Source organism: Cupressus sempervirens, chromosome 10 (genome assembly GCF_028749045.1).
Source record: "Cupressus sempervirens isolate cs-2001-9-10 chromosome 10, ASM2874904v1, whole genome shotgun sequence".
Classification (NCBI taxonomy): domain Eukaryota; kingdom Viridiplantae; phylum Streptophyta; class Pinopsida; order Cupressales; family Cupressaceae; genus Cupressus; species Cupressus sempervirens.
The window spans coordinates 707,913,920-707,986,008 of NC_143127.1; the positions used below are offsets into that span (position 1 = coordinate 707,913,920).

General features: G+C 36.6%; 1 long non-coding RNA gene and 1 pseudogene across 2 annotated transcripts; both read left to right on the forward strand.

The window, feature by feature from the left end:
* The first annotated feature begins 12,139 nt into the window (after window positions 1-12,139).
* On the forward strand, window positions 12,140-56,811 carry LOC149535782 (uncharacterized; annotated as a pseudogene). The gene is made up of 18 exons (XR_016357621.1): window positions 12,140-12,838; window positions 12,941-13,097; window positions 18,865-18,933; window positions 19,049-19,279; window positions 19,384-19,441; window positions 19,616-19,735; window positions 22,624-22,740; window positions 22,835-23,327; window positions 23,411-23,507; window positions 23,991-24,125; window positions 24,262-24,328; window positions 24,404-24,478; window positions 26,079-26,170; window positions 27,122-27,336; window positions 27,735-28,160; window positions 28,257-28,394; window positions 56,496-56,546; window positions 56,637-56,811. The product of XR_016357621.1 is annotated as an uncharacterized LOC149535782 (transcript).
* On the forward strand, window positions 14,947-15,778 carry LOC149535783 (uncharacterized). The gene is made up of 3 exons (XR_016356693.1): window positions 14,947-15,084; window positions 15,189-15,268; window positions 15,409-15,778. It is a non-coding gene; the product is annotated as an uncharacterized LOC149535783 (long non-coding RNA).
* Window positions 56,812-72,089: the final 15,278 nt, after the last annotated feature.

Here is a 72,089-nt window from a genome sequence, read left to right on the forward strand (position 1 = left end):
TCACTGCATCAGGACAACCTCATAGCTTGGGACTTGGATTCAAACCATTTGTTTTGGGTCTTCCTAATATTGAGTCATCCTTGTCTAAGGATGTGAATACTTCTAATGATAACAAGGCATCTAAGAATGCCCAACCTGAACCCAACTAATCTGTATCCAACATTGATGATCCTAATGCCTCCCCTAGTCTTGATCACATATTTGATGACCCTAATAGCCCACCTATGGAAGATAAATATATAACTCCACCTATCGCCCAAACCAATTCTTCACCTTGGATCGAAACATTCTAGGAACCAAGCCGTCCAACTTTTGAACATGATCCTTATGATACCACTGAATCCGATATCCATATATATGCCTTTGACCAAAGCTTATTTAATACTGATGATGGTATTTCCCTAGTTTTCCCTAAACTTATTGATTGGGACCAACAATGACAACAAACATTTGACCAGTTTGAAAATTATGATGCCATCACAAAATTCTTTGAGCTCTGTGAAGATTTACCACAAGGTGATCACAAGTTTGGATTCTCCATTGATCTAAAAATCACGACATATTTTGGGGAGTCAACTCCATCTTCCAGTCACAAAATTGAGAAAATAACAAAAAATGACAAAAGTAGGTCTCTTGGTGAAAACTGAAAGGCACCATTAAACCATGAAAAAGTAAAAATAAAGGATGTATCTGAGGGTGAAAACCTCTCTAAAGCACCCAAGGATGGAAGATTGGACATACCCCCATTGAAGGAAAGATCAAGATTACTTGTGGAAATGATAGAAAAGATTAATCTAGGAACTCCTAACAACCCCAAGATCATACATTTTGTAGCCTCATTATCACTAGAGGAAAAAGATAAATTTGTCAGAATGTTAGATTCTTTCTAGAGAGGTAGATCAACTTCACCTATTCTTATCGAGATATGTTGAGATTAAATCTTGAACTAGTCCTTCATCACTTAACACTAAAACCAGGAGTGAAACCAATAAAGAAAAAGTTGAGAAGGATGTATCCTCAAGTTGCCCTTCTTGTCAAAGCTGAATTGAAGATATTATTGAATGTCAGCTTCATAAGACCCATTGATTATGTAGAGCGGATATCCAATCTAGTACTAGTAAGAAAACACTTTGGGGGCATCCAGAGATGCACTGACTTCCATGATCTTAACAAGGCATGTCCCAAGAGTGATTTTCCTTTACCAAATATAGATATCATTGTAGAAATGACAGCTGGCTATGAGATGTTATAACTAATGGATGGCTTTTATAGCTACAATTAGATAAGAATAGCTCCTAAAGATCAACAGAAAATAGCTTTTATATGTCCTTGGGGAATATACTACTAGAATGTTATGCCATTTGGTCTTAAAAATGCCGGGGCAACATATCAAAGAGCAATGACTACCATCTTCCATAATTTCATGCACATCCTAATGGAAGACTATGTCAATGACTTACTTTGCAAATCCTATAAAAGAAAGGATCATTTGGGCATCCTAGATTAGATATTCAATAGAATGGAAAGCTATAAGCTCCATCTAAATCCAAAAAAGTGTGTATTCGAGGTTGTTTCTAGAAAGTTCCTAAGATACATTGTTTCTCAACGAGGCATTGAAGTGGATCTCGAGAAAGTAAAAGCAATACTTGACATGCCTCCTCCAACAAATCTAAAAACATTAAGAGGTCTACAAGGAAGATTACAGTCTATTCACAGATTCATTGCACAACTAGCAGACAAGTGCCACTCCTTCCAACATCTATTACATAAGGGAGTATCCTTTCAATGGAATAACTAGTGTGAAGAATCTTTCCAACAACTCAAAGATTATCTTCTACATCCACCAGTTTTAATGGCTCTTATTCTAGGAAAACCATTCATTCTATAAATATCTGCTAAAGATATAACACTAGGAGCTCTCTTAACACAAAATGATAAACAAGGAAGAGAGCAATCCATATGCTACATTAGTAGAACACTTGTCAGGTATGAACTAAATTATTCACTCATTGAATGAACTTGTCTTGCTATTGTCTTTGTAGCCTAAAAGCTAAGACATTACATGCTCCATGAGAAAACAATGCTTGTCTCTAAGATTGACCCACTAAAGTATCTCCTAAGTAGGACTACTCTCATAGGATGCTTAGCCAAATGGGTCACGATCCTTAGTGAATTTGACATAGAATATGTAGAAAAAAAGGCAATCAAAGGGCAAATGATAGCTGATCAATTAGTAAAAGCACCTATGATAGATGATCATCCCATGTTGATAGACTTTCTGGATCAAGCCATATTTAACATGGATATAGCTAATAAATGGAAACTTTACTTTGATGAATCACATACAAGAAATGGTTCAAGAGCTGGCATTATGTTTATCACTCCCCAAGGAGACATAATCCCCAAGTCATATAGGATAGCATTCCATTGTACAAACAACATAGCAGAGTATGAGGCAATGATCATAGGACTCAAGATAGCTATCTAATGGAACATTCAACATTTACAAGTTTTTGGTGATTCCCAATTGGTCGTCCACCAAGTCAATGATGACTATGAAATCAAAGGTGATAAGTTAATGCCTTACAAGTATATGGTAGACTTCCTTAAATATAAATTTGTCACTATCTCTTTTCATCAACTACCAAGAATACACAATAAAAAAGCAAATACTATGGCTACCATCACTTCTATGATTGATATGCCTGAAAATGTGGAATGTTGTGAGTTCCTTTTTGAGAAACTTTTGATTCCAGCATTTGGACTCCCTCAATCTGATTTTGTGTGAAAAATTATTGGTCCTAATTCTCCTTGGTATCAAGACATTTATGATTACCTACATGCCCAAATCCTACCACTCGATTTATCCAAAAATGAATGCCGAGCCTTTATCCACCAAGCTGCTAGATACATCATCATAGGTGTCACCCTTTATAAGAGATCCTTTGACCAAATCCTTCTTAGATGCCTTGACTCGCAAGAAGCTGAAACTACCTTACACAAGGTTCACAAAGGTATATGTGGAGGTCATTTCAATGGTCTAAGTGTAGCCAAGAAACTTATCAGAGCTGGATACTATTGTCCAACCATGGAACAAAATGCCCATGATTTTGCCAAAACATGTCATAAGTGCTAGATACATAGCAATTTGATCCATGTACTAGCACAAGAATTACAATCAGTCATATCTCCATGGCCCTTTTCACAATGGACATTTGATCTTATTGGAGCTATTTCTCCTCCTTTCTCTAATAGTCATAAGTTCATTATCACATCAATAGAATATTTTACGAAGTGGGTTGAAGCTATCCCTCTGACTTTTACCACTGGAAAATAGATTTCAAGGTTTATTTTAAACTACATCATATGTTGGTATGGAGTACCCTTGGTTATTATTACTGAACATGGTAGTTCCTTTCAAAACAAAAATGTGGACAAGATTTCTGAGAAGTACAACATATACCATGGATATTCTAGTATTTACCATCCACATGGAAATGGCTAAGCAGAAGCATCTAATAAGACTATTGTTAAGATTCTCCAAAAGACTGTCAATGATCCTGGTTGAGACTGGCACCTACAACTAAATCTAGTTCTTTGGGCCTACCAAACAAGTGGGCATGCTCCAACTGGTGCAACACCATACTCTCTTGTCTATGGCACTAAGGCCAGACTTCCTATTGAAGTTAAAATTCCATTATAGAGAGTATCTCTACAAGATGTCGTTGATGATGAAAACTACAAAATATATAGAATCCATGAATTGGAAATGCTTGATGAATGAAGACAAGCTGCCTTGACACATCTGCAAGCTTACCAAAATTGACTCAAACAGAGCTATAACAAGAAAGTTTGAGGTTGTCAATTTGAGATCGATGATCTAGTCCTGAAGATGAACTACAAGACTCAATAACATAGAGAAAAACAAGGCAAATTTGAACCAAATTGGGAAGGACCTTATGTAGTTACAACATCATTTGGGTCTAGAGTATATTAGCTTGCAACTCCAGAGGGTGAACCACTACCCATGCCCATCAATAGAATGCATCTTCACAAGTACTACACTTGATTCTATCTAAAAGTCCTGAAAAAAAATCAAAAAACTTGAAAAAAGTCTTAAAAAATATCAAAAAAATAGCAAAAAGTCATGAAAAAATAAAAGAAAAAAGTGAAAAAGTTCATGAAAATTTGGATGCCTTGATGAAAACTTGGCAAATAGGCATCTTGGCATGAAAATGTGAGTCAAGAGAAATTTTTGTCCAAAAGAGAAAACCTGGCAAACAGGTGCTTTGGGCAAGTACCATGGTGAAAACATGGCAAACAGGGACCATGTGTAATTAGTTGTTGCTCCTCCATCTATCAAGATTCCATCTGTTTTTTTCCCCTTTTGTCATTTTGGGATCATATCCTTCATATTGCAAGACATCCCTAGTCCTTGATCATGGCCCATGAACTAGTTAATGTCCATTGTTATTTTACTTAAAGCATCACTAGTCTGTACATACTTTGTCATTGGCCTTTGTACATAGTCTGCGTCTTGTCTGGGGGCATATTACCTACATGGTGCATGAGTTTGAACTTGAATTGGGGGCATGCCTCTAAGCACATCTTGTCCATTGGAATTATTACATATCAGATTAGAGCTAACCGTTAAAGTCCTTTATGATCCTTAAAAATCCTAAAAATTCAAAAGTGATCCTTAAAAAAAAATCCTAAAAAATTGAATATGATCCTAAAATATTTTGGAAATTCTCAAGACTATGCTAGGTTATTAAGAGGGGAGGGGTGAATCAGTAACCTCAAAAACTTTACCAAATTTAGATCTTAATTGCAATAATCCAATAACTATTTAATTCATTAAATCAGATCTAATTACATGTATAGGAAACTAAAAACATAAAAAATTCATGGCACTTGAACATAATAATTTGGTGACCCAAAAACCTTCCAAATAGAAAGTAAAATTGGGGTGGGGATGATACGTACAAAAATTCAATACTGCAACATAAAGTTGGCCTGTTAAGGCTTAGAATGATCACTTCTAATGATCTTCCCTATTAGGAGCAATTAGGACTGCTAGGTCCACCTTGTTAGAGGATTTACAAACATACAATGAAGTATGCACTTAGTAAATGGATTTTACAAAAGATTGTTAATTCTACCTTGTTAGAGGATTTGGACTGGTTCACCTGTTAGAATGAAATAGTAGATATTTGACTTACAACTTGATTTTTTGAGAGAGATTCTTTGAAGTACTAATCACCTTTATGTGATGGATATGACTCTATCGCTCCTTTGCTAATATGGCCTTACAATATACTTTGCTACTAATTCACATTCGCATGCCTTCTTCCTTTTTCTCATGCACACTTTCATATATTCATGCATATACATCTTGGATATGATACAATACATCACATATATATCAATCCAATTTACAAAATTACAAAGTCAGCCAATGTACAAGTTAACACCAATATTACAAAGTTGGCTCAAATGGAGACACTCGAGTTCTAAAGACTAACTTGGTGAAGTTTTGATACACAACATCCACTGTCATTACTCGGCATCGTCATGCATTCGGTAGAAGTAGAAGCTCGATCCATACTAATCATCTCAGAGTAGTCTTGAACTCAGTCTGCACTGGTGACTTAGTTGATATTGTGTAACTTGGTAGAAATTGAATTATTCATTTACCATGACTTCACTCAGTAAACACTAATCATCACATAGCTTGGTTAACACTAACTTCACTTCACATGAACTTTTAGCTCGGTTTGAATTGTGAAGCTTGGTAACCACTGAACTACTTAGGTTGAACTGCTAGACTTCACACCACCTAATTCTACTTGGTTTGAACTATTGCACTTCTCACTAACTGAATTCACTTGGTAACCACTGGAATGCTCAATAGGAATTGTAAAGCTCGATGGCTACTGCATTACATGGAAAAAATTGTAGACTGTTCAATGAGCTCGATAACCATACAAAATCTGAATAAGTGTTGTCACTAATAACAAACTTGACTTAATGTCAACAATCTCCCCCTTTGGCATTAGTGACAAAAACGCTTATCATCCAAAACTTATATACATCATAGTGTGATACTGGCTCGGTGTGGTATACTATTTTTAAGATTTTTCAAAATTTGTCTTTGTAAGTATATACAATATACTATATTTGCAAATTCTATACTTTCCTTTCCTTTGCATTATTCTCCCCCATACAATATACATACTAGTATCTTTCCCCATATATACATATAGTCTGTCATATATATACATATTGTTTCTCCCCCCTTTTTGACAATAATGCCAAAGATTTATTCAAAACTTATTTATACAGAGACACCAATGTAAGAAAGAAAATCAAATTATACCTTAAGTATGAGTGCTAAAGTCTTATCCCAATTTTCTTGCAAAACTTTGCACGTATGTAGATAAATTTGCACTTTTGTAGAGAGTTCTATCATGTGATCTACAATGGAGAAGTTATTGTCATGCATCAATGTTTTTGAGTAAACAATGTGCTTCTACATTGTATCCATGATGGGAAAGAATATGATTTTCATGTGATGTGTAGAGCTTGAACTAGGGTCAAGTTGCAACTGCTATGTACTAGCCTTCAGATCTCCATCAATCTTTGTCATTTTTATCTTTATTTCTTTTGTGAACTTGGTAACATTACATAATTTTCCAAAAAGTGATGTTATATTTTTGCAAGAGTTTTCAAGATTGGTCAAAATTGAGGAAAGCCCTACTTGCTGGATGGCAATTTGTTGAGCAATGTGCTCAAGCACTTTGTTATCAAATTTCTTCTCTACTTTCTCAATCAATTTGTCTTGACCACTTGAGTCCTGATTAAATTTCTAGACTACCTCTTCCAATTGAAAACAAATGTGTTGAGAAGTATCAACTTCAATACCTATCACCTCTATCAAAATATTCTTAGCATCTTCTATGATTTTATATTCTATGTCTCTTTCCTCTCTCAATTTCTTCTATTTTGCTTTCTTTTGGAGGAGTTGACTAGCTATTTGCATTTGATCTATAGTGGACTTATCAAAATCCCACTTTGGAATCTCAATCTCTTCATCTAGGTCAATGTCCTCTTTCTCCTTTCTACTCAAAAATCTTGTACTTGGTTGAGCCTTAGGTTTAACTGCCTTTGTACTTATTGCCTTAGAATCTGGAATGGAAACAATAGTAGAGATAGTAGGACTAGTTGTGAAAACTGAGTACCAACAGAAGGAATACTGACTGGTATGCTTACTGAATCCAAAACTGAAGTACTTATAGAAGTATCCAAAGCTATAGAAAACAAAACTGTAGAATCCAAAATTGTAGAACTTGAAACTGTACTTATAGCTGAAGAACACAAAATTGTAGAACATGTTATACTTATTGCTGATGATGTTGACTCAAGAGCTAAAGAAAAGGGAGGCTACAATTCGATAGATGAAGTGGTAGACACTTGTACTAGTGATGTGTTGAGCTATGAGGGAGCAAAGAGTGATTGGACATTTGATGTATCTGCTGTGGTCACAATCAAACTTGTTGAAGCTATCTCCATAAATGATGTAGCTGCTGATTTTCTTGGAAAGTGAGGAAGTGAGGCAATGAATGTGGCTACTATCTTTATAGGATTAGTCTACTCATCATCTCCTTTGTCTTTCTTAGTAGCTTCTTCCTCTTTATCTTCTTCAACTTCTTCATTGTCAAACTGTATTGGCTCAGAGTATGTTTCTTCTTCCTCATCATCACTGTCATCATCCTTGACTTCTATTGGGAAGTCACTTTGTTTATGCAAATGATAAACATTCTTCCACATACCTGTGGCATTCCTAACTACATGCTCTATATCCTTTAACAAAATTAAACAAGTATTAAATCTAAGAGTCATCTTGTCTTCATTTTTCTTCATAGACTCTTTTACCTCAGCATTTGTGATGCTTAGTAACAACTGCCTCAGGGTTTGTTCATAGATATCTCTTGCTATCTACGTAGGTAAGTCCCATCTTGGCTTTAACTTCTCTAGTAGTTCATTAGAGATCTGAGAGGCTATCTGATCAGGGGAATACTTCCATTTGCCCATCTTGGTTAGCACCAATTCTTCAACCTATTTCTTCTCAGCCTTTGTCCTGGTCTCATACTTTAATGATTTGAAATTGGTTATTCCTACACCTTCTTCCAATTGTTTTAGTTTTTCTTGGAAGGTGGGAGGAGGCTTACTAAACACAACTTTATTGCCTTTCTTCCTAGATCTCTTGGTAAACACTACAGTGGATGGCTTGGGTGGCTTGGTGATGATCACCTTGCCTTTCTTCTTCACTAGCTCTTCTTCCTTTTTTGACTCTTCTTCATCCTCTACTTCATCATCATCTTCTCCCTTACCCTCAGTCAACATAAGAGGTGTGCTAGTTTTGAGTTTTTCCATTCTCTTCTTGCCTTTGTTAACTGCTTGATTTCAAGATTTATTCTTTCCTTGGCCTCATCATATATTCCAAAGTGTGGTACCTTTGGATCAACATGTTCGTTTATCAAGGCTTCAATTATGTCATTTGCTTTATCAATGTTCACCTCATCGGGAAGAAATTTTACCCATACAACTCTGGATTTCACTGCCTGAATGTAGACTTTGTCACTGTCTACCATGAAACAAACATCGTCTTTGTAATCTTCAACCAATTTCCTAGGAATCTGGAATCTATTATTCATCTTCTCCTTGAAGACATCAAAGTAGTTATCCATTATGCTAACAAAATTCTCACCCATTTTTGCAATATACTCATTAATTTGATACAAAATTGACACATCCTTTCTCCATACAACTGTACCTTTAGAAGGGAAAAACTTTGAATGACTTTACTACAAATTCCACTCAAAATCACTTGATCACTCTACAATTTGCTCAATTGTAATACACTTAAATTTTTTGATGAAAAATGAATTTGATTTCCTGCCTTTTGATAATACTTTTCCATTAATGCTTGGTATGAAGGTAGCTGAAATGACATCATTATGTGTGATAGGCTATCATCCACACTAATACATTTGGAGTGAAATTGCGACGACGAGCAAATGTTATGTGTTTTTGGCTTTTTTTTCTTCAATTATAACCTGACAACGTCACAATTGTGACGCTAACAGGATATAAGAAAAAAAAAAAAAAAAAAATGTTGCTCATTTGGGATCAGATTTGCCCGAATCGTCGATTGAGACTGGACTAAAATATAGATCAGTTTTCCTGTTGAGTTTCTGTTCCTCCTCTCTTGTGTAAAATGATCTGAGATTTTCTAACTTAAGCAGTCGAATGATGGAAAAATCTACAATATCCAGTTTCGGCTATCTAATATTGCTCCATGCCTTCGCTAAATATTATTTTCTTTTGCTTCCTACAGCAACTAGGTCTACGGTATAAGAGGCAGATGACAATGGGATTTTGGTAAAGGTGAACGGGATTGCCCAATTTGGTGTTCAAATTCGAAGTATACCTAGGTATGAATTTTAGATCTATGTTGTAAGGATGGACTCCGCATTTATAATTAATCGCCGTGACTACTTGTTCAGGGTGTTATTAGAGTGCTTACATTTAAAAGTCCAGGTTTTAGGGTTTATCTCTGTTTGAAAGTTCTCAATTTGTGAATGGTTGAATTGAAATATTCCCCCGTCATCACCTGCATCAATGTATCATCAGACCAGGCTTCTATCTCAGAATATTGTCATGGGCTGTGTACTCATCTAGAGATGCATATCGTTAAATTTATAAAGTATTATGTTTGTAGTTTATAATGATAGCTTCATCTGCTTCTGCACTAGGATTTAAGTTAAGATTAACTTGCCAATTCCTTTTTGTTTTGTTAGTTCAATTTTCAATAATCTATGGGTGGATGAGCCTTTACATGCGGTTGAGTCCAATTGAGTTTTTATCAGCAATCTAGGAAGATTATCCAAATTCTACTTTTTTAATCTGTGAAATGAGGGTTAAAAGGGTCCCTAGCCTGTCGAAAAGGACCATAATCTTTCACAAAGATAAAAAGGCATCCATTTATACTTTTCTTTTCATTTTTTTATAATAGAGATTCTTCGACCCACTTTCCTGTTCAAGAAAGGGACAAAAAGAACTTTTGTTGTGAGGGGCAAACCCCATTATATCTGGCCTATAGATTTTCCTTGCTGCTTGAATAAGCTTCCACATACAGTTCTTTATTTATTTATTTCATTTTAATAAATTATGCATTTTTGAGTGCTCGATTTGACTACTCAATCACTTTCCAAAACTATAAGCAAAGATATTATGCATTACCTATCGTTGGTCTAGCTTATCGGCATAGATCACAAATTAAAATAAATGCTACGACTCACAATTCATAATAATTTCATTAAGAATGTTAAATTAAAATATTAAACTATTTTTTTTGCATATAAACAAATATCTATCATTTCATTCAAGAATGACAAATTGACATTGAAGGAGTATTTATGGTAGTTTTGGTGTGCTGTATGGTAAATCTCAACTTCATGTTTGATATAACCTATAAATTTCTATATATTTATGATTTTGTATAGATGAACCCAAGGCATAGCCAATTGCTCCTCAATTTTTTCCTTTTGCCTTATTGTTGTACTGTACACATGATCCAAAATCCGCTTCTTATTTGCATTTTAGGTTTCGGCCATATGATCTATCCAAAGTTTTCTTTCTGATGAGAACTTTGTTAAAGTAACAATCTCCTCATCAGGTTTTCTGACATGGTGTAGATGGAGAATGGGCTAGATTTTGCAAGTTTGGGTTAGGGGATGGGGAGGAGATTTAGCATGAAGCCTGGACATAGATGTTAGAATATAAGAAACATAAGAAAGAACCTTATTTGATACCAAACTGAATCTTAAAAACCTAGGAAAACTGTCACTGTGATAGTGAATAGCAGAATTCCTTTATTTATTTCTTTTCTTGATACATTCGCTACTCCCTTGACTACTACTCTTGTGTCTTATAAAGACCTTACTTTTCTAGACTTTTCCCCATCTAATTGACTCATAAAACTAAACCAAAGACCCCTTGGTCGCCAACTGTCCCTCATAACTATCACATGACAGTAACAAACACTTTTTTAACAACACTCATGATTTGTTTTGTTATCCTTCGTGACAAGGACTTATAAAACCTTGTTTTTAATTCCTAGGGACTTCTAAAAGACTTTTAAAACAACCTTCACACCCCTATAATCTCAACTAACCCATTCAAGCCTTATTTGGCTTATGTTGCCAACATTGGCAATTTACAAGATCTTGCACTTTTAGTGCATTTTACACCAATTAGAGGCTTATTACATTATGTAAACAATATTATTCATTTCCATCAACCTATAACTCTTCCTAGGACACTCTAGGACTTCAAATTACTTCACAATGACCCCTTACATCACATTGCCTATTCTTGGCAATACATTACAATTTGACAACTTTATGAAATTCCTTACATTTTAATGGCTTCAATAGCCATAAACCATCATCAAATGACTTGACATGTCTTCATTAGGCATTGATTTCCCTTGGTACCTTCATGGTTTCCTTCATGACTCCTGGTGTACCCTGTAGGTTCATGTGTCCTTTGGGTGCGCCTGCACCATTGTACCACTCCACTAGATATGCTTCCTACATCAGCCTTGTTTTTATCTTCAACAATTACATCTCAAGCAATAGTTGTTAATGTTTGCTGTGAATCATTATCCAGTTGAGCATCAGTGATGCTAACTCCCCAAGCCTGTTGAGAACTTTGTTCTGGCATTGGTGCATCATAAATATTAACTACAGATGGCTGTTGAGAATTTTGATCCAAGTTTGTGGACGTTTGATTTAAATTTTCTATCATTTCTTTAGAGGGCAAGACAAATTCTAGCTGTCCCTATCTAACTATTTCATTTCTTCAATATGCCCTATGGATGACCATTTCATTTATTCAATATGCTTATGGATGTCCCTATCTAACTATATATCTTTTAATTGCATATAATAACTAATTTATGTGTTTTTTCATGACTATGTTTGACTCATATAATTGTGATCTCTCTAGCACTATGATGTCGTTTAATAAGTCTTGCTAAAGCTTGTAAATTTTGTTCCTTTTACCATGTCATGCAATATGTCTTTCCTTGTAGCTTATATGTTTTGAAATTGCTGTTAGGCCTTGTAGCTTGTATAATTTGATTGCTAGAGAGCTTCTACAGCTAAGAAAGAAGGCCGTTGCACGAGTTATAACAACGCTCTCGGGTATGAAAATTGTATATTTTTTAATCTAATGTATATTTTAACTAGAATTTTAGCTTATATGTTTTGAAATTGCTTTTAGTGGCTTAATGTTGTAAGGTCTCTTGAAATAAGACCTTTACGCAGTTGGTCAAAGTTTTACAAATAATCTTATCCACAAATTTGCCTAGAGTAATTGACTGAATGTTATAAAAGGTAGTTGGGTTAAATGTCTCAGGAATAAACTCAAAGAAAGTATTTTTAAAGTATTAAAGTATTTAGGTAGGTCTAAGAAGATTTGTGTACTTTCGACAATTTTTCTTAGTTTGTGAAAGTTGTAGACCAAAGTTTTCATAGCCCAATTTTTGCTTCCTGCGAAGAATGATCATGTCAGATAATATAAGTGAAGAACAAAATAGGGAGACAATCGATAGATTGTGGTCCAACTTGAAAAGAAAAGGTGATGGAAAATGTTATTGTCCTTGCAAAATTTGTAAGGGCTTAAACTGTAGAAAATTGCTAATCAAAATAGTTAAGAGACATTGTAGGGAGAATGGTCACATTGAAGGGGGCATGACTATCATCCACTGGTAAGTTGTTCATTATATCATTTTAAAAATTTATATACATATGAAATCACTTGATGATTAGTTGATGATCATGGTTTATTTATGTTAATCAATTTTATATAGGTTGATCTCCCCAGGGAAGTACATGATATGAACCACAACAATCCAAAGAATATGGTTTTCGAAGTGGAGGAACATGGAGGTGCGAATATCCAAGGTGACGATAATGATCCCATGGAAGATGACAATCACGCGCTAGAAAACACAAGTGAAGATGAAGGTATAAATACATTGATCCATGACACATTTAGTCCAAGTGTATCTGATCATGATGATGATGATAGCCTCGATGTATCTATACTTGAGAAGGCATACAAGCCCCTATACAAAGACTCCCAAACAACTCTTCTCTCTGCTGTATTGTTGTTGTTGAACTTGAAGGTTATGAATGGTTTATCCAACATAACAATGTCACGCATGTTAAGGTATGTCATATATGTCTTTATAGTTAACAAAGGGTGAACAATGTACCACTAATATTGTTTATATTAACAACTTATATTTTTTGCTGTAGATTGATAGGCATGTTTCTGTTACCACCATCAAATATTCTACCTCGCTCATATCGAGAATTATCTACTATTATGAAAGATATTGGAATGGAGTATGAAGCAATACATGCTTGTCCCAATGATCATATTATATATTATAAAGAACATGAATTTGCAACACAATGCCTTGTATGTCATACAAGTAGATATTGAATAGATCGACTAACAAAAAAAGTGCCTCAAAAGGTTCTTCGTTACATCCCCATTATGCCATAGATGCGACAATTATTCAGGTGTAGTAGCTTGGCTCAATTTATGGATTATCATGCACGCAATAGAAGTCGAGATGACATTATTCGAATCCCTATGGATGGTTCGACATTTATGCACATAGAGGAAAAGTGGCAACACTTCAAAGAAGAACCTCATAATCTTAGGCTTTCATTGGTAGCAGACAGTGTCAATCCATTTGGAGAGATGAGATTTGTTTACTTGGTGTGGCCTATTTTTGTTATCAACAATAACATTCCTCCATGGATGTCAATAAAGAGGGAGCACATTATGTTGGCAATGATTGTTCCAGGTATCTTATCATTTGATAGTTATTAATTTACATGTACTTACAAATCTTGCAGTAAAATGGTCACAATAATTAAGTAATGTTACTGTTCATTCAAGTATTTAAATATCAAGTAAAAGATATGAATGTATATATTGAGCCTCTTATCGACGAGTTGGTAGAGTTATGGAATGGTGTCACTATGTATGACGTGTCTAGACCAATAGGACAAAGACAATTTCAATTCCATGCAATACTTGCATGGACAATACATGATGCCCCAGGGCTAACACATTTTTGTGGTATGTTATAGTGAATTCAAGTTGCGCACAATAATTCTAATTATAAAAATCAACATATTTAATAATCCAATTATATCATTATCTTGTAAGTCTTCAAACAAAGGGAAAATTTGCATGTCCAGTTTGTGGTCCAAAGATGAAATCTCATCATTCAAAAAGTTTAGGAAAGTAGGTGTTTGATGAGTGTAGACACTTCCTCCATAGGAATCATAAGTATCGAAGTACGAAAAAACATCTTTTCAATGGGAAAGAAGAGACTACATCAAAGCCACGAAGAATGACACCTCGCCTATGGAAGTTGGAATATAATAGAGTTAATCGTCGAGGTAATGTCATTCCACCTAATGGTTTATGTTTGTAATTTATATATTTCTATTATGATTTTTGTTTACTAATTGTGTAATTGATGATTGTGAAGGTCCTCAAGGCAGTACTGACAACCTTCCAAAGGGACTAAAAAGGTATCCTAGACAATTTAGTAGGTTGCCCTACTACGAGCACTTACAAATTGTGCATTTGTTTGATACTATGCATATTGGAAAGAATATAACAGAGACATTGTGGAAAATATTGGATGGAAGGCATGACAAAGAAAAAATTGTCAAAATTTGTAATGACATTCATGAATCCAATCATGCATTGAAGAATTTCATTCACTCAAATAGCAACAGAGATCAGATTAATATAAGTGCCCTTCTTTGGTTATTAACAGAGCAGCAAAGTGATGCCATAAAAGAAGTCATACGAAAAATTTGATTTCCCATAGGATTTGTTGCGAACATAAACAATCTCATATAAAAAAAAAGTGAATTTGGGCCGGGGCTCAAAACGCATGATTGGCATACTTTCATCAAGGTAAGTTTTGTTCTTCTGTATTTACAATATATTCATAAACTACGTGTACTGTTCGTTATGTTATGTTAGAAAATAATGAAATGATTGGTTTATAATTACTGCAGTACATGCTTCCTCTATCTCTCCTAGAGCATTTCAATAATAACATCAAACAAGTGATATATGATCTTGGAAAATACATGAGGTAAGCTGTAATATATTTTCAATTTGTTGTATATATTTATTATATTAATGATTTTTTTTTCTTGCTATGTAATCTATTGTATATTATTTTATAAAGTCTCGTATCTATATATTTTTTGTGACTTGAATCTCTTAATGTAGGTGGTTGTCATCTAAAAAAATCCATAAAGAAGATATAAACTATTGGAAGAGAAGAATTCCTCATTTATTGTGTGAAATGAAAAAGTGTCTACCTCCAACTTTTTTCAATGCACAGGAACACTACCTCATACACCTAGTTGAGGAGATTGAATTGTGTGGACCTGTACACACTAGGTCAATGTGGATGGTTGAGAGGCACTTGAAATCTTTGAAGGCTTTGGTTCGACAAAGAGCACAACCTGAGGGTTCTATGGTAGAGGGATATATGGTATACCAGACTATGGTGTACATTACTGAATATCTTCTTAAGTTTGCATCAAATATCCATGTAGATCACATTTGGGATCTCGAGCCTTTTAAAAAATTAGAAGGGGAGTACTTGATGGGGAAAGGTACATTGAGGAAAGTGAGAGGTAATAAATTATAAGATGTTATTGTAATAAATTATTTCTTAATATTCAAAATAAATCGGTTGTAAGTTGTCTTTTTTTTTTGTACAAGTGCTTGAGAGTGGGATGCACTACATTTTTATATTGCAAACAATCTTGATTGGATGACGGTATGGATTGAATGATGTCAACATTCTAGTTGCACATTAACATGGGAAGGTGTATCTTCATTGGTTAAAGAAGCTCATCGTAATGGAGATTCCAATGTTATGCAAAGGGAAATAGATTTAGCATGTGGTTCAAGAGATTTCCAAGTACCTAAAAATTTATTAATCACCCGTATGTTTATCAACTCATGATACAATAATTTTGACATGTTTCACATATTATTGTAGGTTAAACACCACAAGGCTATGTTCTGTAATGGTCAAAATTTTTGCATCAAAGTGTTGGATGACACAAAGAAAACTTGTGATTCAAGAATAACTGTAATATTTCAAGTGATTAATATTTCTTCTAGAAACGACTTACATCCTCGAGAGTCTAAAAATTGATACTATGGCATTTTGGATGATATACTTGATTGTGACTTTAGTTTCTTCAAATTAGTACTCTTCGTTGTCAAATGGTACAAGCTACGACTTAATCCAAATGATCATGATAGAACTGTTATTGAACATGATAATGGATTTACAATGGTTGATACAAGGTCGTTTGAGCCAATTGGTGATGAGCCCTATGTTCTTCCAAGCCAATGTGAGTAGGTATTTTACTTAGAGGTTCCACATAAACCGGGTTGGTCATTTGTTGTTAGACATGAACCGAGAGGAAGGCCAATAAAGTATAATGCGATGGAAGAAGAAGATACCAAAGAAGTAGAAGATGATGTAGATGGTGATCACGATTGACAGTTATTGGATGATGTTCTTCACACAAATTTTCATGAAGAAGAAGAAGAAGATGATGATGATGATGTTGCTACTGATGATGATGATGAAGATGATGTTGATGTTGACGATGACGATGTTGATGATGATGATGACGATGACAACGATGATGTCGATGATGGCGAGGATGATGATGATGATGATGACGATGACGATGATGACGAGGATGATGATGATGATGATGATGACAACGAGGATGATGATGATGAAATTTAGAGGTATGCCATCAATCCTTAATCTATTTAATATTCATTTCTTGATAGAGATATATTTGTCTTATATGGTTACATAGTTTATTCATTATCTATTTAAAAGCTACAAGTTTCAACTACAAATAGAATACTGCTAATTTAAATTAACTATTAATCTAAATTAATTAAATAAAACTATTTAAAACACATATTGATGCGTGAATGTATTGAGCCTTATTTTCTTTCAGGTCAAAAGCATTTGCAAGTGTTTAGTTTAGAAAAGGGAATTCATTAATATCTATAAAAGGGAGTTGTAGCTAGAATAAAATTCATAGGGAAAACATAATATAAGTGCTTACCCAATTTGTTGGTTAATAATTCTGCCTCTATAGGTGACGCAGTCACCCTAGGTGGACTTGCAATCATTCATAACAAGAGGGACTTCTATAGTGTTCTCACAACATGAACCAAGCATCTGCATAAGATCCCTCTCCTTGATCCAAGCCAACCCCATAACCTATCAGAGTGCACACCAAATCCTTATGCCACCTTAGGTTCTACATCTTTGGAATAATCCCATGAATGTCCCTCAATCCATCCAATGGATTCATCCAAGCAATCTAATCAACAAACTATCAAATGCTCACAATGCCTTAATAGGTGCCAAACTTGATTTCACTTTAACTAGGTGTTTCCTCCACCTCCACACACATCAAACAACTTCAAATAGCATGTCCCCAAGGTGACTAAGCCCTCAACTCATCAACTGATACAAAAACCCAATTTTAGCCCTTCACTAGGCCTACTTCCCTAGTAGGCTTATAATGTGAGCCTGATTTAAGTGTTATATTGTGTACCTTTTAATGTTTTTAATTTTTATGTGATGCTTATGATGGATGTGATTATGATTATGATGTGATTATGCTCACGATAATTGAATTACATTTGCAAGAAATTGAACCCCTTTCAGGAGTATCTCGCACAGTCTCATGGATTGACAAGTATAAGTCAATACTCCTTATAGATATTCTATTTAATACACTTATCAATAGTAAGATTGATGTCTTCTAAGATCTCTCCCATTTGCAGGTACCAGCGAATAGGTATTTTTCATAAGTGTCTTCCTCGCGTGAGGAAAATATAGGAATAGAAGAGGAAAGTGAGACATGCAGTTTATCTAGAATAGGGAGATTAACTAGAGGTCAAAGGACTCGAAGGAAATTCAATAAAAGCATGAAATATTTCCTTGCTCAAGGGGGGTCATGTTCTTATGATGATGAGACGAAAGGCGACATCGAGGTGCCTTTGAGGTACCAACATCTATAGAAACATTGGGTACCCAAGGAACTTCCTCCAATAAACACTGATTTTTGTGTTAACGAGAGGATATATCACATAGCACCATCATCATTACATGGTTTGGGCCTATTTTCTATGGATGACATAAAGGTGTCTTACAACAAAGTTTTTGAATTGATGGAGTATGTTGGACCATGTTACGATTACAAAAGTTGGATGCATATTGTTCAATATAAAAAAAGTATGCGTAGGTATGCCCTCTTGGCAAATTATATACAATAGCAAGACAATAATCAAAGTAAAAGTGTGGCTATATACATTGATGGAAGGCCAAAAGCAACAGGGAATATTGCGGGTTTTATAAATAGTACACGACCTGGGTCAACTATAAAGCAACCCAATTGCATATTTGAGGCTCGCAAGGGAAATCGTGTATTCAGTTGTGTGATAAAATCAATACATGCAGGGGGAAGAGCTTCTTATTGATTACAATTTGAACCACAGATAAAAATGAGGCTACTATCATGGGGGTGGTACATACTATTAAACCAACTTCTAATCAATGACTCCAACATACCATTTAGTCAATAAATTTTTGGCTAACATTTTTATACTTGATCTTTGACACAGGGGCACAATATGGAGCAACCACCCAGAGGGGATGCTAGTGATGTTCCCAGCTCATCTACACATTAGCAGGTAAAACTCATTGTAATTGTGCAAACTAGATAGAAGCAAAATGTTATTTTTTTAATATTATTTTCGTCATTGTTTTGGAGTAATTTTGATAATACTAATACTATTGTTGTCATAGAGGGCTAGTGGTCGGAGGGAGGGAAAGGAACCTACAGTCCCTCAGCAGCCCCCCCCTGAGGAGGACCCTTTCTATATTGATTTAGCAGAGACCGATGACCCGATCGGTTCGATTAAAAATGTGCTAAAGAAAATTGGCAGAGAAATTATACATTTGGCAACCATAAAGCCTACTACTTAGGAAGTAAAAGATAGGGGATCTGAATTGTTGCACACCTCTGAAACCTTAAAAGTAAGTATTAATGAAATTTTTAATTATAACAAGAGTTCAATAATGGTTTTTATGTTATGCTCTTTTATGGCATTAATTAAAATATGGATGCATTGTCTTTACAGAGTTTTTTGTGTGATTTTGAGCCCCATTCCCATGATGAGGGTGCTGCAGGTGGTTCAGGTAGATCACATGTTCCATTCCCCACTTGTGTTTTCCACTGAATATATATAGGAATGATCATAATCACTGACAATACATGCTCAAACAATCCTTTTTTTTAATGCTCTAACAATCTTTTCCATGCTAGTCGACGCGTTCTATATTTATGCATGCTCTAACAATTTTATTCTTCAGCTTCAAATCAATTGTATCCTATGACGACGCCACCTCCATCTAGGACAACCACAGATCTCTTCCCGATTGCTGAGTCGACAACATGCAGCTTACAAGCATCTACTATTGCACCATCTACTGGTACACAAATCCCTCTTTTTCTCTCTTTTGTTATGTGTTTAAGTGTTATGTGTTTATGATGTAGATTTTAATGACTCCCCTTTGTTAGTCACTCAAAGTTTAAACTTTTTCACAATTTTATGATTCCAAACCATAAGAACTCGACTCCATTCATAGCTTAGATATACAAGGTTATGTTATAGGTCAAACTTCAATTAGTTGTCTTTAGTTATGAAAGATTGTAATATTGAAGATCATCTTCTCTTGTAGTATGTTATTGCAATTATATTCTGATGCAGAGTCTAGCAGCCACTTCTTCTACTAGCCTTCAGAAGGCTTTCACAATCCAAATTTTGGATCTAGGACTTGGTATAAGTCCCCTTACCCACACTGGGTATACACAACTGCTGAGCCCAAATGGGGCAATCCACTTCAAAAACTTCACTCACTGACACAAGCAATCGTGACAACAACCAGGACCTTCAGTCCAATCACAATCCTCAGTTTGTTTGGAATCTACCAAATCCACAACAATCCTTTGCACTTCTAGGCCTACAATCCTTGTAGCCTTTCCAATCCGTTTTCTTGTATTTTCACTAACTATCCCTCTATGGCATAGAGACTTCTCCACTATTTTAGGCACCTCTTAAGACACTTGCTAGAATCCCAAAAGTTTCTAGGATGATCTTGCTCCAGCACCCTCCACACTGTTTCTTGGTACCTAGGCCTAGTTGATCAAGTTAGGCTAGGGCTTCAAGGAAGGATGGACTAGGTGGGTTCCCAAGACCCCAATCACTTATGGAAATCCTAAACACATTCAATGCATCTAACTTCAACACTCACACAGATCAAAAGTGCCTCCAAACATGACTGTCACCACAATAACAACAAAAACCAGTCAAGCACATGGTCTTGCTTGACCTAGGGCCGGCTTGGAAAAATAATTGCCCTACTCACCATGCTTCCAAATCTTGGAATCATGTAGATAGGTACCTTAACTTGCATATCCCTCAGTTTTAGAGATTGCCACCAGTGGATTTGCAAGTTAGGGCTGCATTTGTACAAGGCCCTAGAAAATAGGGCTATTTAGACCTCTCAAGACAAAAATGCTAATAACTCACAAACCACAATTGAAAATTGAATCAAATAAAGGCCAAAACCTTGTGAACACACATCCACCACTAATCTACTTGTAGAGTAATCATGAAACACTTGTACGAAATTGTACAACCCACTATAACAACAATTTTACTAGTAAATTAGAGGTTTTTATTCATTTTCTCCAAGCATCTGCTACAACTTGATCTCTCCCTCCAACTGAGACCTCAAATGACATATTTGTAGGCCTATATGACCATTAGAACAACCAAATAGCCATTTCCAACCATGAAACAAACAAAGAACAAATTTTTGTAATTACTGATTAGCATTTAAAAAGTTGTCAGCAACTTTTAGGCAATTTTTGCATGTTTTGCAAATCGGTAATTCGAATGAACTTAACAAGTGCATGGTCATTTCTCTAGGCCTATATTGACTCAAACACCCTATTGTAAGGCCTTTTGGTCCCATTTGAGTCACTCAGTTTATTACCACACCAAAGTGCTAATGGTCCTTACATGTGCCTTTATTAGACAATATTACCAAACATGGGCCAACTTACTAAAGTATGGACCAAACCTTGTTAAAACTTCCTAAATTGCTTGAATCCACCCTTCCATGGAGTGGGTAGGTGTTCTGCCTCCTAGGTACTTGTTCCCCTGCCTCCTAGGTTAGTTGCCCTGCACCATATTCATGTGCTTGATCATGCAATGAGATGTGAATAAATATTTCTTTTATTGATTAAATATTTGTCTAATATAATGTCCTTTATTTCATAGAATGGTTAATGGGATAATAAATCTACAGTGATGTAGTTGATATTTCAGATGAGCCTTATAAACTTACATAAAGTATGATTATGTTTATAATGTGTATGAGTTACTTCATTATAAATGGAGTTGTCTTGCTTTGATCTTCCTTAGTAGTAATCAATGCTTTCATTATCTTCAATATATATATATATATATATATATATATATATATCCATTACCAAAACTATGTTTTAATTATTGGCTCCGATCTATATCTGATTTGCCGTCTTCCCAATAGTCACCCTTCATAAGTTACTCAAGGATTCAACAATGTCTTGGAATCCACTCAAGGAAGTAGAGTTCAACTCAAGGATCAATAAGAAGTCCCTAAATTTAGGATATCAACCAAACACTCCTTTCTAATAGGTTCATTGCCTTGATTCATTTTGAACAACTTTCAATTCACTTTGTCCATGTTTCAACTTCTTTTTCATTAAGAACACTCCTAATTCACCCTTCATGCAATCAACACTTAATCTCTGTCTTCAAGGATTCTCCTGATCCTTCCAATGCCTCAATAACCTTCAAACAACATAACTAAGGAGTTCCAACCCCTACCAAGCATAAACTCTATACCAATCTTAAAAACTGCCTTTTGTAGGACTGTCCTATTAGCCCTGTCTTGCAAGCAAATTGCATTTTTCTTCCAAATTTCTCAAACACCATGGTAACTTCTCCACCTCTTCAAATACCTTTTAATGAGTTCTTAAACCCCTATAAATATCAACCTTTCAACCTGTGACTGATGAACCCTTCTATGGCCGTCTCTACAATCAATTAGGCCTAATTAGCCCTTGCCTAACAAAGCAACTACCTTTTGTGCTTATTATCAACCTCCCAAACTAAACAAAGACTCCTTGGATGCCAACTGCCCTTCATAACTGTCTTATGACAGCAACAAACAGTTTATATTTTTAAAACTTTTTAACATGAATTATTGTTTGTTCTTTTATACTTCGTGACAAAAACTTATGAAACTTATGGAACTTTTTGCAATAGGAGCTGCAACATCATTTCTTGGATGTTCCTATGTTCCTAGTACGAGAACAGTGAAGGATGTCATATTGATCGTCAGCGACGATGAAGACATTCCATTAAAAGTAGCCAAAGTTCTAGGTACTTTAAAGTTATTATTATTCTATAGTGATATAATAGTAATTTAGTTTTTGATCACTCTTCAGCGACTAATGATCCCATGATTGTTTTGTAGGGAATGATGTTTTTTGAGTAAAACTTGGTGATGAGTGTTTGCGAATATTCGTGCCCACCCTGCGTACCTGGTGGAACATCATATCCTAACTAAAACCCCAAACCACTATTTTGATTTCATATCATTGCTAGAATAGTTTTCCTTTTCATCCATTTCTTGAACTATATTAAAGGTAGCTTCACTTCATTTATGAGTCTAACATGTTTTTTTAACTTAAAAGTTGTAATAACCAAGACAAACCATTGAAGGATGATCTTATAGAGAGCATGACCCAACTCTTTGGACCTCGTGCATTTGAGAGAAACAAGCTCCTTGAAAAAGCTGGTTCATGTTTGAAGTATATTACGGACCAGTACAAAAAAAGTTTACAGGATAACCCCAGGTATGAGTGTCTGCCCTATGTTCCTAAGGCTGAGTGGCAGGCTCTGATTTTGGATGGAAAGTATAAAGCTGACAAGAAAAATAATATTACACCAGTAGAGAGTACAACAAGGTATGTGTTACTGTTGAGAATGTAATTATGTACTAATTAACCTCTATATTTATACTATCTAACATATTTCAAACTTTTCATAGATTGCCTGACACATCAAAGGAAACAAAGGCAAGACTAGAAAAGCACGGGACACACAAGCTCGGCTCTGGTGGTTTTTCGAAACTTCAAGCATGAGTTGTGAGCATTAGTAAATGAAAAATTGTATCAAATTTATTATATATTGTGATGAGAAATGCTAGGATAGACTAGCTTGTCTATGCTGCTGATCTTCAACTTGGATCTTAGTGTTCCTCCAAACCAATATATGATGCAGAGTAACACGCTTTGGAAGCACCAAAAAACTCCTAGCACCTTGGAACAACTAAGCAATTCAAGTTATCACCCCAATCCTCTGTTCTCCACAAGAACATTCAAGGCTTGATTCACCTTCAAACAAGGAACTAATCTGCTGTTACAACTACTCCTTTAATTCATGGACCCAACTCATCACATAAGGCTGCATACTAGTTACTTCTCCCTTGTACCATTCAAGGCCTCATACACCGAACCTTGACACCAAGTGTTTTGGAAACTTTTGTATTTCCTTTTGATATTTTAACTACCCTCCATTGGTTGATGAAACAATGCAAGTAAAATTCACCATACCACGCAAAAATGTAGGGCTCAGAGTTCAAGAGATGCCTCACAGAAGAGGATTAGAGAATTGGCTTCCAACAAGGCTATAGAGCCGTGGCTGAATGGCTACGAGCTGAAATCAGTGTGGAAGGTTCTAATAATGATGCATCTGAGTCATAGGTAAATAAGCTAAATGAAATTTATTTCAAATTGAATACTTTACCAATTGGTCTATTTGATGTTAAGTTCCAATATAAAGTGAGTATATCTGTTTTAAGCAAGCAATGATAACAATGCGTAGGATGTTGGAATGCAGCCTGACAATCCTTCTACATAATCTGTGGATGCTAAAGGTTCGCATGATGTGCATCCCAGTGGTGGAGGTATACATTTGCTATTAAATTTTTTATATGTAATTGCAATTGGTGTTTGGATTAACGTAACATTTTGTATAGCAGCTATAGAAGATCGAGGGGTCAATGTTCGTGAGCGTGTTGACGTTGAGTCTAGACAAAATGATGTGGTCAGATCAGGTAAAGAGCGCCATAGTTATGTTATTTAAAATAATTAAATACTTGTAACAATTATAATAAATTATTTTTAATTTCACTTTTTTATTTGTTATTGCAAAGGATCCCCCTTTGCAACAACATATGAATTTGAGATCATCAAGAACAAAGAACAAAACAACTGATAGGGGGGAACTGATGATGACACTGATGCTCCTCTTAGAGCTTACATAGAAAAAAGAAATAGAAAGAAAAAAAAGAAATGATTGTTATCTACATACCTTAATTGATAAAGACTGAATTTTATGTCTCAATAAATTTAATTATGTGCTAATGAATGTTCATGAATTATGTGTTAATGCAGAATATTGATGAATGTTGCATGTTAATGAATCTAATGTGTTAATGAATGTTATCATGTGATATTGATTGAATGCTACATTTTATTAATGGTTGAAAGAATGAATGAATGTTAGATGTTAACGGGGAATGTAGAGTGATGTTAGGGGGAGGGGGGTGAGGCCAAATGAGCTTCCACCTTCACGTGGTTGGCCCTGTTTAGTAGAGAATATTAAACTATTCTCAAAACAAAGTGAAGCTCAATAATATACTAAATATTTCTCTATTTTGTCCTATGTTTAGACTATTGTCCTATGCATCTAAGGCTTCATGCTTTGAACTGTCATGAAGTTCTAAACTTGTAGCTTTTTCATTGCATCCTTGGATCTCAGCACTGTCTTGGGACTATGTTATCACCAATGGTATGATTATCATAATTAACTAGGGAAACAATGAGTCCCTATGTTTCATTGGATCTCATGCAATGATAGAAAGGCAATGAGAGTATAGATACTTGTGATGACACTTGAGAAAACCTTTGCATGTCTACCCTGCATTATCATACAATCAACTTATGATTGATGCATGTGTACAAGTTCTTAAAATTTATAGTACAATTTCCTCACTATCATGATAAGCCTCCCTTTTCCAGATGATGCCTAACTCAACAAGAGAGAGGGGAAAAAGACTGACCAACATCCACCTCATGCCAATAGATTGTAGTTAGACAATGTCAGAATCAAAAGATCATAATTCAAATCAATAGAAATAATTAAAATATTGCCTGTATATGATTTGCAAAACACAATCAATTTTACCAATCTTATTTATAAATTATTCGAATAGGAGGACCTATGGAAAAGATTTAGACTAAAAAGATATCAAGTCATGGATATTCGTAAAATAATAAAATACTAATTGACATAAATTTGTATTTAGTGTCATCACATTTAGTTCATTGTATCGAAACATCAAATGCACACAGATAAATAGTTAGTTAATAATCAATTTTTTTATTCACATAATGAGTTAATAAAATGGGTTGTGACAAATAATATAGAATGCTCATGGAATGTGGAAAAGACAAGAAAGCTTATGAATAATATAATCAGGGCCACAAATGTTATACTCAGCATCTCACCTCATTGTAATTGAGCCTAAATTGGAGAGTTCAATCTTCAGAAAAAATCACAAACCTTACTTTGATTTCCAATTTTTTTATCATGGATTGTTTAAGCAGTATACGAATCTAGTCCTAATGTCATTATTGTTTTTTCTTGTGAAGGCATATGGGCAGGTATGAAAACTGTGCACTATTTTGATGGGAAAACTTATGAATGGGTGCGAATAAGTCGACAACGCATTATTATGGGTAAGGTAAGTATTATCTTCATGCTCAATTTTCCTTATCCAAGTAGAAAAGTATACTGTTTTTTAAAATTTCCAATCTAATTATATAGCTTTGGAAATAATGTATTCATAAGGCAGAATGTTTACCTATCTCATCTTTTAGAATTGTTGATTGTATCTGTTTGATTATTTACAACACAGACTTTATCAAGTATTAATCATTTTTTCCTTCTCTAATTGAAATTCTGAAGTATGGAATGCTTTGAATGACTCTCAAATGCTTAGCAAATCTTTAGCTATTCTTATTCGTACATAAGGATTTTTTGACTCTACTCAAGAAGTCATGAATTTTTTACATAATGCACATTCCCTAAACTTTGGTGTAAATGTACTGACATTAATAGTTGTCTCTTGCAAAATCTTCCTCATACAATCTATATTTGAATTTACCAGGGTGTGAGAAACTTTTATCTTGTTTATAATACTTAAGTATATATTTCCGTTTTTCCCTATTTAGAAGACTTCCAATTGAAGCAGTATGTCTCAAATATCTGGTTTCCATATTTAGGGACCTTGCCTTGGGTGTAGTATATATTTGTCAGGGGTCATTTCTCTCTGTAAGTTTGACTCCCCATTTTAGTGAACTCTTCTCATCATTACATTGCCAAGAGACGCAACATATGGGTAGCACACTTGCACATGATACAAAATAACTGAAGTATGTCTATAAACTAACAATTAGTTTCATGCGATTCCCATGCTTGATAGTACTTCATCTTTGATTTGGTTTGACGTAGCTGGAATTTTTTTAGGGACCACATTGCATTTTACCAATCTGCTTTAGTATTCAAAATAAATTGATTATTCGATTATGTATGCAGAACAATTTAAATTTAACTTTTTCCTTTGCATTTGAAAACACTGACTTAGTTTTACAAAGCTACAGTTAATATTTTACTTCCTTTATGTGTTTTGCAGCCTGCTTCGGGAATCACTATTATAGGGAAGGGCATTGTCATCTGCAAATACCCTTCTGATCCAACTATTGCATTGGGCAGCTTCTCAATCATATTGTCATTCTTATCAATTGTGTTTGGGGTTGTAGTTGTATTTTATCCCTACAAAGGGAAAGCTATTCCTGTGTACGCTCTCCAGAGGACCACTTCCCTGGTGGTGTTTTTCACTATTGATGTGTAAGTAATCGCAAACATATGTCTTGATAGCTTTTGAATTTAACCATGTTAGCATTTTTTATCATCAATGTTCAGAATCTTAAAAAGAAAATAGAAAAAATGATAGGTGGATTTTCAATATACTAGTCAGCACATTTTTAATATTCTCTGTCTACATTGTACAATCAGTTTCTTTTCCCTGTTTAGGTGTTTGAGGACGTAAATGTTGAATGGAAGAGAAAATTCAAGGATTGGATAACATTGTTATAATTTAATGTGAGATGAGCCAGTGGAGTTTAATCAACTAGCTATTTGAAAAAACTTACTACTTTAACCTTTTCAATTTTGGATATAAATAAAAGGGTGTCTGGATAGCTAAATGTGTTTGCTCGTGCTAATATTATGTATCTTTATACCAGGGCCATCTCTTTTCTCGCAGAAACCTTGATGATGTGGGCTACAATCACAGAGAGTCTGCATAGAACATGAAATGTACATCATGATCTCACGACAAAATGCCCAACTGCAAAGATTGGCTTATATGGTGGAGCTGCCTTCCTAGCTTTAGATGCTTCTTTGTTTTGTCTTATTTGCCAAATGCTTGCCCTTAATGCAAGGGAAAATTATGAAGAAGATGAGGAGGACATCAAAGGTCAGTATGGGCAGGTATTGACAATTGAATATAACAGAGGAATTTTTGTTTTTGTTTTACTTTGTATCTATTGTAATTGCGACGTCAACCATAGGCATTGCGACGGGGTTGCTATAGCAGTGACGCCAACTGCCATTGCAATTGCTAGGGTGTTCATCACAATTGCGACGTCAGCCATAAGCATTGCGACAGGGTTGCTATAGTTGCGATGCCAACTATCGTTGCAATTTCCAAGGTGTTCGTCGCAATTGTGATGTCAACCACAAGAATTGCGATGGGGTTGTTGTAGCTGCGATGCCAACTACTATCGCAATTGCCAGGGTATCTGTCGCAATTACGACATTAGCCACAAGCAATGTGACGGGGTTGCTGTAGCTGCAATGCTAGCCGCCGTCGCAATTTCTTGGGTGTTCATCGCAATTGCGATGTCAGCCACAAGAATTGTGACGGGGTTGATGTCACAATAAAGTGGTTGCATAGCGATGAATAGGTGTTGTAATTGTGACGGTATAGGATAGACATCGTAATTTGTGACTAAAAACAATGATGTCTATTACTGTCGTAGTGGTGATACATTGTTGTCATAATTGCGACACATAGCCATCGCGAATCGATGCCAAATGTATTAGTTCCAGTATTTGTTCACATTTCATGATGAAAGCTTCATAACTCGGTAACCAAACATGTGAGACTAGTTACTCCCAACCTTGCTCGACAGAGTCCATGACCCAACCTTACTCGGTAGATAAAGTAACTTGGTGATAATTGATACTGATCTTATGTGATCCTTTTGTATCTTGAATACCAATTTGGATCTTTGCGTCCTTTCAATTTTGGAACTGTTTGGATGTGATCATGACAACGCAGTTCTAGTTCTTATTTAAGAACTTAGTTGGAAATGGTGGAGTCACCCACTTCTTGAGTGACATGACCATCATTTCTTGGACTAGCTTCCTCACTAGATTTAGGAATCTATTACTGACTCATTTGCTTTTTGATGTTGTCTTCCTTTGCTTTCTTTTCATCTTCAATTCTTCTTGTACTCATGCAATTCTTGGCTAGATGGCCAAGTTCTGTACAAGTGAAACATCTTATGGTAGTAGCTCTCTTCCTTGTGTGATGTTTAACATAGTTCATACCAATGTGTCCATACTCTCCATAGTAATGATATCTACACCGAGTGTTATAGTCCCAACCAAATATTGCTTTCACAATTTGCTTTTCTAGATTGAATGACTTGGTTCTATAGTCTGATGCCTTGTGACCTTGTTCTTTGCATTTGTGACACTTGCCTTCAAATTTTGATTTCTCTTTACATTCATTAGCCTTGTGACCATGCTGATTGCAATTGTTACATTTACCATTGAATTTTTCTTTACCATTACTCCAACATTTATTTGATGTATGACCAATCTTACCATAGTGATTGCAAGTAGGTCTTTGATTCTTTTGAGCACCTTGTTTGGAGGATTCACCTTCTTCTTTGTATCCAATTCTTGCTTTACCTTTTTTCCCTATAAAGATTTTTCTCATTCAGTTAATTCAATTGATTCATATCTACTTGGGATTTTATCATTCTCCAATTGATTTTCTTTTTAGTGTTTAGGTCATTTTTTAATCTTTCATTGATTTTCTTTTTAGATCTCAACTCCTTATTCTTTCATTGATTTGTCTTTTTGAATTTAGATCATTTCTTAATCTTTCATTGATCTATCTTTGGCTCATGATTTCTTCACTTGCATCGAAGATTTGATCTATAAGATCTGCATGCTGAAGGGATTGGCTCTAGATCTTAATGTTTCTTCCATCCATTTCTTCTTTCATCTTGTTCCTTTCTTCCAATATTTCACATAGCTTTATTGACTGCATTTCTTGTTCTCTTTTGAGTTTTCTTATTTCTTCTTTTAGGGAACCATTCTTCTCTAAGAATTCTTTTCTTACATCATTTTCTTCATCTGAACTGCTTGAAGGGAAAAGGTCTTCAATTTTTTCTTCAATGTACTGATGATCATTCATTTGATTTGCAAGTTCCTTCCTTCTTTTTAGGGATTAGGAAAGTTTCTCCTTAGCTTTCTTGAGTTGTGTAATGGTCATTTCTAGATCTAACATTTCATTGTCAATTGCCTTATCAAGTCTGAATATCTCCATTTTCCTTGATCTTTGCTCAAGCTGTCAAGCTTTATCTTGATAACCACAAAGCTCTGATACCAATTGTTGAAAATATTCAAGACTATGCTATGTTATTTAAAGGGGACGGGTGAATTAGTAACCTCAAAAAATTTACCAAATTCAAATCTTAATTGCAATAATCCAATAACCATTTAATTCATTAAATTAGATCTAACTACATGCATAGGAAATTGAAAACATAAAACATTCATGGTACTTGAACACAATAATTTGGTGACCCATAAATCTTCCAAATAGAAAGTAAAATTGGGGTGGGGATGATACCCACAAAACTTCAATACTGCAACTTAAAGTTGGCCTATTAAGGCTTACAATGATCACTTTTGATGATCTACCCTATTAGGAGTAATTAGGACTACTAGGTCCACCTTGTTAGAGGATTTACAAACTTACAATAAAGTATGCACTCGGTAAAGAGATTTTACAAAAGACTATTAAGTCTACCTTGTTAGAGGATTTGGACTAGTTCACCTATTAGAATGAAATAGTGGATCTCTGACTTACAATTTGATTTTATTATAGAGATTCTTTGAAGTACGGATGACCTTTATGTGATGGATATGACTCTACTGCTCCTTTGTTGATATGGCCTTACAATATACTTTGCTGCTGATTCACATTCGCATGCCTTCTTCCTTTTTCTCATGCACACTTTCATATATTCATGCATATAAATCTTGGATATGACACACACACACACACACACACACACACACACACACACACACACACACACACACACACACCAATCCAATTAAAAAAATTACAAAGTCAGCCAATATACAAGTTAACACCGATATTACAAAGTCGGCTCAAATGAAGACACTTGGGTTCTAAAGATTTACTTGGTGAATTTTTGATACATGACATCCACTGTCACTACTCAACATCATCATGTATTTGGTAGAAGTTAAAGCTCAGTCCATACTAATCATCTCAGAGTAGTCTCAAACTTGGTCTGCATTGGTGACTCAGTAGATATTGTGTAACTTGTTAGAAATTGAATTATTCATTTACCATGAATTCACTCGATAAACACTAATCATCACATAGCTTGATTAACACTAACTTCACTTCACATGAACTACTAGCTTAGTTTGAACTATGAAGCTTGGCAAATTGCTCGGGTTGAATTGCTGGACTTCACACTGCCTAATTCTGCTCGGTTTGAACTGTTGCACTTCTCACCAACTGAATTCACTTAGTAACCATTGGGATGCTCAATAGGAACTGTAAAGCTTGGTGGCTATTGAATTAAATGGAAATCATTGTAGACTATTCAATGAGCTCGGTAACCATACAGAATATGAATAAGTGTTCTCACTAATAACAAACTTGATTTAATGTTAACAGAAATAATCACTAAAAAACATAAAATGTCCTGAAATAATCATTAAAAATTATATAATGTCTTGAAAAAATTACTAAAAATTATAAAATGTCTTGAAATAATCATTAAAAATCATAAAATATTCTAAAAAAATCCATAAAAATCATAAAATATCTTGAACAAATCACTAAAAATCATAAAATGTCCTGAATTGAACACTAAAAATTATAAAAGGTCCTAAAGAAACCAGTCACATTAAAACATTAAATATCCTCAAAAACCCTAAAAATCACAAAACCGATCAAAAATTTGTAATAAACCTTGTACATCACCATCTATTTTGCATAAACACTTGCACTTTCGTAGATTGAAACTCAAAGCACCACACTTCCATGATAATCACACCTATCTGAGCAATGTGCACGAACAATTAATCCAATATCTCACTATTAACCTATCAACTAAATCAACAATCAAACCTATCACATGATCAACCTGTCAAACACTATCTAAAGACTTAAAACACTAAAAATCAATCAATAATGGACAATAGTAATTGTTGGCTCACATTGTTTAGTGAGTGATTTATTTTTTCTTTGTTCTTTCTTCAATCATGTTCCTATGCTACTCAATGATATAAATTGATCTATGAGAGCAGTTGGGATGGTTCATGTTCATTTTTTATTTTCTATCTGTTACAATGTATCTTTGAGAGTCTGGGGCATGTATATATGCCTTAGGAAGGACAAGGTTTTTTTTGTCTGCATTATGCTTGTTTATGCTAAAGGTTTGCATTTTGCGCTCTAACCCTTCATGCCATGATGCGTTGGATTCCATTTGCCATATCAAAATAAGGCTCCATTTGACATATAGTGCACTTTACAAAAGCAAAATTCATCCCATCATATAAACCATTCCTCATCTCATCTCCTCTATCTTATGTGTCTTCTTCATCTACCGCCTTGGTCTCGTACTCTAATACATCAAAAGCATTACTGTCCTACATTCTTGCATATGTCAAAAGTCTAAAACAATCCAAAGCAATACATCTTTGCATAAACATGGCATTTGTATTATTTTCACATTTCATTTGGATTCATTCCATATCATTTTACATTTCATTTGCATTCATTTCATATCATTTTACATTTCATATCATTTACATTTCATTAGGCATTCAATCATGAAAAAAACATGTGGCAAACATAATGATGTCATTTTCTAAGCATAACACGTGATAAACCAACACATGATGTCATCATATAAAAGCCCACATAAAAAAGCATAAATGCATCCATATAAAACATATGTTTATATGCATAAACCATCTTATATAGTCATCATAACATAGTTGCATCTCATAAGTGTCTCAAAAAGTATTAGAGTATGTGATCATGTTTTACATGAATACTAATTACTCGTAGGCATGAACCATGAAAGAACATAATAGAAAACCAAAAAGAAAAATAGAGAATCCCCTCCGTATATGAGCATTTTAGTGTCACCCTATGTTGTCCCTAGCCTTACAACCTCTATCTAGACTCGAGGATGATCCCTCTGCTATTTGTGGTGGTATCATCAGTCCCATCACCCTTGCATTGCTTTGTGTCCTCTATGTTTGATGTGAGTGAGATCTTGATGCATGGAAGCTCTCTACTCTTTTCCCTAGTGGCACTACCCTCTCATACTAATCCCTCCAGTACTGTGTCTCCATGTGTGCCCTGGTCATCATCATAGCCATCTCTCAGAAGTTGGCATCTCTGATGTTGCTAATGAACTCATAGGACTCCTTAACTGCGCTCTCTACCCTACACATTGTGACATCTCTCTCTACCATAGTTTGATCTCTCTCTGTTGTCACTGCATCCCTCTCTCCTATCACTACATCCCTTTTTGCTACAACCTAGTCTAACTGACTCTACAGACCTCTGATCACCTCCATCAGCTTTAACTGGCTAGGCCCAGCTTGTGCTGGGACTAATGTCCTCCTCGTGTAATCCATTGGATCCCCCTCCACATCCATCATAGCTACATTGACACCTATTTCATCCTCATCATCTTCCTCACCACCATCATCCCCAGCCTCCCAATAGTTATCCCCATCCTGTCCCCTGTCACCATCTCCAACACCATCCCCACCCCCATTGTCTCCACCCACCTAATCATCATCTCCCTCATCCTCTCCCTCAACATCCTCATCATCATCCCCTGCATCATCCATAGCATCCTCTCCATCCCCATCTCGCTCCTCCTAATCATCGTCCTCATCTCCCCCCTCCTTATCATCACCATCATCTCCTCCCTCCTCATCCTCTCCCCCATCCTCCTCCTCCTCCTCCTCATCCTTCTTTGCCTGAGACCTCGCTCATGGTACTAGTACTATCAAATCTATTAATGGCCTTAAACGATGTTGTGCAAACCATCTATCATATGTTGTTGTTGTGCTTGCATCCATTACATCTGCTAGTACTCCCCATATCCTTAGCTATAACTCGTCTTGTTGTGCATAAGCCACCTGGGTCCTGATAAGTGCTCCCCACTCTCAAACCTCTACTCTGGACCATTAAAATAATGCTAGACTAGTTGGTACATCCTATATCTCACCATACTATTTGCGTACTGACTCTGGCAGGTAGTGTAATACCCTAAAATTGGCTCATTTCCATGTTAACCAATTTTGGTCTATTTGATTAACCCTAATGTCCTAGTCACTAGGAAATTCTGATTCTGATAATCTCTAGTTGACCTAAGTGTCAAATGCAGAAGATCATTAATATGTATTAATCATTTACTTTAACTAATTCCTGAATATTCATTAAATTGGCTAAATTAACCTTTTAAATGAATTAATTTAATTATAAGTCCTAGTAATTTAATTAAATTAAATTCAACCCCTTTTGGCTAATATACATGAGGAATTAAGCGTATTTGATTTAATTAAATATTCTTATTCTAATTGTTGAATTTGATTATTCAATTTAGAATACTCAATTATGAGGTCATATTTAATTTCATTAAATCAAATATCTTCTTCAATATTCTCTCTTCAGTTCATAAATGGAAACTCCTAGTTGATTGAAATCAGGAAAGAAAACTAATTAGTTAATTCCTTATTCTACTCAAAAAGAAATCAGTTAAATTCCTTTTCATAAGGAAACTTTCCATTCTAACTGAATATCATTTCTAATCTTGACTGTCCATCCAAATTGATCTTGACCATTGATCAATTCTTGGATTCTATTTAAGGGACTCCTAATCCCTCATTACAGGGGTTGGAATTTGAATTGTATTGAATTGTTGTCAAAGTGATTACTCATTTATGTTTTAGCTTTGGCTTAGCATTTGATATCATTTTAGATTAAATATGTATCCATTTAGTTTAACTTCCTTTACTTCTTATTAAAGTAAACTATATATCACCTAGATTAATTGCATAAGTATATACTTGCATAAAAATCCTTCATTCTAGAAAGGTTTGGTTGCCTGCTTCTTGGTCTGAGAGCATATAGGCATAATCCTTCTAGTTAAAAGGCAATAGGTCACATTGTTGGGCCTCATGGACAAATCAATCCATGTTTATTCTAGTATGACTCCACATATAATGACCATGTTGAAGTGTGTGTGAGAATCAAAGGTCACATTTTGCATATACATTTCTAGTGCCCATCGCGGGGCTAACAAAAACAAGTTTTTTGGCCTCATTTATCATATTTTCTGTTATTTTTGTCATACTGTTGTAGCTATATGTATAGACTTCTAGATTTTCGCACAGAAAATCTCATTTTCACACAAGGATTTGAGAATTTTTCTTGCTTCTCTACACTTTCTCCTATGAAAAAGTGACCCATTGCATGATTTCTCGTGCGACACCTCATTTTATCACACGAGTCTGTGTAAGAGTTTGTGCAGATCTGCGTAATAGTTTGCGCAAGATCTTGCAACAACATATTTAAAATGAAAAATTTCAATGCTATTTATCATGTCATTTCATTAATGCATGGTCTGTGAAGCATCTTTATTTTAGTTTTCTAATTTTTTGCAGCATAATAATTATCTACGAGACATTTTGACGAAGATTCCTTTTACACAAACTTTCCAAACATGAATTGACTATGTTTTTGTAGGACATTGTCAAAGATACAATTGTCGAAGACCAATTTAAAACCTACACAAAACATTGTGTCTTTTTCTTTCTTTTCAAACATAGTCTAATTAGGGCTTGTGAACTTTGTAGAATGCAAGACAGGGGAATAGGGGAGTATACTCTTCACCACTTGGAGGTCATGACCAAGGGTGAATCAAAAATCGAGAAGCCTCTGAAAGATGGCATCTAAGGGAGGCAAGCAAGTTAGTGGTTCTCCTAACAAAGCCTTTAATGAAGAGATGTTGATTTCCTTTTAGGGGATCAAAGTCTTGGAATAGGCCAAGGTGGGATCGATTAAGCTAACTTGGTGATTGACATGTCTTGCATGTTTGGGTGAGGAAATGAGGTACATGAGTATGCTCTTTCCCCTTGAGGGAAATTAGAAACTTTGACCCTTAGATCCAAACCACTAGTCTGAGTCAATCCTTTAGAGGGCTTGCCAGAGTGTTCCAACCTTTGAGAATGACCCAAGTGAGCACACTCCTTTTTCCGGAGATTCTAACTCACTATAAAAAATAATCTTTGTAGAGAGAAAGACTCGAAAGCCATATTTATTTCCTCTCCTTCATTCTTGATATTGCATATCAAGGGGAGGCTCTATCTATTGCACTGTCCGGTGCTAGCCCTAGTCTTGCTAAGCAAGTGTATGTACTTTTAGATGCTGGTGTGGGCTGTTGGTTTCAACTCCACTTTTAGAGCCATTGGGAATTAATTTGAATGAAATCCAAGTAAAAAATTTTAGTTAGAGGCTACCTAGTTCACCTTCGTAAGGGGGCATAATCTTTGTGCAAGGAGGGGGAAGAATCTCTCCTATAGAACTCACCATAGGCATGCTACTGGGCATTGGAAGGTGGTATACATGCTTGACCCATGCCAAAAGGGTGTTCATTCTATGTATATGTTATTTAGCCCTTTGAATACACCAAAAACATGGGTGCCCTCTAGGGGGTGACACGACTGTGTGAGGTGCATGCATGTGCATAAGTTGTGGGACAAAGAATTTTCCTTCTCTACCATTTTTTGGTTTATAAGGATAAAGCATGTTTTTTATTGAGTCTTAAACATGTCCAAACCTATCTAAAAAAATTAAAAGTCAAGACTTCCTTGTCCCTCTGAGTTGCTTTGTCTTTAGTTGGATTGTATTCAACTACTACTTGCTTCCCGTGTCTTGTTGAAAACACTCTATCTTGTTTCAAACCAAATACTATTTAAACAATTTGAAAGTAAACCTTGCAATCTATCTAAAATCTGTCAAACAAACCAACAATCTATCTAGAATAGTCTAAAATTTTCAAAGTCTATTCAAAATCCAAGTTTTCAGTTGTCAGTCTGGTCTCCATTTTCATGCACAGTCTTCAAAATTTTGTGTGAGTACCTTTTGGATTGTCATTTCTTTGCACGATCTTGTCTAGATTTTTGCACAAGCTTATGCAAATCTTTGCATGAGATCTTGCAGTCTTGTCCTACTGTCTAGATTCTATTTTGCTTGCAAATCCTAGCATGTATTTGCATGGTTTTGTGCAACTCCTAATGTGAGTTTGAGTTGTTGTTTTGAATCTTTTCTTGGTCCTGTGTTCTCTCTTGTACAAATACTTGGGAATCTTCGTGTGGGATCTTGAGTCAAAACTATCAAGTTAGTCTATTGGAGCTATCTATGCTCTATGTCTAGTTTGTCTCATGCATTAGTTTACCTCTTCTCTGTTTGTAAATAGTCCTAAACAGTGGCATCTTGCTTAGCTGATGACTCGTGATCTATACTTTAACTAGTCTTGTCTCTCAATTGTCTTGCTCTTGTCCTCTAGTGTTTGTTATACTATGTGTCATGATAGTCATAATCTTTGATTGTTCTAGGCTTCACATAGACTACTTGTACCTTAGTATACAACACTCTTCTCTTGCTTTTTGATACTACATTTTAGTGTGATCCTTGTCTTGGTCTTTGCTTCTTGTCCTTGTCTATGAATATCACAACAAGAAGTGGAAAACTATTAGAAATATTCAAGATATGATAGGTTACTGAGAGGGGAGGGGTGAATCAGTAACTTCAAAACTTTAAACAATTCAACACTTTAACCATATATACTATTCACCATTCATTCATCTAATCTACTGCATATATGAGAGATCAAGCATTCATAAGACATGTACACAATGATTTGGTAACCCAGAAACCTTCCAAATAGAAAGTAAAACTAGGGTGGGGATGATACCCACAAAACTTCATTACTGCAGTATGAAGTTGGCCTGTTAAGGCTTACATTGACCACTTTTTGTGATCTGCCCTATTAGGAGCACAAAGGATTGCTAGGTCCACCTTGTTAGAGGATTTACAAACATACACTGAAGTATGCACTTTGTTAGGAGATTTATACAAAGACTATTAAGTCTACCCTATTAAAGGATTTACAAAATTGATTCACCTGTTAGGATGAAACAATGGATCTACTTACAACTTGATTTCTAATTAGATCCTTGAAGTACAGATCACCTCTTATGACTGATGAATCTTTACTGCTCCTTCTAGACCTTGCTAAATACTCTGCTCTTCTGCTGATTCGCTTTCCTTTTTCTCAAAGCATTACATGTCTATCATGATACATCATACATACATTTTAAATGATATAATATATTACATATATACCATTCCAATAATTACAATTGCAAGGTCGGCCAAAACACAAGTGAACAAAATATTACTGAGTCAGCCAAATAGTAGAAAAATCGGGTTCTTTAAGCTGACTTGGTAACCTTTTGATACTCAGCATCCATTGCATTACTCGGCATCATCATGCATTTGGTAGAAGTGAAGGCCTGGTCCATACTAATCACACAATGTAGCTTGGAACTCGGGAACCATTGGAGACTCGGTAGATATAGTATCACTCGGTAAAAATTGAATCTTTCGTTTACCTTGCTTTCACTCGGTAAACACTACAATTTCATGACTCGGTAAACATTGGACTTCCATCACTTGGTAAACACTATGAAGCTCAGTGAACACTATATGCTTGGTAGATACTGCTGGGTTGCACACCCACTCGGTAGCTTCATGAATGCTCGGTATGAACTGCTTGACTGCACACTCACTTGGTAGCTTCAGAAATGCTCGGTATGAACTACATAAGTGATCAACCTACAAGGTAACCACTGAATGCTCGGTATACACTGTAGACTGAGTGATGAACTTGGTAATCATTCAAAATTGAGTAAGTGATGTCACTAATGACAAATACAATATAATGCCAACAATCTCCCCCTTTGGTATTAGTGACAAAACACTTATAAGCCAAAACATATGTACATAACCTGACTCAATGAATTTTGGTTTTTAAAAATTGATCTTTGTAGAACTATTGCATATACATTTATTTTTACCTTCTTGATGACTTATAATGTATATACAAAGATACTTATGTACACATGCTAACTCTAATGAGTGCTAACTCCTTTCACTTATAGTGATAACTCTCCTCATTTATTATTTTGAATCTCTCCCCCTTTTTGACAATAATGCCAAAGGACTACATATATACAATTTATATGACTACACCAAAGTGAGATAGAAATTCTTGATGTACCTTAAGGATGGTGACAAAAATATTATCCCAATTCTGCTACAAAATTTGACAGTTGGAGAGAGCAATTTGAACTTCTACTGATAATTGGATCATGTGATCAGCCACTGAGAAGTTTTCATCTTGGACCAATGTTTTGCAATGAGAAATATGTTTCTACATTGTGTCCATGATAGGAAGGATCATGTTCTGGATGTCTATGAGTGTAGACTGGATCCTTGCTTCCTCTCTCAATTGGTTTGCCTGTTCATCTGCCAAATATTTGATTTTGGTGTGATGGGAGGTTGTGGAGGAGTCAACCTTTAACTTGGATGCGCTTGATTGCATATCAATGTCAATCTTATTTATCTTATCCTTTATTTCTTTAGTAAAACTAGAAACATCATAACGTTTGGCAAAAAGTGATGCTGCATTATTAAAAGAATTTTCAAAATTACCCAAAAATGTTGACAATTCAACTTGCTTGATTGCTATCTTTTGAGCAATATGCTCTAGCATCTTATTATCAAATTTTCTTTTAGCTTTTTCAATTAGTTTCTCTTGTCTGGAAGAATCTTCATTAAATTTCTGTACTGCCTCTTCTAACTGAATCAAAATGTGATGAGTAAAATCTACTTCAACACCTATAGCATCTGTAATTATATCCTTGGAATTCTCAATTATTTTGTATTCCTTATCCCTTTATGATCTTAACTGTTTCTGCGTAGCTTTCATCTCTATGAGTTGACTGGCTAACCTCATCTCTTCAATGGTAGCATTGTCATAGTCAATCTTTGAATCACTATTTCTATGTCTAAGTTAATGTCTTTTCCAATTTCCTTTCCAGTGATCAAAAGTTTTAATGGATGCTTTTTTTTGACTTTTGTGATTACTGGTTTGACCTTAGGAATAGACACAATAGTGGAGATAGAAGGGCTAGCAGTGAAAACTGGGATATGACTCAAGGATTGAATGCCAATAGAAGTGCTAACCGGATACAAAATTGAAACACTTCCCAAAAATGGTATCACACTTGGTAGAGTATCCATAGAAATATCTAAACTGATTGGAGTTGTTGAGGATATAGATATTGCTGGTGAAAACAAAACTATAGAACTTAGTGGAAATGATGAAAAAAAAATTGTAGAACTTACTGGTACACTCATTATTGATGAAGGAGCTAAGGAGACTAACTTGATGGCTAAAGAGGTGACAGACAACTCGATAGATGAAGTGCTTGGCACATCTATTTTAGATAATTGGAGCTGAGAGGTGGCTAGTGAGAATTGAGCAATTGATGTGACTATTGTGCTCACAATCTCACTTGCAGAATCTATCTCCAAAGTAGATGTAACAATCTTTGGTGGAGAGTGAGGAAGGGATGCAATAACTTCTGATGCAATTTTTACTAGATCTTCTTCATCTTTTTCTTCCTCAAGTGCTTTTTCCTCGTCTTCTTCCTCTTTTTCTTCCATTAGTGCATGCATCTCTCCTAGAGTAACTATGATGGATGGAGTGCTATCAAAATCATCATTGTCATTGCTACCATCATCCTTGATTTCAATAGGATCATCACTGGGCTTTTGCAGATGATAGATGTTCTTCCACATATTTGTTGCATCTCTTACAACATGTTCAATGTCCTTGATTAAAATCAAACATGTGTGAAATCGAATCATCATTTTTCCTTCATTGTTCTTCATTGCTGCCTTTATTTCTACTTCAGTAAGACTTGGTAGAATATTCTTCAGGGATTGCTCATATATGTCCTTGACTGTTTGAGTGGCCGACTCCCATCTTGGTTGCAATCTCTCCAACAGCTCTTTGGAGATTTGAGAGGCAAGTTGGTCTGGGGAGTATTTCCATTTTCCCATCTTATTGAGTACCAATTCCTCAATCTGCGTTTTCTCTGCATCAATCCTTGTTTCAAATTTCAATGCTTTGAAATTTGTGGTGCCAGCTCCCTCTTCCAATTGTTTTAACCTTTCCTCAAATGTGAGTGGAGGCCTGACAAGTACAGTTTCTTGCTTGCCTTGTCTGGTTCTTCTAGAGAATACTGCAGTAGGCTTCTTCTTAGGTTTGGTGATAATCACCTTCCCTTTCTTCTTTGGCGGTTTCTCTTCTTTTTCAAATTCAAGTTCTTCACTTGCTCAGTAGAAGCTTACAACTCGGTGATCGAATAAAACTTTTATTGCTCCCGACCTAGCTTAGTTGAGTCTGTGACTAACCTTGCTCGGTATGACCTAATTTCTTGTGACCCTTTGTATCTAAAATACTAATTGGATCTTTTGCTTTCTTTCATTTTGGAACTACTTGAGATATCACTTGAAGATGCAGTTCCATATCCTCCTTTATGAATCTAATTGGAAATGGTGGAGTCACCCACTTCTTGAGTGATATTGCCATCATTTGAACTATTTTTCTTGGTAGATTTAAGAATCCATTGTTGCCTCATCTACTTTCGAATGTTTTCAGCTTTAGCTTTCTTTTCATCTTCAGCTCTTCCTATGTTCATGTAGTTTTTAGCTATATGACCAAGTTTTGTACATGTAAAGCACCTTACAGTAGTGTCCTTCCTTAGGCAATGTCTTGCATGATTTATACCAATATGTCCATGTTCTCCACAATAATGACATCTTCACCAAGTATTGTAGTCCCATCCAAATATTACTTTAACAAGTTGTTCAGTTGGATTGAATGATTTGGATTTGCATTGGAGTGCCTTGTGACCATGGTTCTTGCATTTGTGACAATTTCCTTCAAATTTTGGTTTCTCCTTACACTCATTAGCTTTATGACCATTCTGACTACAATTGTAGCATTTTCCATTGAATTTACCTTTTCCATTGCTCCAACACTTGTTTGATATGTGACCTAACTTACCATAGTGATTGCAAGTAGGTATTTGATTCCTTTGGGCACCTTGTTTGGAGGTTTCACCTTCTTCCTTATAACCAAGTCCAACTTTACCTTTTTGTCTATGAAGATTTTGCTCACTTTGTTGATTTAATTGAGTCATATCTACTTGAGATTTCATCATTCTCTCATTGATTTGTTTTTCAGATCTTAAGTCACTTGGTAAGCGTTCATTGATTTGTCTTTCAATGATTAAATCATTCCTCAGGCTTCCATTTTTAGATCTCAGATTCATAATTTCTTCATTTGCATTAGATAGTTGATCCACAAGATCTTCATGCTGATTGGATTGATTATTTATTGTCTCTAAGTCTTCTGTTGCCTTGTTTCTCTGTTCCAAAACTTAACATAGCCTGATTGATTGGATTTCTTGTTCTCTTTTAAGCTTTCTTACTTCTTCCTACAGAGAGCCATTTTTTGCTAGGAGTTCCTTGATTGCCTCATTAGCTTCATCTGAACTGCTTGATGGTAAAAGGTCTTCAATCTTTTCTTCAACATACTGATGGTCATTCATTTGTCTTGCAAGTTCCTTCTTTCTCTTCAGGGATTGAGAAAGATGCTCCTTTGCTTCTTTGAGTTGAGCCATGGCCATTTCCAGATCTAGCTTTTCATTTTCAATAGATTTATCAAGTCTGAATATCTCCATTGTCCTTGATCTTTGCTCAAGCTGTCAAACTTTATTCTGAGAACCACAAAAGCTCTGATACCAATTGTTGATATTTAAGATATGATAGGTTATTGAGAGGGGAGGAGTGAATTAGTAACTTCAAAATTTTAAACAATTCAACACTTTAACCATATATACTATTCACCATTCATTCATCTAATCTACTGCATATATGAGAGATCAATCATTCATAGCACATGTACATAGTGATTTGGTAACCCAGAAACCTTCCAAATAGAAAGTAAAACTGGGGTGGGGATGATACCCACAAAAATTTATTACTGTAGTATGAAGTTGGCCTATTAAGGCTTACATTGACCACTTCTAGTGATCTACTCTGTTAGGAGCACAAAGGACTGCTAGGTCCACCTTGTTAAAGGATTTACAAACATACACTGAAGTATGCACTCTATTAGGGAATTTATAAAAAGACTGTTAAGTCTACCCTATTAAAAGATTTACAAAATTTATTCACTTATTAGGATGAAACAATGGATCTACTTACAACTTGATTGCTAATTAGATCCTTGAAGTACAAATTACCTCTTGTGATTGATGAATCTTTACTGCTCCTTGTAGACCTTGCTGAATACTCTGCTCTTCTGCTGATTCACTTTCCTTCTTCTCAAAGAATTAAATGTCTATCTTGATACATCATACATAAATTGTAAATGATATAATATATTACATATATACCATTCCAATAATTACAATTGCAAGGTCAACCAAAACAGAAGTGAACAAAATATTACTGAGTCGGCCAAACAGTATAAAACTCAGGTTCTTCAAGCTAACTTGGTAACCTTCTGATACTCGACATCCACTACATTACTCAGCATCGTCATGCACTCAGTAGAAGTGAAAGCTCAATCCATACTAATCACACAACATAGCTTGGAACTCGGTAACCATTGGAGACTTGGTAGATATAGTATCACTCGGTAAAAATTGAATCCTTCGTTTACCTTGCTTTCACTCGATAAACACTACAATTTCATTACTTGGTAAACATTAAACTTCCATCACTCAGTAAACACTATGAAGGTCGGTGAACACTGTATGCTCAGAAGATATTGCTGGGCTTCACACCCACTCGATAGCTTCATGAATGCTCAGTATGAACTGCTTGACTGCACACTTGGTAGCTTCAAGAATGCTTGGTATGAACTACTTAAGTGATCAACCTACAAGGTAACCACTGAATGCTCGATATACACTGTAGACTGAGTGATGAACTTGGTAATCATTCAAAATTGAGTAAGTGTTGTCACTACTGACAAATACAATATAATGCCAACAAAAACATGTTTTATCCCCTTAGACTTAGGCAAGGTCGAGCTAGGGGTCATAATCATGACAAAGGCCATCTTCCATTTATACACGGTCTATGTCTAGTTCATCCAATGAAGAATCTTCATGATTTCCTTCACCTGTTAGATCATCTCAAGTCTAGAGAGAATTCTCCATAAACTTACAACAAACCAAGAACCCCTTGTATCAAGAGGATCCTAAAACTAGCAAGGTCCTACATCTCCAAACAACACATCTAAATTCTTTTTCAAAGAACCTTTCCAATCACAACATACTAAAATTGAACACATTCCTACAATGGTTGATTATGCATCTAAACACAGTAACCACAGTAGAAACCAAGACCAATCTAGGAATGACAAAGAAAAATACCATTACACTGATGATGAGCAGGAAGAGGTGGAAATACTTCCTAAACACTTAGCAAAGTGTTGTAAAGACAAAAAATTTCAAAAGGTCATGGAAATCATACTCAACGAAGAGAAAGAAAAATATTTTCTCAAACTTTCCCAAGAGGGTGCTAAGCTACCCCATCATTTCAATGTGGAAACTATCATCATGCCTAAAGAGGAAACTAAGACTTCCAAACTCCAAAAATAACTAAAAATCATGCAAGACCAACTAGCTAAGATGATGCATGATAAAGATAAACCCACGAAAACATACACCTTAGACGCTTTTTGTCTATTTCCATTTGACAAGAGCATAGACATGCTTCCTTTTCCAAGAGAAGTAGAGTCACCTAAGTATGATAAATAATTTGGAACTACTAATCCCCAAGATCATTTGCGAGAATTCGGTGCCTTCTCTACGGAATTTATTCACAATCAGACATATCCCATGCATTTATTCCTAAGAAGTCTACGTGGCTAGGCTATGGAGTGGTTTTCACACTTGCCTCTTGGTATCAAAACCTTTGATGAAATTGCCAACTTGTTTGTCCAGCAGTATTCTCATAACATTCAACACCCTGTTAACATTTAAGATTTCTGTAATCTTAAGCAGAAGGTTGGGGAACATTTCCTCACATTTCTTCAAAGGTGGAGACAACTTTACACTAAATATTCACACAAGATTCCTAAAATGGAAAAGCTTGACATCTTTACTGATAGTCTCCTCCCCAATTTTGGGTATAGAGTCCAACTTCAAGGTCCACGCACCTTCGAGGACATGGTCACATAAGCTATTTGCATAGAGAAATTCATAGTCAAGAAGGGTGAACTTACCCTTCAGAAGGACACAAAACAAGGATCCATCTCTAACAAGCACAAACCCAAGTACATCAATAAGAATTGAGAAATTGTACATGATGGGGTTGTTGACAAGGTCACTCCTAAGCATACTAAGGAAACATTTAATCTCATGAAAAGTCTCAACGCAACCAAGAATGTTGAGAAACCTCCTCTTGACAACAAGACATCTGGAAATAGACTGAGAAACTCATGGGCTACACACCCTAAGTGAGAACATACACCTCTAGGTGAACCTTTGGATTTGGTTTACAAGACCTTTCTACAAAACAAGCTCATTTCACCATTAGACAACTCTCACCCTTATGATTTGCAACCATGCCCACCATGGTGGAACAAAATTGTATTCTACGAGTACCACCAAAATAAGGGGCACAAAACTAGCAACTGCATAAACCTGCATCACAAAGTCCAAGACATGATCAATGATGGTGACATTGTGGTAGACGAACATAACAAGAAATTGAATTAAAAGGCTTTCAAGGAGTCCTTCCTATCTTAGGAAAAATGAGAGAGCTCAAAACCAAAACCTAACAACAAGGTCAACTATACATACTCTAACGACAACAATGTGATTAACATGGTTAAACCTGTGGATTTTGAGTACTATGACATTATTACCATCCAGGGCAAGCAAGATAACAATAAACCCAAGACACCATTTGTCTTGAGGGGCTCTACTTCCCATGTAACTAACAACAAATCTTCGCAATACTATGCCAACACTGTTAAACCTTCTTGTACCAAGTTGGTACTCAAAGGCCCTGCGCCTTGTACTTCTGATCTTGAATAACATAAAGATAGAACCCTTGCTGGTCCATCTGGTAGAGATGCAAAACTCATACCAAATTCAACAGCCACTAGCTACAGTGTTCTTGATCAATTAAAAAAAACTAATGCTCAAATCACAATCTTTAAGGTGCTTAAAATCTTGCTTGCCCATAGGTAGATTCTTGAAAAAGCCCTCACCGAGGCAAATGTTCCTCAAGATCTTGATCTTAAAAAATTTCAATCTATGGTAGGTCATCTGACCTCACCTTACTTTATGTCCTTCTCTAAGGAGGATGATAATACATTGAGTCACCCACACAATCAACCTCTAGACATTGAGGTCATGATACATCAGACACATATCCATTGGGTACTCATTGATAATGGAGCTGGGCTGAACATTGTCTCCACTACTCTGCTTAGATAATTAGATTATTTTGAGGACTCTATTGATCCTTGTCGCAAGATCACTATCAAAGCATATGACAAAGTCAAGAAAAAGTCTCTAGGTCTTGTGGTGTTGCCCCTTTATGTCAGTCCTATAGAAATAGATGTCACTTGTTAGGTCCTCGACATTCACTTGGCTTACAATATTCTGCTAGGAAGGCCATAGATACATGAGATGTGCATTGTGCCATCCACATACCATCAATGCATAAAATTCACATTTCATGGCTTTGAAGTCACTATTCTTGCAAGTACTAGCTATACTTACAATATGCTGAAAGCTGCTAAGAATTTTGTAACCGCTAATAGGGAATCTACTTATTATCATGATAACAAGCTAAAATAGATTGAGCAGTCATTCAAGCTGAAAGAAACTAGCATGGGTGAATACCAAATCGAACCAATGCTATCATTAACACCTCTTCCTGAGTCTCCCCATGATTATGGGAGACCATTTAAGGAAAAGAAGCCATTTGTGTTGACACCTCAAAGCAAGTATAATGGTACTTTTGTCAAGGCTATAGCACCCTTAGAGGATGAAAGTGAAAATAGAGCCATTGCTATGTGGCTTTACAAAGAGGAGACTCCAGTTGACCTTGCAGAACAAGCTCGTGAGATCACTCCTAAGAAGTACGGCCCTGGTCTTAGACTCATGAAGCACTTTGGCTATAAGCGAACTAGTCCTATTGGATGTAATAACAATGGTCTAGTTGATCCTATCAAAGCAATAGCTTGAAGAAACAAAGATACATCTAGTCTAGGCTTTAAGAAGGTTCCCTTCCATTTAGGGATTAACAATTTCATACCAGAGCCTGAGGGTTCATCTAAAAATGAGTCACAAGCTGAGTTTGATACTCAAGAAGATAATACTGACAATTAGTATCCTTATCGTTATCCTATTCCTCACAATGTTTCTAAATTCTTTGCTGATCTATATGACTTTGTGCCACATGTCAACACTATAGATGGTACTAGTGATTCTTTTGAGGACAATACTGATTCACACTGTGCCTATTCAGAACAGGGAGTGTCTAGTCAGGCATTACATTTTCAGTACCTATGTAAAAATCTAGATGATGAAGGAGAGTATGTCCCTATCATTGTTGGGAAATTCTACTGCCTTTCACCATGTAGCACTGACTCTAAGGAATATGAATTTGACTCCCTTTTAGAAGCAACTATAGATAAAGACATTGACCAAGTTTATGTCTATGAAAACTAGCTCAAAGTAGGTGAAGCATCTAGGGTTAGGTCAGATGGGCTCGATCCAACTAGTGTCCTCAAGTCTTTGATCGATGACGTTAGTGCTTAAGGGCATTCAAACACACCTATGGATGAAGCTTCTCTAGGTCTCAAATTGCTGGTCCAAGCATTTAATAATTATACTATGAACACAATCAAACACACCACTATTCTTTCACTCACATATCCTGAGCTTAGAGACTGGAATTCTAATACATCTAGTGAAGTCCTCACATTCTAGAATGACTATGCTCTTGCCTGCTACTTGAACGTTGTTGAACCAGTAACATCTTCCACCAGCAAAGAAAGCATGAACATGACTGAAGTTGACGTCAAATATCTCAATCATACAACCAAAAAGAAAAAAATAGAAGGTCTGATGGTGAAAACCACATTATGGTAGTTTCGTAACCTAAAAAAGTAAAAATAAAAGATGTATCCAAGGGTGAAAACCTCTCTGAGGTGCCTATAGATGAGATATTTGATGCACTTCCTAGTCATTTTTAGGAGAAATCATTAGTGTTGATAGAGCTAACACAACTGATCAACTTGGGCATAGAAGAGCATCCTCACATGATACATTTGGCATAGTCAATATCTCCAGAAGAAAATAAGAAATTCATTACCTTCTTCTAAGAGAAGAAGATACACTTTTTGTGGACATATTCTGACATGCAAGGACTAGATCCTGATCTTATTATGCATCATTTTTCCATTGCACTAGGCATTAAACCAGTTAAACAAAAAATTTAGAAAATGCATCCTCATGTTGCATTGCTCATAAAAGTTGAACTAGAGAAGTTTTTGAAAGCTGGTTTCATCCGTGCTATTGATTACACTGAATGAATATCCTACATTGTTCTAGTCTTCAAGCATGAAAAGTCTATCAGAGTTTGTACTGACTTCTATGATCTTAACTTAGCATGTCCTAAGTATGATTTTTCACTTCTCAACATTGATATGATAGTGGATATGATAGCAAGATATGAGATGTACTCACTTATGGACAATTTTTTTGGTTATAATCAAATCAAAATTGCACTAGAAGATCAGGAAAAGATTGCTTTTACATGTGCATGAGGAACGTAATGCCATTTGGCTTGAAAAATGCTGGTGCTACCTATCAGAGAGCAATCACTAAAATTTTCCATGATATGATGCATAAGACCATGAAGGACTATGTGGATGATACCTTGGTCAAGAGCGAATGCAATACTCATCTGCAAGATTTGGGACCTATCCTAGATCGCATGGAAAAATTCAGTCTTAGGCTTAATCCTAAGAAATGCACATTTGGCATCACATTAGGAAAACTACTAGGTTACATTGTGTCTACAAAAGGAATTGAGGTGGATCCAAAGAAAGTTTAAGCAATCATGGATATGCCTCCACCCCGTAATATCAGCCAGATGAGAGGTTTACAAGGAAGACTCCAATCTATTTGCAAGTTCATGTCACAGTTGGACTTTACATAAAAGTGTAAAATATAATTGGAGTCAGGATTGTGAGCAAAGATTGACATAGATAAAACAATATCTTGCTAATCTACCAATCTCAATGCCTCCTATCTATGGGAAGCCTCTAATTTGGTACATCTTAGCAACTAAAACATCTCTAGGCATCTTATTAGCTCAAGAGGATAATAATAACAAGGAAAGAGCTATTTACTATTTTATTCACACATTGATCTCTTATGAAATAAATTACAATGTCGTTGAGAAAGCTTGCTTGGGAGTTGTCTTTGCTTCCCAAAAGCTGAGACACTACATGCTTGCTCACACTACGTGACTAGTGGCTAAAATTGATCCACTAAAGTACTTGCTTAGCAAGGCAGCTCTAACAGGAAGATTGGCTAAGTGGGTCATGATACTTAGTGAGTTTAACATTCAGTATGTCGAATGAAAGGCTATCAAGGGACAAGTTATTACAGATCAACTAACATATACACCTATGCAAAGTCTTCTCCCGATGAACATCAATTTTCTTGACGAGTCAATTTTGATACTCACACACCAAACATGGCTATTGTTGTTTGATGGGTCCTTCATACAGTAGGGATCCGGTGCCAGGTTACTCTTCATAACACCATAAAGGTATTTTCTCCCCAAGGTGTAAACGATTCTATTTCCTTGTACAAACAAAATTACATAATACAAGGCTCTAATTAATAGCATGAAGATTGTATCTAAATGGAGAGTGGATCAATTGAACATATTTGGGGATGCTCAGCTTATAATCAATCAAGTGTATGATGTGTATCAGAGAAAGGATGATAAATTAATCCCTTACAAATGCATGGTTGATGACATGAAGAAATATTTTGCTCACATCATCTTGTAGCAAATTCCTCAAGCAGATAACAAAGTGGCTGATGTCATGACTACTCTAGCTTCCTTCCTATAGATGCCAAAGAATGATCTTCAACATGAGTTCCTAGTGGAAATGTTACTCTACCCTACCTACAATACCCCTGATTCTAGGATGATCTGTTCTATTGTAGGATAAGACTCATCTCACTACCACCACATCTACTCATATCTGCATGACCAAACCATTCTGGACGGTCTAACCCAAACTGAAAAACATCACCTTATCTATAATGCTTGACAATATTTTATTATTGCTGATGACTTGTTTAGGAGAGGTCTCGATAGAACACTCCTTAGGTGTCTAGAACCCGAAGAGTCCAAATGCACATTAATTGATGTTCACAAGGGCATTTGCGAATCTCACTAAAATGGCTTCACACTAGCTCACAAACTTATTAGAGTTGGTTAATATTGGCCAAATATGGAGCAAGAGGCAATCAAGTATGCCAAGTCCTATAAATAGTGCTAGCTCCATGGGAATCTGATTCACGCTCCAGCCAAGGAGCTAATTCCATCTATTACACTTTGGCCATTCCAACAATGGGCCTTCAATCTTGTGGGCCAAATTCACCCATCTTCTTCTAATGGACATAAGTTCATTATTATTGCTACAGACTACTTCACGAAGTGGGTAGAGGCAGTACCTCTCTCAGTAGAAAATGGCAAAACTGTAGCTTTGTTTATCACAAACTACATCATATGCAAGTATGGTGTACCTTCCTCCATTATTACTGACAATGGAGGATAGTTTAAAAAAAATACCTCAAGGAGCTATGTAAAAGATTCAAAATCACACAACATTGTTCTTCTATTTATTACCCCTAGGGTAATGGCCAAGCAGAGGCATCCAACAAGGAAATCCTCAAGATCTTGCATCGCATAGTTAGTAAATCTGGGAGGGACTAGCACCTTCAGATTAATCCAGCTCTATGAGCATATTGAACAAGTATCAGCTATCCAATGGGTACAATGACCTTTGCTTTGGTTTATGGAGTGGATGTTGTGCTTCCAATAGAGGTTGAGATTCCTAATCTAAGAATCTCCATGAAAGGCCTCATTACTAATGAAGATTATAGAATATCTTGACTTCAAGAGCTAGTGTTACTAGATGAATGTCGACAAGTGGCATGCGATCATCTATGAGCTTATTAGTAGCGTATGTCCACAAGTTACAATAAGAAAGTTAATCCATGTGACTTTTAACGGGGTAATCTCATCCTGAGAGAAAATCTTAAGAATCAGCAACCATGGGTCCAAAAAGGGAAGTTTGAACCAAACTAGCTTGGTCCTTACATAGTCACTACAGTATTCAGATCTGGTGCTTACCATCTTTCTATAACCAAGGGAGAGGTGTTCAAGGAGCCTATCAACACTCTCCACCTAAAGTGATTCTACAACTGATATGATCTTAGAAGCCCTCTGTATATATCTAAATGTCCAAAAAAAAATTTAAAGATTGAAAAATTCCAAAATATAAAAAAAAAATCAAAAGGAAAAAAATACAAAAAAATTGGAAAACAAGAAAAAAATGCCATTGGTGAAAACTTGGAAATGGGCATCATAGTAGCAAAAAAAGAAGAAGTTTTGCTAAGAAGGTGAAAACCTGGCAAATAGGTGCCTCTTGTTCCTAATGCTCCATTTTGTAATGCATCTTCTAGCTTCTTGTATAGTTTCTTTCTTGCTTTAGTTTCCTACTTTTTCACTCATGTATCCTTGGATTAAATCTTGTCACAACTCAGGGGCACTGCCCTTTAGTGTCATAGAATCTCTTTCATAACAGTTACGTGTTGTTCTAACTGCAGCTGCGTATTGTCACTAGTGTCACCCTTTGTCGAGATTCTCTTCATAAAATCTCTTTCATGATAGTGTTCCCCCACTTTTCATCCTATACCAAATTTTTAAAGTGCAGAATGGTCTTGTGTCTTAGTTTAGTCTGGGTATGTCCAAGTTTAGTTCTTTCCCCTCAAGTGAAAAGTTTCTCCATCGGGTTTTTCACCTTTTCTCTTCTCTTGCATCATATGGCCGGGTGGGTTTTCTTTGTTGTCATGAGTTTGTGGGTAGTTTAGAACCTAATTTGATGAGATTCTTGGGTCGTGTAGTGATTTTCACAAAGTTATTTCTGAGGATGAACTTGTCCACGACTTATCATAGTTGGCACATAAAGAAAATGAAGTTTGCGAAAAACACAACATTGCCTTCCCCTCATTGGGTTTTTGACCCGTGAAGACAATTTTCCACAGAGATCATTAAATGAGGTTTACAAGCTAAATCAATGAAGAAATGAGTTGTCTTATAGATAGATTGTCCTTACATGAAAATATTCCACCTTGGAAATCCCTCAAGATTCACCATTGTGCTTAGAATCATAGCTAGCAGAAAACATTGAAGTAACTTCTCCACGGCGGGCTTTCGACCTGTAAAGTTAGTTTTCTGACAAAGGCATTTATGAGAGAGAAAAGCAAGTAAGTGAGTTTCTTTTTCACTTTCGCAGCCCTTTCAAGATTTTTTGAAGCTTAGAGGTACATTGACTTAGAGGGTAAAGCAAAAATAAAGGTAAAGGCAGAAAAATAGAAGTTGCTTTCTCCTTAGTGGGTTGTCAACCCTGGAAAGCGATTTTTTGCATCTATTGAAAAATCACTTCTGCAAGCATGTTGGGCTCATAGATCGATCATAAGATACTTAAAAATGATAATGGAAGCAAGTTAATCACATTTGGGAAGGTATTTTCAGCAGGATTAGGCTGAGGATTTTGCCTCACGGAGTACTCCGTTCTTAATTCTCTGGACCTTGGTGAAAAATAGGAAAGTAAGTATGTAATTAAAGAAAGTTATCGTTGGGCCAATATAAATATTGAAAAGACATAGAAAAATCCATTACAAACCCCCACATTTACTAATCTAATGGATTTATCCTTTAATTCACTCGTGTGGCAGAAATCTTGAAGATCAACAGGTGCATTAGGATTTCTATATAGAGATGAACATAATAGATTTTCAAATTACTACTCTCTTTATTGAACTATTATGCTATTGAATTGAATAGTGTTTTCAAAGTTTTCACAGTTGTAAAGTTCTAATCTTTGCACTTCTTTCAATTTTAAGATTTCAATTCATCACTATCTTAGATAAGACAACAACTAGATTCGCTAGATTCGATGGACTAAATGGAATTAGGTCAACATTACAAAATGTTACAGACACCTCACTCTATTTCTTACCCATGCAAGATTTTCAAAGGAAGTTAAGGACGAAGCCAATTCACTCTATAATAGAAAAGCTTCGAGGAAGCGGGCTAGTGGAGGCAGCTGGATTTCCTGTGGTAGTTCAAGCTCCTAAACTGATTGTCAAATGCATAAATCATTACAATCTGGACACTAAAAAAATCATGCTACTTGATCATACAGTTTTTATAACAATTGATAGGAAAATTGTAGTAAATTGCCTTTGGATTCCAGAGCGAGAAGAGTTTTTTGAATTGATAATAGGAGGAGCCATGTCTGAGTTCTCTTTTAAGAAGATGCTATGGTGAAAGGAGATTATGAGGTCCTTATTCCAAAAGCCACGGGAGCTAAAAGTAAGGTTCCTAAGACTCTTTTCGGCACTGATCTCAAGCCAGAGATCGTCAATAGTCTGGTTCTTTTACATTGATTGAAAGGTGAGGTAGAAGCACTCAATTTTGTTGAACAATATTTCTTTTTGGTACAAATCATCTATTTAGATACATTATGTGATTGGGTAAGTGAGCATTTGTCCAGAGCCCTCAGTGCCACAAAGTTCTACAATACCTTCTACATGTCTTCTTTCCTAATTTATATGTTAGCTTCTCTACAATTGTGGCCAAGCCTTCCAAGAATAGAGAATTTTCTTGATGATGTGAAAAGTTATCAATTTTATCCATGCTTGCAGTTACATAATAGGTATGTAGGATATGTCAGAATTAATGATTCATTTACAATGAGGATTTGCAGGGGACTCCTAGGATTCCTGGAGAGAAGGTTCAACCCATAAGAGATGGTGGCCATCAGCCAGCTTGATAGCTACTTTATTCAATTCTCATCCTTTTTATATTTACATCTTGCAACTTTCGACAGATTTCATTTGAAGCTGTCTAGATACCCAAGTGACATGATTGTACTAATAGAGATCATGAGACAAGCTATCCAGGTGAACGTGTTGAGTGCTAGTTTGAAGAAGAAGGCATATGAATTCCCCATGAAGGTTGGAGCTTATAATTGTGAGTCTCAGTCCGATGCCAAAAATATGCTCAAGGCATTCAAAACTAAGTACACAATGGAAGAATATGAGGTTGTAAGACACATGTTTGATCGAAATGGATATGCAAGAAGGTGCTACAAATTGGGAGTGTGATCAAGCATGTCACCACTATAGAAGATTATTGGGCAGATTGCAAGAAAGAGCCGGAGAGTCGAGATCATTCTTTCACCAGGATCATGGTGGAACAAGTGAAGACATATGGTATTAATCTTAATGTTGAAGGGTTGGAAGATGATAGTCAAAATATGTATACCAATACCTATTTGACCAAGTTGAGGGGGATTCCTATTAGTTTCGAGCCATATGTCAATGTGGAAGAGAATCTTGATATCATGATGGCTAGGATCATTTAGAGAATGGGGAAATGGGTTGAGTGAACAACTAGAAAGAGCCACAGTAAGGGTGTAGCTACTTGTGTGCTAGAAAATATGACCTGTTAGGAGCATGGGTTAACAAACAAACATTAGCTAAAAATCTTGAAATTGCATCAAAGATTCATCAAAATGAAAGGAACAAACACTAACTAATGCTTGCTTGAATTTTGCAACCCTAAGCAGCTAACAAACCCAATCTTCCAGCCACCTCTACAGCTCAACAAAGGCACCCATAAGAGGCCTTGTTGGTGCGTTAAGATGGGGGTGTGTTTGGTATGCTCTCCCAAACACAACAATAAACGAATCTCTTGAGCATGTGAGTGCAAGTGTGAATGAAAATGCACTTAGATCCTAAGCTATGTAGGATGAAGAACACTTCAAGAAATGGCTATGGAGAAAGCCATTCTTGAAAGCATATAATAATGAAGATGATATGCAATAAAGGAAACTAACTAAGAATGCAAGCTATGGAATCGAAATGCAAATGCATGAAGAAAACTAAATGAACAATGCAAGATGCAAACTAAATTAGCTACCAAATGATTAGTATGAACCTAAAAAATCACTATGTCAACTCTACTAATGCAAGCTCAAACTACCATAAAAGCTCAAACTATGAATGCAAACTCAAATCTCAAACCAACATGATAACAATGCAATAAAATGAGATACAAATGCTTGAGACAAGCCTTCTATTTATAGGCTCAAGGGAGGGCTTGGTGAGGTGGCATCCATGTAGATGCCACATAAGGTGACATGCAAGCCATGCAAATGGTCAAGAATTCAAAATTTTCTCACACATGTGTGAGCAAACTTGAGAAGAGTGGGAGACAAGAGTGTGTAGGCATGCCACCTCACACATGTGTGAGCACACTCTTAGGCTAATGAGGGGGGTTATGGAGATGATTAAGAATGACTAAGTGAGCTTAGAGAAGAAGTAGGCTTAAAAGGATAAAAATGATGGTTATAGGCTAGGTTCTAGGTTAGGCTTAAGAATTAATTAAATGAGATTTAATTTAATCATGAGTCTAGAGGAATTAATGGGATGTGAGGGTTTAAATAAATAAAATTTATTTAAAAAAAGGGGTGATGGAGGATCATGTGTTAAATTAATTTAACACATTAAGGCTAGGAGTATTTAAATTAAATTTAAATACTTAGGAGAATGAACTCATTTAATTAAAATAATTTAATTAAATAAGTAGAAGAATGTGAGCAATATAATTAATTAATCAATAATTAATTACAATGTCACGAGCAATATTAATAAATTAATATAATATTTTGGGATGATTTTAAGTGTCTACATTTTGCCCCTCTTTGATGTGATGTCGAGACGACATTATATCAAAGAAAAGAAAATATAGGTTTCTCTAGAGAAGGAGGGAGTCCTATGGCGACGACAAAGGAGGAGGGTGCCCCCTTGTGAAAATTACGCAAGAAATAAAATTTGGGCAATTTTCGCAAAAAGGTCTTTAAGAAAAGAGGAAAGAGAAGAGAAACATGAATAAATGACAATATTTGCATGACTTATGAGAAAACAGTAAACAAACATAGCTCAGGGAAGACATGGGCTCAAATGGGGTCCGTGGGGGGCCTATATAAGCCTCCAAGGGGCCCAAAGAAGGTCATTATCACACTGCGAGTAGAGTATTCAGAGTAAACATGGACCCTATTTATCGATTGTAGTTTGGTGAGCGCATTCAGGAGTACCAACGAGCAGCCAAGATGGGCCCACTGGTAAGTCATCTGATCCTCTGTGTGTTTTGGTAGGCTAGGCTAGACTAGGTGCATTTATTATGTCATAAATGCGCTAAAAAAGAGGTCCAGGCAGAGACGACAGTATCTACCTTATCGTCTATGTAGACAACAAAACGATGACTTCGACATCTGCAAAGACGATAGGAACCACCCTGTCATCTGCGCAGATGCCAAAAGGGGGAAATTGGGATGCAGAGAGGACAGGGTTCATCCTGTCATCTTTGCGGACGACAAAGGGCAATGAAGATGATGAACAATAACTTGTCATCTCTAAAGATGACAGAAAGGTGTCGTCTGGGGGGAATTGGCATCTACACAGATCAGTGGCTACACTGATTAGCGTCTGCATCGATCGGCATTTTTGTAGATCAGCGTCTGCGCATTTCAGTGTCTGTGCCGATTAGCTACTGCGGCAATTGGGTTAGACTCATAGGAGGTAAGGGAAGATGCCCCATTCTAGGGATTTCATAGGCTAGCAAAAATGACACGCTACATGTTTATGCTACAAGAGGACACAGTGGTTTTTAAGTTGAGGGAGCACTATTCTTTGACCATGGTGATACAGGAGAGACTAACAGATGGAGACTGGGGATATGTGTGACTATGTAGGCTAGAGCACATACATGAGTGGCCAAATCTGAGGGCACATTCAACACAACTATCGGCTCTCACAGAGCGATGGCACACGCTTACAGGGAACTTTCATTTGCCGACGGGGGAGGCTACAGTCATACTCCTGGACGTGTGGTGGATCCTGCGAGTACCAATCAGAGGCGCATACCCAGAGTATGTACTAGAGGGCTCAGATCCATTCCTCAGGGAGTGCTTTGGCAGACAACAAAAATGACTACCCATTTAGAGGTTATGGTTGTTGTGGCGAGGCACACTAGAGTAGAGGCTATTGAGGCTGGCTGTATACCTAGCCTCACTGATATGGCAGATGCTGCCAGATCATGCAAGACACGAGTGGTCGATCGGTTGGGCGCGAGTGCTGAGCACTCTACTACAGGAGGAGGGAGCAGTCTACTGCTGGGGATAGACTATCTTGGTTGAGCTATATCATGATTTGCACATGTGTGCATATCGAACCCAACACACTACAAGACCAGGACTGGCACTACTGATGGTCTAGTCATGGGAGCACATCAGAGTCACACGACCGATCACTCGACGAGAGACTAGGTAGCCGGGGGAGCCATACCCTTGCAAATACTGGCCTCCCATCCAATATACATCAACGGAGTCTGTGGGGTTCTAACATCGGTGCATTGATGAGATCATCATGTTCGAGTGGACTCCCTATGACAGGGTAGAGCGGTGGGGGCAGACACTAGCAGTAGGGGGTGAGGATGACACGAAGGATCAGATGTACCTTTTGTACACACAGACAGACTGCTAGATCATTGGCTGATCTATGTGTGTGGTCATGCGCTATATGCCCTCTTGAGTGTGATGACAGTTTAGTAGGGTACAAGATATAGTTTCAGATAGATTCGTATATCCTGTGGTCTCACGAGAGTATGGTTGACTATGGGGACATGGGACCACTGTACAATTGGCCCAAGCTTCTTGGATGGGGATGGCAGTGGTGCCATGGGTGCATGGTCAGGACAGGGGAGATGTAGGTATGAAACCAACATATACACAGTGGTGGGTAACCCACCAGCGGGTCAGGCTTACAGTGCCAGGGGCACCTCCACCAGTAGAGAAGACACAAGGGGAGGGGAATGGAGAAAGGGATAGTGGGAAGGCAGCTATGATGCCACCACCAGTACAGGGGGCATAGGAGGGACCGCACGGGCGCAGAGTTTGAGCGAGGAGAGGGCTAGGGCCAACACTAGCACAGTGGCCACCACAGATAGAACCCTAGGTACAGGCATAGGCATAGCCCCAAGCACCACCGCAGACACCTCCATAGGCACCACCACAGGCACCACCATAGGCACCACTACAGGTACTTCCACATGGACAGGCACAGGCACAGGGAGAGGACCCAAACATGGTCAGGGCCGAGAGGGACAACTTGTAGATAGAGGTGGCCCGACTACAGGGGGTAGCACAGGTGCAACAGGCATGAGCAGATAGCTTAGAGTAGGCCATGGGGGCCATACAGGCAGAGCTGCAAGTACAGAGGGCCAGAGGGGATAGTGCACAGGAGGCCTTAGCGGCCCTATAGGCACGGGTGGATGTAGGGGAGTTTGCGAGGATGGGCACCCATATAGGGGCGAGGGATCGAGCAAAGGCAAAGAGGCTCCGAGCAGAGGTAGCCACCTTACAGGCCGCGCAGGCCACCCATTAGGCACAGCTAGATGGATATCGCAGGTAGAGGGACATAGCCATATAGATGGTATAGCCTGAGGCAGCCGTCTCATTGATGTAAGAGGCCCTCACAGTTAGCCGAGTAGAGACATGGGCCATACGAGAGGCAGCCTATTATAGGTCTCTTTATAAGGAGGCCATGCCTCCTGAGCGACGAGAACCAAATTTTAAGAGGGGAGCCAGCTCATGGATCTCAGGCAGCAGAGCTAGATCAGAGCAGTCTGTAGGACAACATAGATCTCCTCGAGGGGGGGATATAGGGAGGGCTGGGCCCTCACAGCCAGCAGCTTCATTGTATATAGTGAGCAATTTTTTGACAGATATGTGCAAATGCAGCGAGTTTTTTGATGATGCATTTGTACTATATGATTCAATATGATGTGTATATGGACTGTACATACATTATTTTTTTGAGATATTTATGTGACATGATTTGATGACTCTATATGTGTATGGATGTATGTGATGCATATGATGTGGATACTGACGCTTGTGATGCAGGATGTGATGCTTCCTATGATGTATGCATATGTACATGATGTCTAACATGTGTGTGATGCAGATTAGTGAGCAATTATGAGATGTGTGCATTGCTTTATTTTACATGGATACACTATATAGATGTGAGATGTGATTATGATGTATATGCCCCTAGATGTGATGACTAAAATGAATGTATGCAACTAATGAAATAAACTAATGCAACCGAATAAAATGAACTAAAAATGCCTAATGAACACTAAATGAGATAAATCAAATGAACACTAATGCAATGGAAAATGAATGAATGCAATAATGGGAATTTAATGCAACTTAATGAAAATGAATATCTGTCATAAATTTCACTCATAGAAACCCAATAGCGTAGCATAGGAGGGGGGAAATAAATAGAACCTTGTCTCAAGCACAACTCAAATGAAACCCTACACTACATGATATCAAGAGATTCTGTTGTGTTCATATGGAGAGAACACCTTAAGTTAATTTTGCAAATGAGTTTATGCATTATATGCTATAGAATCATAAATGACATGACTCTTTTGCATGGACGAGACATACAAAACCATAGAGACTTTAGGACGATAGGTGTAGTTTGCATAGTCATGATGGATCAAATGTCATATACGCAACAGAGAGGTTTGGGCACATCCAAAGTCTTTTAGGGATATTTGGTGGGATGTGTGCTAACCCGTTGCTCCCATTATGCAATGCATTAACATAACCTGAAACTAACACATATGACATAAAGCCTCAAAAAAAAGATCATACCATAAAAAACAACCAAAATATGGAAGATCAAGGTGCACCATAAAAGGCTTTCACTAACACACAAAAATAAAATCAACCAAAAAGAGACCTCATGACCAAGGATTCATTTAGTCCACGATTCCTGCCAAGAACCTTAGGTCTAGAAGTGAATGTCACAATGTCGCTTATAGGAACGATTCATCCTATAAAAGTGTGTCAAGTCAAAATGTCAAATGATCATAAAATCGTGCATTTCTGGAAAGGGCTGTGAAGTGAACAAGTTTCTTGAATCATTATGTCTCAAATGGTGATTTTTTGTAAGTCCAAGTGTGGTCACTGTTGTGAAAAAGCTTAGCGTAATGGGATGACAATCACTTGATAGAAAAAAATGCCTTGTGGACTAGAGGTCTTTTAAAAGATGGAAGTGAAACAAAGCCTCATGGACAAGAGGTCTTTTATTGAATGCATGAAACGCAAAAGGCTAGATAAGACTTTGCACAAGGGAAGTGGAATGGTGGAATGAAGTGAAGCGAAACAAGCCTTGTAGACAATGATCAAACCATACTTTTTTCAGGAACATTTTATGATTTTTTAAAGATTTTTGCGGGACTATAAACACTGTACAAGAACTAAAAAGGCTCAAGGATAGAACCACTTGAGATGCTGGATATTTACAGGCTCAGGGAGCAGATCTCCCTCTAGAGTAGCAATCTGATATGCTCCAGAACAATATTTGGCTGTAATGATAAATGGACCTAGCCAATTTGCCTCAAACTTTCCTTTTTTTTCACGGTTTTGGAGGTTCTTCATATTATGTTGCAAAACTAAGTCACCCACTTCAAATTCTCGTGGCTTGAATTTCTTATGATACTGAAGCTGAAGGCGATTTTGATACACGTGGAGGTGGTTTAGGGCATTGAGTCATCTCTCATCAAGGAGTGCCAGCTCTTGCAAGTGAGCAACTTGGTAGTCTTCTTTTGATATCATATTCTTGAGAGAGATTATGAGGGAAGGGAGCTCAATATTGATGGGCACGATGGCTTCAAAACCATAAACCAGGGAAAATGGGGCGGTTCCTATGGGGGTACAGATGAAGGTGCGATAAGCCCAAAGGGCGAGAGCAATTTGGATGTGCCAATCATGGCCAGTTGCATCAATGATTTTCTTTAGGATTTTCAAGATGGTTTTATTGGTAGCTTCAGCTTGGCCATTGCCTTGGGGGTAGTATCTGGTGGAAAAATGATGGGTGATTCCAAATTTCCTACATAGTGTGGCAACCTCTTGATTTTTGAAAGGGGTTCCATTATCAGTCATGATATCTTGAGGTATATCGAAACGACAAATAATGTAGTTCAAGATGAACTTCAAAATCTATTTTCTAGTGATGTAGGTTAAGGGAATAGCCTTGACCCACTTTGTGAAGTACTCAGTGGTGGTAATAATATACTTGTGGCCATTTGAGTAATTTGGGTATACTTGACCAACAAGATTGAATCTCTAGTAGAAAAGGGCCATGGAGTGATGGTGGGCTGAAGGTCTTGGACAGGAGCGTGTATCAAATCACCATGTTGCTGACATGGAACACATCTTTTCACAAACTGATATGCATTTGATTCCATAGTGGGCCAATAGTAACCTTTCCTAAGAAGCTTTTTTGCTAACGTAAGGCTGCTAGAATAGGCACCACAAATCCCTTGGTGAACCTCTTCTAACACCATTCAGGCTTCATATGAATTGAGACATCGGAGGAGGATTCCATTAAAGTGTTTTCAAAAAAGTGTATCACCTAGGATGGTATAGTGGGCGGTTCAGTGGATGAAGGTTTTGCTTTGGTTTGGGGTGAGGGCTATGGGAATGGTTTTGTGATGTAAATAGGTAAAAATGTCAGTGTACCATAGAGACTCAGGACCAACAATCTCACAGACCAACTCTGAATTAGTTTTCTCATAAGCAGGAGTAAAAAGATTCTCAACGAGAAACTCACATTTAGGACTATATTCTATTATGGTAATCATAGAGGCAATAGGAGCCATGGCATCTGCTACTTTATTATTAGCCCTTGGAATCTGCTAAAAAATAATCTCTGTAAAATGTTGCTTAAGCTCCTCAACTATTCTGCGGTAGGGAAACAATTTCTCATCCTTGGTGTGGTATTCGTTTGTGACTTGTTTAATGACCAATTGTGAGTCTCCAAAGACTAGAAGGTTTTTGATATTCCATCTAATAGCTTGATGTAGTCCTATGACTAAACCTTCATACTCAGCTATATTGTTTGTGCAAGGGAATGAGATTTTATAGGACTTAGGAATGAGGTCCCCTTGTGGTGTCACAAACAAAATTCTTACCCCCAATCCCTTTTGTGTAAAGGATCCATCAAAAAATAATTTCCATGGTGTAGTAGGGGCTGGGGTCATAATTGTGTCATCTAGAAAATTGGCTACAATGGGATGGTCTCCTTGAAGAGGAGCTTCAACAAGCTGATCTACAATTACTTGTCCTTTAATGGCCTTACAATCCTTATAAACAATGTCGAACTCACTTAAAATTAAGACACATTTTGTTGCTTGGCCAGTGAGGGCACCTTTTGATAACAAATACTTGAGTGGATCTATCTTGGCAATGAGATATGTAGTATGATTAAGCATATAATAACGTAGTTTTTGCGTACAAAAGACTACAACCAAACATGCTCTCTTAATAGCAGTGTAGTGTAACTCATAGCCAACTAGTGTTTGATTGAGGTAATATATGGCTTGCTCATTCCCCCTATCATGTAATTGTGCGAAAAGTGCTCCTAAGGCAACTAAAGTAGCTGAAATGTATAGAATCAATGGTCGTCCTGCAACTGGAGGTACTAAAACTGGAGGATTAGCCAAATATGTCTTAATTTGTTCAAATACTTTTTGGCATAGGCAATCCCATTGAAACTTGTTTCCCTTGTGAAGAAAATGCTGAAGTGGATGGACTTTATTTGCTGGTTGTGACACAAATCTCCTAATAGATTGTAACTTTCCTTGAAAACTGCGGAGTTGTTTCAATGTGGTAGGTGGAGGCATATCCATGATGGCCTTCACTTTTGTTGGATCTACCTCAATACCTCTTCTTGACACAATGTAGCCTAACAGTTTGCCTAATTTGAACCCAAATACACACTTCTTAGGATTAAGGCACACTTTGTATTTCTCCAACCTATCAAAAATAGTGGCAAGGACATCAATGTGAGATTCTCTTGTCTTGGATTTTCCTAGAATATCATCAACATAGTCCTCCATTATTAAATGTAGAAGATCATGGAATATGGTAGTCATTGCACGTTGATAAGTGGCGCCGATATTTTTCAAGCCAAAAGGCATGAATTGATAACAAAAGGTTCCTCATGGGGTGGTAAATGCCATTTTATGTTTATCCTCTTCTACAATTTTGATTTGGTTATAACCAAAAAATCCATCCATCAAAGATAACATCTCATGTCCAGTAGTCAAATCCACTATGATATCTATGTTAGGAAGTGGAAAATCATCCTTAGGACATGCAAGATTTAAATCTTGAAAATCTGAACAAACACAGATGCCCCCATATGCTTTACCTATAGGAACAATGTTGGAGACCCACTCAGGATAGTCAATAGGATGGATGAACTTTTCCTCTAACATTTTTTGCAACTCTACTTTGACTAGGAGTGCTACCTTAGGGTGCATTTTGCGCAACTTTTGCTTCACTGGTTTAATCTTGGGATCAACTGTCAAATGATGCACAACCAAATCTATGTCTAAGCCAGACATGTCTTTGTATGTCCATGCAAAACTAATTTTTCCCTTTTTCAAAAATTTAGTCATGGCTTTTTGTTCCTCAAGACTTAAGGTAGTAGCAATGTAGGTGATTCATGGATTATGCTCTGTTCCCAAATTGACTGGAATTGTGTCCTCATTCAAAATAGGTGACTTTTCTGATGGCAAGGATCTAAATGGCAAGTCAAGCTCTCCCTCTTCTGGTGCCTCTAAGAGGTTTTCATCAGAAGATGCGTCCTTTATTTTATCTTTTTCTTCATCCAAAAGTGCCCGATAGGAGTTTTCACTAGAGGAATTTTTTTTTTTTTTTTCCATTTTTATTTATTTTTCCACTTTTGCAGCTAAGAGAGTTGACTTGGCTACCAAAGTAGGCTTCCTCATTGTATTAGATCTCATGTTTGTAATCTCGAAGATTCTTAAGGCCAAAAAGTGCCATCACTGCTTCATCAGTCTTATAGATGTCAAGAGTTGGTGGTGTATCTTGAAGGTCCCAGTCTATCAAGTTAGGATTGGTGAGAGGTAGGTTAATGGACAAAAGGTCATCTATGGTAATTGCATGGACATAGTTATCTAGGTCATCTTCAATGTATTGGAAAGGTACTTCGAAGAATTCCTCCTCTTCAGCCTTAGAATCAGGTTCAACCGTACAATAGTTGTCAGGAAAGGATACCTTAGGTTTAATGGAGCCCAATCCACATCCTTTAGGATAGCTATTAGCTTCTAAGGGTTCTCTAATTCCATCTTCTTTTGGTCCAAGGCTGGTACCATGATATCCCATGTTTTCAATAATGGGAGGTGCCTTAACATATTTATCCTTAGGAAACTCCACAGGTTCATCTTTTCCATCATAATATAGCCAATCTAGGATATTATCTTCCATGTGCTCATCACTAAGTGAACCCCAATGCTCAAATGTTGTCTTGCTAACTTGCATGGTTTCTTTATTAGTAGAAGGTGATAATTGAGAAGGTTTTTCAAAAGAACGAGGGGAGAGTGGTAGTTGTCCAACACACAAGGCATTTTCAAACTTATACTCTCCCATTCCTAAATCAGCAAAAGTAACCTTCTTCCCTGTGGTGTTAATTTTAGTACATTCAACCTTCTCTTTTCCCTTGTAGGCATTTGAATCCTCATTAGCTAATTCTGGTACTGTTGTGGAAGGTGGTTCTATTATGGTGAGAGATTAAGGTACAACTTTGGAATACTCACTTATTGGACAAAAATTCATTGGTGCACCTTCCAATCTTTTACAAAATTCAAAAGGAGTGGGATCCCCTGGGATTGTGATCTCTCTTCCTTGGTGGGGGAATTTGAAGCACTGATGATAGGTAGATGGGACCACCTTTAGTGTATGTATCCAAGGTCTACCAAGCAAGATGTTATAGTTTAGATCCAAGTCTAGGACATGGCATTCAGTATTTATGATGGCTGGTCCAACTTTTAGAGGCAACATGATGACTCCTTTTGATTCTCTTTCCCTTTCATCATATGCTTTTATTGTGATCCTTTTATTAACATCTAGGAGGTCTTCTGGAAGTCTCAAGAAATGAATCATTTTCAATGTACAAAGGTTCAAACCAGATCCATTGTCTATAAGGACTCTTTTAATCTTATGTCGCTATATAAGGACTTCAATGTGGAGCAAAAAATTATGGTGGGCATCAGGACCTTGGAAATCTTTATCTGTGAAGACAAGGTGTTGTTGGGTGGCAAGGTTTCCAATCATAGATGTGAATTAGGAAGCATTAATGTTTTCAGGAACACGAGACTCTAAAAGAGCCTTCTCCAAGATCTCTTTATGGATGGGTGATGTGGTAAGAAGCTCAAGAATGGATATTTGTGTAGGAGTCTTACCTAGCTGGGACAACACATCATAGCGAGAGGCGAGCCTTTGTGAGGTGGATGGTGCAATAGGCACATGTGGCATTGGTGGATTAATGTTATTGGGAGTGGCAGCTTGCAAAGTCAGTCTTCCTCGTCAAGTGGTGGAATCACAATCAGCCGCTTGTAAGACAAGGGTATTCACATGAGCATCTACTTCTTCAATGTGACCACACAAGGAGTCAAACCCTGATATGTGGTTAGTAGAATAATCATAAGGAAATGCATTTGATGTGGAAGCTTGATTTTCATTATTGGTATTGTTATTATCATTGTTGTGGTCAGGAAATGGTTTTTGGAATATCTTCAATTTAGCATTTTTAGAGGTTGGACCTCCCTCTACTTCAATTTCCCCATCATCAACAAGATTTTGGATAAAAAATTTGAGCTTGATACATTTGTTGGTGTCATGTCCTTTGATATGGTGTTATTTACAATATTCATTTTCCCTATACCACTTTGACTTTGGTTGATTTTCATCAAAAGGATGTGTTTAGGAAATACCATCAAGTTGTGATCCACTAATTTTTGAAAGATAGCCTCCAAAGGTTCATGAAAGTTAGTGAACTTTCTATTTCAATCATAGTCACGATTGTAGTTGTTGTTGCATGGAAAGAATTGTGTTTGATTACAGGATTGTTGATTGCCTTGATTGTCATGATTTGAATTGTTGTTGTTTCAATTGCGGTAGTTGTTTTTGTTCCCCCCTTGAAGATTTTTGACATCAGTAACACCATCATGTGTAACACCCTTATTCTTGGACCAGAATTTGGGTTTGCTATTGTTGTTTGACTCATTGTTGGAGGATGATGAATTATAATGTTTGATGGTACCTTTTTTCAAAAGTCCATTTTCAATATTCTTTCCCTTTTTGACTAAAGTGGAAAAGTCTTCGGGGCCAACCATTTTCATGTGGAAAGACATTTCGGGTACCAAATTTTTGATAAATATATCAACAAGATGGAAATCTTCAATTTTATATGGCATACAATTAGCAAGATGTCTCCACCTTTGTAGGAAGTTGGCAAAAGTTTCTCCATTTCATTGTTTTGTGTTGCATAGGTCACTCAATGAGGCATGATGTTCAATGTTGAAAGAGTATTGTGCTATAAACTTGCTTGTCAAATCATTGAAAGAAGTAAAGGAGCCCTTAGGTAAATTTATTAACCACTCAAGTGCGAGGCCTCCAAGACTTCGTGCGAAGAGCCTCTTAAGATAGTCATCACTGTAGGCTACTTCTTGGCACAAAATGGAAAATTCCTTGAGATGGGTGACAAGGCATGTCTCTCCCGTATACTTGTCAAATTTAGTTATTTCAAAATTAGTTGGAAATGACACCATATTAATGGATTTATCAAATGGAAAAGGACAAATTTCCTCAAAAGAGACATCCTTCACCCCTTTGTTGTTCATGTTAAGGACCAAATTTCGCAATTCTTGGAATTGTTGAGCCAAATCTTGATTAGGTTGCACTTGTGATTGTTGGGTGTTCAAAAATACACCTCCTAAATTGTAGGGAGTCCCAAATGTAGTGTGAGGTGGTGGAGGTACTCCACTTTGGCCAATGTATTGATATGCAGTTGTTGGAATTGGCACGGATGTCTTTACCAAAGTGGTTGGCACTTGTAAATAAGAGGAGTGCATTGGTTGTGTCAGAATTTCCATTGGTTGAGTAGGCACTTGTCCAATGCCTAAGCATCCCACAGTTGAAGTTGTCAAGGTAGATTGTGGGATACTAGCATGTGTGGTAACATTAGGCATGGCACTAATGATTTGTTGAATATGTTCTGCACTCAATTGAAATGTGGGTTGTGTTGAAGTGCTAGATGTAGGCATAGCACTAGTTATTACCATGGTTTCTTTCCCTTTGCTAGAAGACAGAGCTGCATTTGAAGTGGGCAACACAGGTGCACCACCTTTTGTAATTTGTCTAAACAAAGCGTTCTCATCAAAGCTTGGGGGAACATTAACACCATCCTTGACCAAATTTAGGAATATCTCAGTTTTGTTTTCCCTAATGGATTTTTCTATCATTTCCACATTGTAGGGGTCTGCAAGGAATTTCCTAACATCACTAGGTACATCGTTAGGGTCAATAGGATCTTCACCTTGGTATATTTCTTCATCATTATCCCCCAAAGTTGTGTTATGGAAGGGATCTTCTGGTTCTCGTGTGGATGTTGAGTTAGGCATACCAAGGTTCGAACTAGAGGGAATTGTGTTCCCTAATGAAGTTGTGAGTGGAGGAAAAGGATTCTCCATCTCTGATTGCCTTAATGATTCCCACAAATGTGACATGGGATTAAACATGAACCTTCCTAATCATGTGTGTACCATACAAAAGTGACCAAGCCAATGGGTGGAAGATTATGGAAGAAAAAAAAAATGAGGATAAGAGCTATTAACCTTATGTGATTAAAGGGCCAACTACCCAAGTTTGAACAAAAGACCTTGGTTTAGCAAACAAAGTTTGATTAGAGGATAGTAGTATCTTTCTCCTAGAAAAGGTAGCCAAGTGATCTTGTAGGCAAGATAGGACACCAAGTTGATTGCTTACTATTTGGAGATAGACTTGTGATCCCAAATATGTAAGTGTGATTAGGATAAATATTTTCTTATGGATGAAAGGTCTAGTGTTGCAATGTCAAAAGATGTTTTATGGTTTAAGCTCTCTAGAAGAAAATTTTAAAATGGAAGACTAGGAGTTTGGAAAGATGGAGGTAGATATGAAAAGATGAGAGTGTCGCGGTCACTAATGCAATTAACTCAATCCTCGTTCACTGGAAATAAAAACTTTGGGTTCACTCCTGGAAAAATAGACCAGTTTCAAAGTTTTCCATTGTATTCAATTCTATCATAATGGTCTGGTGTAGCTTCTTCTTTTTGAATGTCTTTGATATCATATCAGAATTGTTTGCCACCGTATGCTAGGTTCTTCCTTTCTTTGTAGACAGGTGGTTTGGACAACTTCACTTTCTTATGTTTGACTTGGTTGACTTTATCGGTCATAGCAGGAATAAAACAAGACCCAAATTTCAAGTACCCAAAAGCTTTGCAATAAGATGTGACTAGACTCAACCAATTTCAAAATGCAAACTACCAAAAGTAATCGTGAGTCAAGAAGACCTCACTACTCAATGAAAGGTTATCTCACAATTTCACCCGTCTTAGAACTTGTTTGATGTTTTTGGCTTTGGTTTTGAATGTTTGAACAACACACTGAACACGTCAACAACCTTAATAAGGCTATCTCTAGAATGAACAAGGTTTATCTAAAGGGCATCCTCGATATACACAAGGTATGTGAGGCCCAACTCTATAGATGAAAAGAAATACTACCACACAGCCGGGGGGAGACGGTAACCCAAATCTCTTCTTTCACTTCTCAAAGGTATAAAGTTCTTTGGGGCTTAGCCAAGAGTGACAATATTCCACTTCCAAGAGAGGTGTCTTTCGATTCACCTCCCGATTTTTATACTCCGCTAGAATACTGGAGTTGAGGTCGTCCCAAGGGGTGATGAAATCCCCAAGCAGACTTCCTAAAAAAAAAAAAAAACCACTTATTTCTTGTGCACCCAAGATCACTCGAAGGTGCAAGGGGAGAGAATACGTAAGTGGTCTTGGAGTTTAAAAGACACTTGTTCTTTCTCAATGAAGCTTTAAGTTTTCTATCTACTTGAAGACACTTGTGATTAAAGCATACAAGGTTCTTTCCAACTTGAAATAGCGCCAAAGTAAATAAAAATGCGGATTCGTCAACAAGAAAGTAAAGCGAGTGCGTGAAAGTAAAATGTTGAAAATAAAAATGCAAGAAATAAAGTCATTTTATCTTAGGGCACTCAAGAGTGTATGACTTCATTTTAAGCACCAAACCCAAATGTGATCTAGCCTAGGCATACATGTGCATTATATTTTAAAGCATTCAAGATGGTGTGAATTCTTTTTAAGCACAAAATCCAAATGTGTTTTCTACCCTAAACATTCATGTCCATTTTAAGCACCAAAGTCCAAATGTTAGCTACTCTACACATTCATGTCAATTTTAAGCACCAAGTCCAAATGTTAGCTAACCTAAACATTCATGTCAATTTTAAGCACCAAGTCCAAATGTTAGCTACTCTACACATTCATGCATTCAAATGAAAGTGTTTAAATCCATACAAGTTCATTAGCCCCTTAAGGTTTAAGTGATGAAAATTACTACAAATCTCCTTTAGTGATAAAAATCACTATTGGTTTTGATTTTTAGGTTTTTAAGGTTAATTCTCTACACCAAAATCGTCAGTAAAAATCTACAAGTGAATCAGTTAGTGAAAGTTATTGTTAAAATTTGCACAATTTTGTTAAAATGTGGAGACACCAAAATGCAGGTACAGACACTAGTATGCAAAAATGATGAAACATGCAGATGGAAAACTTCGAAGACGACAGAAGACACTTTGTGCGTTTTCAGACGCAGATGCCAATATGCAGTGTAGAGATGCCAAAAGTCAAAGATGACAAACAGAGACCTGTACACAATGCAGATGATAGAACTAACCTAGAAGATGACAAAATACTCCACACAAATGACAAAACTAGCTTCATAGACGATGGAATAAACCTTGCAGACGATAGAACTAAGTTTGCAGATGACAGACATAATAGAAATGGAGACGACATAATAGAAACAAAGATGACAGACTGGTCAAGCAAAAATGCAAAGAGGTATGGATTAGACCACTACAGAGATGTTGAATGGCAGATATGCTAGTTTGCGGAGATGCTTGTCTGCACAGACGACAGTCCCAAACGACGCTGTGGCCCTTGGAGACAACAATGCGATGTTTTACAACTGAACTAGAGTTGTTTGTAGATTTTTGAAATGAAACTAGGGACATGGGTCCCACCGGGTGTGCCCAAATGTGTGCTAAAAAATATGACCTGTTAGGAGCATGGGTTGACAAACAAACATTAGCTAAAAAACTTGAAATTGCATCAAAGATTCATCAAAATGAAAGGAACAAACACTAACTAATGCTTGCTTGGATTTTGCAATCCTAAGCAGCTAACAAACCCAATCTTCCAGCCACCTCTATAGCTCAACAAAGGCACCCATAAGAGGCCTTGTTGGTGTGTTAAGATGGTGGTATGTTTGGTGTGCTCTCCCAAACACAACAATAAATGAATCTCTTGAGTATGTGAATGCAAGTGTGAATGCAAATGTGAATGAAAATGCACTTAGATCCTAAGCTATGTGGGATAAAGAATACTTTAAGAAATGGCTATGGAGAAAGCCATTCTTGAAAGCATTCAATAATGAAGATGATATGCAATAAAGGAAACTAACTAAGAATGCAAGTTATGGAATGGAAATGCAAATGCATGAAGAAAACTAAATGAACAATGTAAGATGCAAACTAAATCAGCTACCAAATGATTAGTATGAACCTACAAAATCACTATGAGAACTCTACTAATGCAAGCTCAAACTACCATGAAAGCTCAAACTATGAATGCAAACTCAAGTCTCAAACCAACATGATAACAATGCAATAAAATGAGATACAAATGATTGAGACAAGCCCTCTATTTATAGGCTCAAGGGAGGGCTTAGTGAGCTGGCATCCATGTAGATGCCACATAAGGTGACATGCAAGCCATGCAAATGATCAAGAATTCAAAGTTTGCTCACACATGTGTGAGAAAACTTGAGAAGAAGAGTGGGAGACAAGAGTGTGTAGGCATGCCATCTCACACATGTGTGAGCACACTCTTAGGCTAATGAGGGGGATTAGGGAGATGATTAAGAATGACTAAGTGAGCTTAGAGAAGAAGTAGGCTTAAGAGGATGAAAATGATGGTTATAGGCTAGGCTCTAGGTTAGGCTTAAGATTAGGCTAATGAGGGGGATTAGGGAGATGATTAATAATGACTAAGTGAGCTTAGAGAAGAAGTAGGCTTAAGAGGATGAAAATGATGTTTATAGGCTAGGCTCTAGGTTAGGCTTAAGATTAAATTAAATGAGATTTAATTTAATCATGGGTCTAGAGGAATTAATGGGATGTGAGGGTTTAAATAAATAAAATTTATTTAAAAAAAGGGGTGATGGAGGATCATGTGTTAAATTAATTTAACAGATTAAGGCTAGGAGTATTTAAATTAAATTTAAATACTTAGGAGAATGAACTCATTTAATTAAAATAATTTAATTAAATAAGTAGAAGAATGTAAGCAATATAATTAATTAAACAATAATTAATTACAATATCACAGGAAATATTAATAAATTAATATAGTCTTTTGA